This window comes from Eucalyptus grandis, chromosome 5 (assembly GCF_016545825.1).
Source record: "Eucalyptus grandis isolate ANBG69807.140 chromosome 5, ASM1654582v1, whole genome shotgun sequence".
Taxonomy (NCBI): Eukaryota; Viridiplantae; Streptophyta; class Magnoliopsida; order Myrtales; family Myrtaceae; genus Eucalyptus; species Eucalyptus grandis.
Genome location: NC_052616.1, coordinates 62,455,566 through 62,526,803, shown reverse-complemented (window position 1 = coordinate 62,526,803; position 71,238 = coordinate 62,455,566). Strand labels below are relative to the sequence as shown.

Here is a 71,238-nt window from a genome sequence, read left to right as displayed (position 1 = left end):
AAAAAAAACTGATATAGTCAATTTCTTGTCAAATTCAAAATATATATTTTTTTTTAACTTTAAAATTTTGAAAAAGATAAATATGGTTCTACATAGCGATTTGTGTACATTTCAAAAGATTTGAAATATCTTGCGCTGATAAAGGTCAAATTTTGAGGGCTTTGTAATGTGAAGAATGTAACAATGTCAAAAGTAAAGATAGGCTTGAAAGATGAGTAAGGATTATTTCGCCTATTGAGTAATCTAACTTCTTCCGTTTCTTTGAATTTTTTTAATGGATTTCAAAGTAATATGAAAGGTAAAAAGATAATTAAATAACTGATAAAGAAAATATGAAGAAAATTTGCGTTTTTTCCCACCTCAAATATGAATGGAGATGCTCCTGCGACTTTGAAAGGAATACATTATCCATTACGGGTCGCACTTTAGCATAACGATGGAACGACGAAATTTTCAATTACAATTCGACTCACACAAAGAAGACTCAAACATGGGCCCACTCTTTACCTTATTTTTTCCTTCTTCTTGTTTGGTTTCTTCTTCTTTTGTTTTCTTTTTTATTTATGATGAAACTGGTGACCATCTCTTCATTTGACATGTGGACAGCTGTTATGTGTGTATACATATATATTTTACTAGGAAATCATAATCTTAAAAATAACCTAAGCACAAGTAAGATTGAAGAGAATCATCTACTAATTATTTTAGTATAATTGAAACATCAATATATGTCATTATGTTATAGTCTATGTTATTTAACTGCTCGACTTTCATTTTGTTTGATGAATCTAATAGTCAATTTTTGTTTCTTTTTCATGTAATCACTACATGTTTCTTTAATAGATATGATAAAAAAACAAGAATATAATTAATTTATCAAGGTGACAGAGTTTAGTACATTAAAAATTCTAAACGCTCCATTGTTATCATATAGCTGTAAAGATGAAAGTCTCAAGACTAATAACAACGGAACAAGAATTGTGCGAAAGATATAATCAACCCCAATACCCAATGTCCGAGTAAATTTTTTTATGGAAATCGAAGTCGAAACAATTCACCATAATAAGGAGGATCTAGGGGAAATTAAAGCGAACCATGTGCAAATAAAGCTAACATTTCTTTACAGCGACATAAGTTTAATGCTTGCTTAAATTACCAGAAGTGGTGAAACTCTCGGACAGTGGAGAAACATGAAAAGTAGTTGTCTGTGGATAATGTTTGGAAGAAGCGTCGGTTGGGTGAAAAGAAAAAGTCCGTTCACGGCGGGGCGACGGTAGTTTCGTCTTCCGGTAAAATTAAACAATGTCAATCCCTCATCATGTTGATCATCATGCTGATTAGAGGAGTTCTCCCGACTTATCCTAACGGGTACATTTTAGGTTAATATGGTCCATGAAAAGCGGCAGGTGTCGCTCCAGCCATGTTCGGGGAATGGAAAAAGTGCCGACCCTATCAGACAGACAAAGCAGGCCTCATCTGCGGACAAGAAACATGGGGAAAACCAGGATGCAGAGATTTCTAATGGCGTGCCCTGGGAGGACTGCAGTTTTTGTGCAAACGCGGGAGGAAGAGGGTAGGCATGTGTCGCATGCTCGAGATGTCGGGAGAGAGAGAGAGAGGAAGCAGATAATGCCGCCGGGACCCGCCTCGGTCCGTCTCGATTCCGTCAAACGAAGGGAAGGGAAGGAAAGGGGGGCACTGTTCTCCGTCAACATTTCCACCTTTTTCCCTCCGGTTCGAAAAGTCGTCCGACTTTTCGCCCTTGCATCGTCATCGAGGAGGGAGGGAGGGAGTGGGGGATCGAGAATCAACAACCGGCCGGTCCAATCCGATCCGGCCCGCATGTACTGCAACGTTGACAAGGGGATATCGCAGACTTTAGGCATGCAAGGTGCAGCCCCCCGGTCAAACCCCTCCCCCAACCACGCGAAAGGCCGGACTTGGACGACGCCGATCCACGTCGCGCGCGCCATTCATGTAGCGAATTCCGGGACGACTGGCTCACTGACCCTAGACTAAAAAGTTTAGCTTTCGCGCGTGACGCGTTTCCACGCACGATCCCAACCGGCGGAAAAAATTCCACCCTCGATACTGAGTTTTCGGGGGAAGATCACGGATGATGACGGTGCTGATGATGGATCAGCAGCACGCTCCTGCTCACGGACAGCGACCCCTCCCCCGCTCCCGCCACGCTTTCGCTGTTCTACGTTTGAATTCGTGCGGAAAGGGATACGAACGGGTCAAACTTCGTACATGCACGACAGGGACGCAAGAATCGGAAGCCGGGTTGGCGATTCTTTTTTTCTTCGTTCGGGGGATGGATGCGGAGTCAGCAACAGCGCGAACTGAGATCAGCGATAGGCCCACCACAACACGGCGTGCGCGTACTTCTTGGTAGAAAATAGGATGGGGGGGGGAGCTGCCGTGCTCGGAGAGAAGTCGTCGCGTGGCTGCTCCTGAATGATCGTCCCAGTCATTCCCGCCCGTCCCGCATATCCTTTTACAGCGCTTGTCGACAATCAACTGCTGCCGCCGCTGCCGCTGCTGCCCACGTATTTTTGCCCCATCCCCTCGAACGTTTTTAAAAAAGAAATCGCAGCCTTGTCAAGGACACGGCAGAGCCCCACCACATGGGGGGGTGGATTTCTCAAGATTCTAAGAGTTCTTGTCAGCGTTTTGTTTAAAAAAAAACGATCTATCCCATAAGCGGTCGGTCGCCCCAGCCGTTCGAGGGATCTAGTTCGCATCGTCAAAGCGAAAACGGAAACGAGCACCTTCGTTATTTTTTAGTAATTATTCTCTTTTTTGTTTTTTGTGCCCCCGGTTGAGCCGGAATTTGCTGAATTGGGACCTCACGCTGCATGAGCCGGCCCTCCTAAGGGCGGCCGTGCATGAGCCGGCACTCCTCCTAGGGCGGCCGAGGGACACGTGAGCGCTCTTTACATTAAAGCGGGTCTCGTGCGAAACGAGAGGAGGTCCATGTTGTTCTAAAGATTCCGCCGGAGCACATCGCGGGCTACAAAGTCAAGCGCATGACAAGACTGATGGATAGAGGCCGTGGAAAAATAATGAGTAACGAACGTGCTCCTCGCTGAAAAGGCAACAGGGTCGCGTGAAAGCTCCCAAAATTCAATCAGGAAAAAATTCTCGAAATACTTCCACGAAGATTCACATGGTATCAGAGAGCATGAGTTCGAATCCGTCTAAACCGCTATTATTTCCTTCCCTCTCGCACCAACTATTCCGAGTTCCTTTTCGAGGTATATATTATACCGGATCGATCCGATGCGATCCTGAGACCATAACTGGTGGCTAAACCCAATCAGGCCGAACCAGGACTGAAGCAAAGGAAACCAGGGTACCGACAAACGAAGATCGGGTGCCGGTTGGTCCGATGCAAAGCCAGTAGTGATGGCGACTCCGTAACCACCCATGTTCTCTCTCTCCCCTCTACCTACTAGGAATTAAAATCGCCTTCTTTAGACGTCTTCGGTCTTTCTTTAAGCGGGAGAGAAGGAGAGAGAGAGAGAGAGAGAGGAAAGAAGGACGTGGTTCACATGAGGGCTCTGCAAATGCGAGCACTCCATGTGGGTGCACAGCCCCCCAACCATCTCTTCTCTCTCTATCTCGAGAGACTCGTGCAGGAGTTTGGTGCCTTGGTTTTTTCATTTTTTTTTTCTTTATTTCCATAAACCGGCAATCAAAAACCTCAATAGCCCTTTCGGTCGATACGTGGTACAATGACACGGACAGCGACCTTTGCATGAATCCTCGAATGTTTACCGGCTTGTCCGGCCGATGCGTCCTGGGTCATTAATTGCCTGTGTGGTCTGTCCGTGACCCGCAACAGAAATGACGATGACAACACCCGCCGATAAGCCGAGACATCGGTCCCCTCCTAACCGTCACCTGCCACTGTCGATTCCCGGGCGGTTAGGCGGGTCCTTCCTATCCTCTATGGTTACGTACGTTACGCATGCTGATATGCCGTTACAAAGCTGGAAATGGAGCCTTCCGTCCGTGCGCACGATGCGCAAGCTTTTCAGTCTCTTCCTCCTTCGGGGAATGGGGGTAATGCGAAGGGTGTGATTGGGAGCATGCACACATCATAAAAATGGTTTTTAGGTGAAGTTAGTTCTTGTCTTAAGCTGAACCGAAAAGTCCCAGTACCACTGAACAGGAACTTCGTGCAGCACCGCGACAAAATCTCTCCTTTGCTGCCAAAAAGTCAGTATAAACATAGGCTTCGGATGAGAATTTTGCCTTGTTTAGCTAGATCGTGGGACCTTGCGTTGGGCTTTAACCCAGTCCATTTCCAATATACTGCTCGTGTTCTAATCGCTTCGCCCACTTACCCGAAAAAAGAGCAGCAAACGCCTGTTGCTTACGAGGCCCAAATTGCCGGCATCGGCAACGGCCTTAACCTCATTGCATCTACAGGGAAAAGAGCAACCCTTTCTTTTCTTTTCTAGAAACTCCCAAGAATAGAAGCTCACTAGTAAATTCCCCTTGACCTGGGCATAACCTGCAATGGTTCACTTGAGAATGGCCAAACCCCTTTGAAATCTGAAATTAGGTCGGCAGCCAGATGTTTTGACATTAACAATCCAACGTCTGCATTCCCTGTTCACAACAAATTTCAATCTTTTATTTCCGCCACATCTTCACATACCTCTCTGATTTGAAGATCTTATACCGGCAGCCCTGCCGAAATTCGACGCCAAGAGCCTTTGATAAGACACGACAATTTCCTCCCTTGGCTATCTACACATTGTCTCTCTAAAACTCACCACTGTCCCTTCCTAAACCCACCACCATCCACTATTAACGAACAACTCTTGAACAGAATATCAGTCTCCAAAGTTGTACGGCTCCTAATGAAATGGCATGCACTGAGAATGAGCATGACATGTAGCTGCGTGCATAAGGAACACGGGTAATGGCATTCTACAAGCTTGGACAAGCCAAGAAAAATAAACATAGTTCACATCCTTTGCAAACAATTCCGTATCTCAAGGACTTGACCATTGTGCTTCACTTATCACATCCTTAGCACTGTGTTAGCCCAAAAAATGTGGTCCACTAACTAGTTTGGCCCTTCAATCAGTCCGTCCCAAGAACAAGTTAAAGGATCCTCCCAAATTGGAAACATACACAAGTTTTCTCACTGGATTTCTTCCTCAAGGTATCACATTCTTGTTTAGGATTCTCGCTGCCATAGTGTCTATAACAGTAATAAATCTAAATCACAGCATGAGGATGGGTAGCATCCTGTATAATTGACAAACAAATAAACCAAAAAAAGAAAAGAAAAGCAAAAGGTACTACCTAATTCAGCGTCTCTGTGCAAACTCTGCATATTTTGCACAAATTAATGAAACCTAAGTTCTCGATACATATGTGACATCTGTAAGCTCAAAGAAAGGCTCTGTGAACCATAATCAACAGGGCAATGGTAGACATCACCGTTCCAGTCCAAAGGATTACTTGGAGAACTCTCTCTCTTTCCCTTGGGCTCAGCAAACCACTGTAGCAAAGACCTGCTTCCAAGATGGATTCTCCATCCAATAGGAATACCTAGTAAACATATACTGCCGGGATCAGAACACAAAATCATGGATAAAACCATAACTTGTAAAAAAGAAAAGGGAAAAAGCCATTAAAAATTCCAAACTTTGCCTAGCCGTACGTTTTTTTTTTTTTTTTTGTGATACAAAAAACCTCAAACTTTGTCAACCGTGACACATTTACCCCAAACTCTATAGTCAAGGGCATTCTCGTCTTTTATTTATATTTATTTATATTTTTCTTTCCTTTTTTTTTTTTTTCTTCTTCTCTTTCCCTCCACCGATCATGGCGGAGGGAAGCCGGACTCAAGCAAGGGCAGCCTCGCCTGGGTTGGCAAGGTCGGGCGAGGACAGCCCTCGCTAAATCCCCTCCCCGGATCTGGTGAGGGCTGCGGGCGAGGGTGGCCCTCATCTGAGTCAGGTTTCCCTCCACCGGCCATAGAAATGTGTCACATGGATACGAGTTTGGGGTTTTTTGTGTCACGAAAAAAAGTTTAGGGTAAATGTGTTACAATTGGCAAAACTTGGAGTTTTTTGTGTTACAAAAAAAAGTTTGGGGTAAATTTATTATTCTGGGCAAAGTTTGGGGTTTTTTATGGCTTTTTCCCAAAAGAAAAAGATTTGGCAACTGCAGCTGATTGATGATTGCGAGAGAAACTTATAATAATTGCGACAATCCTAAAGATCAGCACAAATGCAAAATTGAAGGGATAAGAAGTAACTTGCAATCAAACCCAAGTCGAGATTCTTTTGCAATTTTCCTATTGTTTAAAAAACTTCAGAGAACTTCATGCATTTAGCCGAGGTAATTGCTATGGAAAATATCCGACTCGCATAGCAACTCATCTACCCAAAGTTCTTTTCTTTTTCTTCTTCTTCTTCTTTTTTTTTTTTTTGCCTGAATCAATTGAGAGTATCCATAATTTAGAAATGTGAAGTTTAGAAAACCAGTGTACTTTCATTGAAAGTCTTTCAACATGAGAACTATAAGCCCATCTCTGCATGTGACAGTAAATAAAATAAATGCCTGACAAAGTAAATGTAAACTTACTGGTAAACCATTGACAATAGCTAGCATTAGAGAGACATGGAAGGTGCATGTCAGAATCTTTTCCAGGACATATGGGAGATATGTGCCAATTCCAAATGCCCAGCGTGGCTGATACCCTGTTAACCAAACTGAATTTGCCAAGGATATCGAGTCACCAACAAAAACAAACCTTCCACTGCAGTTTGGTTCTGTCGATAGGGAAGTCCAAGAACTCGGATCTAATTTTTTAATGGATTGCAAGCATTCTTTAGAATAGGGGCTTGCATACGTGATCTCAATCCATGTTGAACCTGGGTCGTGTATTGGAGCTAAGCAAGATTCATCCTGCAGGCATTAGAAGAGTTCTGAGCTGCAGTTATGTACTCCAAAAATGACATCTCATAAACCAAGAACAAGACACTTTATATTAAAAAGCAACCTCTGAACAAAAGCAGCTGCTACCATTGGTGACAGCTTTGAGCCAACCAGTGCCACACTTTTTAAGCTTGACAATTTCCTGCGAGTTCAAGCAGTATGTGTGGTCTCTTCTAATTGCAGCACCGTCTCCAGGGTGGTCATCTAATAAACTTGTTTCCGAGCAAGGAGTCTGAGTAAAGCGGCTAAAGTCGTAAGGACAGGTAGATATGTTATCTACCGATTGAATCTTCTCGCTTCTTTCTATTAAAACATTAGGGACACAATATCCCTTCTCACCAAAGCCTTCCCTAACATCTCTGTTATGTTTAGTATCATTTGAATCTGGAAATGCAACTCCATCAATCAAACCAGTCAGATCCGCCCACTCTTGCGGACTGTGAATTGGTATGCCATCCACTGACAAGATCATGTCGTGAGGAGATAGGTAACCATAGAGAGGCGAGGAATTAGGCACATCCAAAACCTATTCCACAAAAGAACAGTGCAAGCAAATACAGTTAAGGAGATGACCAAGCAGAAAAGAGCGCACCAGATAACTTGAAACAAACATTGGAAAAGATAATGCATCTACCATAGGGTTTTCACCATGTATGTACATGGGCCAAAGGATCCATGGTAGAAGTAGCAATGTCAATCCACAGATCGCACATATCTGGATAGAAGAAAAAGGATGTGATTTTTTGAAATAAAAGAAGTTGGTAGAGTTAGATTTGTGTACTTAAATATAGAAGTTTCTATATTACCACAGCATTATGCCATATACCAGCACAGTATATGCGAAGAGCTGAAAATTTTGGCACTGTCTGCAGCAGCTCGTAATCAAAGGCCACCAGGGCACCAGGAAACAATACCGCTACAAAAATGGCAACATATTCTGCTTGTATACCCTCACTGCTTTCCATTCAACATGTGCCTATAGAATATCATGAGAACCTAGAGTTTCATGAATTTAAGGAAAAGAACTTCTAGATACAACCAATTTGTCCAAGTAAGGCACTCAATATGAGAGAAATGATTTCTAAAGACAATTACATACCAGAACCAGAACTTAAATTGGTAATGTCAATCAATATGGGGCATCCTTATCATGTAATCTATTTACACACTTGCTCTCTGGTTTCTTAATCAACCACAACATAATCCCGTGGTGAAATTTAAAATTTAAGAAATCGATTGTTATATTGCACAACAACAATAGTTACTTCGGTCCATGAAGGCTGGACATTTTTATGGTACAATAGTATAAATAAGAGCAGATATATCACCAGTTCTCTCTGTCTCTTCAAATTAACAAGTTTGGTTCTCGATAAAGGTAATGGTGAAGATAAAGGTAGAGGCAGTCTAGCACTACTCCATTATTCTTTTATTAAATCATTACAAAGGTTAATTAATAGTCTTGCTTATGAGTAATTATCACAATTCTTAGCAACACCTTTTACTCCAACCTTGTACTATCAATCTCTCTCTCTCTCTCTCTCTCTGGCCTTATTATTATTCAAATCAATCATTTCATATTTCTTAAATTCAATTGTTAAATTTGACCATGCCTTGTAACCAAATGAAGTCAACACTCACACAGGTTCTTGGCTACTGTCGGCTGGTACCCCTCAGGCTTGGAACTTTCTTCTCATGCAGTGACCCTGACCAAGCAATTGTACATGCCCTCCTATTTTAACTGCACAAGGTGGGAAAGTGGGGTGCTGATGTTCAGACCAGGTTTAGTACCCCAGAAACACCTCGAGTAAAGTCGCTACCTTTGTATCCGTGAATGTGACCAGATTCTCGAGCTAAGATGTGAAAAGTGTACAGAGTCCATTAAGGATAGCATAGTCTTATTTTGCTGTTCTATACTTCTTTCAAAGCCCATATGGCATCCATATTCTTCAAACAAAGAGATTATGATACTCCATTCATGTCCAAGACTCCATGACTTTATGAACATTGTCTGACCATAATAACTTTTCAGTTATATCTGAACTGAAGTAACTGGAACAAGACATCCACTTGATAGAGTCGCAAATGTTTGGACTACTTGGTGTAGTTATCAAGAATTTTTGGCCTATCATCTTCTGGGGCCTACGACAGTTTGATGTCTTTGTTTTTGACAATTTTGCAAATTAGCACCTGCAGCATGATTCATTGATGAAGAGATATTGACAAGTTTAAGGATCAACTTCAGAAGCTGACCTTGCAGCAGCGACAGCGTGCCCAAATTCATGGCCGGACACAGATATCAAGGTCGAGAGGAAAATATATCCGGCATCAGCAAGGGAGATGGTCAAATCCGAAACCTGGAGAGCATTTTCATGTTACTCTTCACTCAAGCTGTTCGTCATATACCAAATGAAATTTGAGCTAAACAACTTAACCATGGGGGAAAATCCAAACAGTAGGCTGCTGAGCTCCACATTGCAGTGAAGAACACGCAACGACTGAGCTAACTCGTAAAGGAGACCCTGGCCATCCACAAAGTATTCGCACCGAATTCAAGGAGACGCCAGCATTAGCAAAGTCACCTAATAACTCGTAGAACGATAACGACCGAAACAGAAGGTTCAGAACAGACCAGAGCGATGCCGAGCAACGACGCGAGGGCGAACCCAACACCGACGGAAAACCATACCCGAAAAAACCTGCACGTTCCGGGGCAGAGCGTAAAGTAACGGAGAAAGCCTCGACCCTGCGACGAGCAGAACAACACGAGACGACAACAAAGGGGAGAGAGAGAGAGAACCTGGAATATCTTCGGCCAAGTCGAAGGAGCGGCTCGTTCAGGGCATAGATTTTGAAATCGCAGTACCTGGCATCGGCAGCAACAATCACATGTGATGATCACGCCCGTCCTTCCTAGTTCCTACCATAGGAGAATCCATGCTCGAGAGAGAGAGAGAGAGAGAGAGAGAGAGAGAGAGAGAGAGTATAAGTACCAACAGGAACAGGAGGCCGCGGCGGAGTAGTTGCCGCCGCCGCCGTTGCGGAGACGGCGATGGGCGGGGGACGCGGGGGATGTGGGGCGGACGAGGGGTAACGAGCCCCCGGTGGCGGCGGCGGCGGCATGCCTCGCGGTACTTCCGATCCCGAACCTTCTCGATCGGCTCCCTCGTCCCATTATCCTCTTACCTCGTCGTCATCGCCATTCGCGAGGGCAGCGAGGTCGGGCTCACCGAGTCACCGGCACCGGCGGCCGGATCGCAGAGGGAGGAAGCAAAGAGGGATATCGAAGATTGCCGGCCGGCTCGACTGAGTCCGGGACTGAGCCGCTCGCTCGCTCCCTCCCTCGACGAGACTGACGGCCATAGCCATGGCTTCGTCTGCAAATGCTTGAAGGGAGCAGGAGAAGCTCAATACGACGACGGTTTATCCTTTACCCTCCCCGTTTCTTTGTTTTCTCACTTTTTCCTTTTTCTAATATTTAATTTGAATTTTACCAAAAATAAGTAATTTTAAAATGTATTTATCTAGAAATAATCGCTTACATACTTTATAAAATTAATAAAAAAAAAAAATCATCTTTCACGAAAATATTTAAAAGTAACTTATTATTAATAATGAATAATTTCAAGTGATATGTATGACATTTTTTTTATGAATTATTTTAAATTATTTATTTTTCATAAAACAAATATAAATTTGAATCTAATTATATCAGGAAATTAACGCTACTACACTATGGAAACATATTTAATCACGTAAGAGTTATCAAAATTATTATTAATTATCAGATCATTGTAATTGATTGATCACTTAATTATCACGATTTAGATCCCAAATCAAATAAAATTTAGTTAGAATCCAAATCAAGATTGGGTCAATGCTCAAGTATAGGGCACTTGCTTTAAACAAATGCAAGATAATACCAAATTATAAAAAGGTAAACATGCGAATAATTTATCTAAGATATCACAATCTATATTTGAAATTATTAAATTACTCTGTCCCAATCACTTGAGTCACGATAATTATGAGTGAACGATAGTTATTATGATAACATCAAATTAGTAATTTTCTTAATTATATATCTGCCCTAAAAAAATTTAGTATGTCCAAAATTTGCATATGTTTAGTATGATTGCCAATGAAAATTGTCTTCGGTAGCTTCGGGAGAACATATCCCTTAATAAAATTTAGAGAAACAATTCTCAAGATTAAAATTAGAGAAAGGAATCGACCCATGGATGTTGTTTTTTTTTTTTTTTTTTTTCAAAGGAAAAAAACGGAGAGAAAATATTAAAATATTTATTTCATGGATTATGAAAAATCATTGTCATATTTGGGAAAATGGACAGTACAAAAGTCATTTCCATGAAAAAGTCGGGGGAAAAACCGGACCTCGAGGAAGAAGGCTTGTAGCAGGGGGCGAAACAGAAGGAGTCGCACGCACGCCCGCTCTCGCACGCTCCGCCGGAAGTCGGAAGTCGGAAGTCGGAAGTCGGAAGGCGAGAGAGAGAGAAGCGATCGGATCTCCGGCGGCGATGATACTGCTTCAGTCCCACTCCAGATTCCTGCTCCAGACCTTGCTCAACCGCCTCCACAAGTACGCGATCGCTTCCTTCATTATCTTCTTCTTCTCGCCTTCCCTCTTTCCTTCCCGCGACGGCGTTGATTCTCTTGGCGGTGCCTTCCGTGCGGCCGTTTCGCCGTCAATCGCGCGAAAGCACTCTGTGATCGCTCCGAGGTTTCCGTCGGTTGCGCCGGAGACGGAGTGCGGAGCGCGGAGCGCGCGAGTTCAGTGGCATGGCGGAGATGCATTGCATGCGCGGCATTCCGCGTTGTCGGATGGTTGCCGTTCGGAACCGTGAGGCCTCCGTTGAATGTCGATGCGCCGTGCAGCACGGAAGGTTGTGTCCGCGAAACTGAGTGTTGTCGGGACGAGAGTGTTTCCATAGATGCGAAATGTAAGATGAATTTAGGGATTGACGGGCGGTAGAAAGGATATTGCGCCTAAACAAATTCGTTGGACGCTCCTCCAAGTTAGCTATTGCCAATTTTTTCTTGGATCGATCAAACTTCAAGTTTGAGTAACGGGATGACATGAGGCCTGGCAACGGATTTGGTTCATTTTTCTGTTGGCAGAAACTTCGATTTTTTCTTTTTTCTTTTTGGGTCAACGTAGGAAATGAGCTAGGAAAACGCGAAACGATTGGGTTTAAAGTGAGACGCTTACCAATTTTAAGTCATATACGATTCTTAATATAGACTAAATAGTTGATCTTTGCATTACTAATTTTTCGATTTTACGATGTTGAATGAACTATAATCCTTGCTTTTTCGATTAAAATGTGCGTATTATTACAGCTTATTTGGTTCTTGTATTCATTATTTATGACCTCGATATGTTTCTTCTTTTCATTTTGTAGTCTTGAGAAAGGAGTTGAACTTGACTATCATTGGGTTGAGTTTGATGACGTCCGATATCATGTCCAGGTAATTTGTGCGATCTGGGAATGAAAAGAAATATAAGTAAAATTAGCGGACATATTTAGTTCTTTCTTTATAATTCACAATGTAAATAGCGGATATGCTTGCCTTAGTTGGAGCTTCTTGTAGGTCTCAATGAAGAATCCACATCTCCTGCTGCTGTCGCTTTCATTACCCACCCCACCTCCAGAAACTGATTTTCCTGGTGGACTTCCTTCTGGAGCCATTGAAGCTGTAAAAGCTGCATATGCTGGTGTCGTGCAAATTCTTGATCCTCCTAGGGATGGCTTTAATCTCACACTGAAACTAAATTTTTCGAAATTTCCTCCAGATGAAGGTTCAGCAAGTTTCTTTCTTAAGGTCATCGTAGCTTGCTATGGATATGATGCAACATTCATCATCAGCTCTTTTCTTTAAAAAAGATCCTTGCATCGATGATATTTTTGCTGTTTAACCGTTGAATTATATCTACCCTTTTTTTTTGAGAGCTTGTACAATAGTGCTTGCCAAAGTAGATGAACTTTGTGGCTTAGTCAACACCATTAATGGGCAGGTTCATCATAAAGCTATTATGGATTTGCTAACTGTGCACAAAAATTATGGTGTTTACTCAAATGTTGCCCGCTTAACCGAAATAAAGTAAGGGCAAACGTAATGAGACAAGGACCCCAAGTATTGTTGAGGCAAGGACATTAAGGAATTCTGTGGTCTATTTAGAGCAATAATCAATGGATTTCGCAGGACTAAGTTTATAAATGAACTGGTCGTGTAGTTCAATGTCTTTTATGATTGGCGCTGGTTTTTTACAACCTTTTTTTTGAGGGCCGGCAGAAAATTTCCAGTAATTTGTTGTTTTGTTGGAGACCAATTGTTGTATTGGAGAACAACTCTTGGCTGGACTCCCGATTTGGTTAGCATATATTGCATTGCACACATCATTGTCCTTTTGATAGTTTGGGATTCAAATTTGACTGAAGTCTAGCAGAAAGAGGATCTTTTATTTGTTTCTTTGATGCTACTGAACGGGGATTCTCTTTATTGTCACAATTAGAATCACTGTCGCCTGCTGTGCTAGTGTATGGATAGATTTATCTTGCATCAATACATGCATGCTTGTAAGGCTCGGGGAGCTCTAGGATTGACATGTGGTATCTTCATCGTGAAGCTGATGAATTTATCTTGACTTCAGTTAAGGCTGTCTATTCCCCCTAAATCTTATCACCCAAATCCTGAGTTTCTATTAACCTTCAAGTAAAGACAGTCAACTCTAACCCAATACAAATTTTTGTTCTGTCATCCCAAGTACTCTGTGAGGGTAAGAGGCAGCATTCAGAAACATCTTTGAGTCAAGAATACAGTTTAATGTTGTAGTATTTTGAACCTTCAAACCTCAAGGGCCAAAGAGTTTCATCCAGAGATGTGCCACTAACTTTGAACTAGAGATTGAACCTAAGTGCATATGGACCTTGATGCTTTTCATCTTGAACCGTCTTGCATTTTTCTCTTTCTTAACCTTCTGAAGGTATATTAAGTTGCATTAGAGAGGTACCAAGGGTGTGCTAACCTGTTTGTAAAATTCAGTTGGAGGATAAAGAATCTACATATTTGACATTTGCATTTGTTTTCATGAAGTTGTTCAATCCACCACAAGTTCAGAGTGTATATTGACTCGTTTGTCCGCAACTCTTGTGATGGCCCCGAGCCTGGTGTGACCCTTTATAAAAGAGAGCAGTTTACATGCCGGGAATTGATTCATGATTAAGACTGTTCCCAGTTCTGCATCAATGAGACACATTTACCCATCAGACAAAGAGGACATTTTTCTCTTCCTATTATGAATTTTCATGCTATTGAAGAGTGCTTTCTTGGTTGTGATTCAATTTCATTTCTCGATAAATGATTTTTGAGGTTGTGCATTCTGCTGTCTTGACTGAATGAAGTCATATGCAAATGCACCATGTCCATGCTAGTTGTCTTACTTTGCGGTGCCTTTATATATGCACACACATATATTTAGGCTTCTTGATGTTACTGATTTTCTAGGAAAGCCACTTCCATGCAGTTGGTCCTAAACCATTTAGCAATTTTTTTTTTTGGGTCTTATGTGCCCTATGTCTTGCTACCTTGCCTTTTTAAGCTGTAGTGATGTTATCGCAATTAAGCTATCTAGAGGAGTATCATGAAGTTCCATCACCTTTGCTATGGAGATGATTCATTAGGAGCATGATTGGTTTTTTTTTTTTTTTTTTTTTTCCATCATGTTAACAATGATAACTTCAGCACTATAGTGTCTTTTTGGTGTAGATTGGGGATCTGGACTTTGGGTTCAATGAGATTTTTACTTGATGCAACTTCTACATTGAGTCAATTAGGTTTAAATGAGGACTTTTTCTTTTAAGATGATCTCCATTGTTTTTTAGTTTGAGGCCCTTCTATGCTCTAAAATTTTCCCATTTTTGCATGAAAATCACCATGGAGTGCATCTTTTTAGAAACTACATTATGCATAATGGATTCTAATTTCGATATATACTATTTTAAATGCATTGAGCAGCTAGCATCCTTTTCTCATTGCATTAAACAGATTGTCAAAATTATCGTTAATATGTTTCTCTGGAGGATGACAAATTTCCAAGTTTATTCAATGGCAGAGCTTGAAGTACCGTTACTTTGTTGAATGCATTTTTCTTTCACTTTTCTCATTAGTGTATAATCCTGCAGAGCGTAGACAAGCTCTCCTGGTTAAGATTGCATCTGTCCGGGAAATAGTATTAGGTGCTCCATTGCGAGCATTATTGAAGCATCTTACCTCTAAGACAATTTCTTCTGCTATGGATCGACTGGTGGCCCTAGTCCATCGGCCAAATGAGTCATTTTTTGTCATTCCACAGGTACGCGTCCAGTGGTCTGTTGTTTATTAGATGCAACATTGTGTTTGAAATGCTTTTCAACGATGCTTTTCACACCTTAAGATTCTGCCCTGCTCTTCAAATGCAGATGTTTTTCCTCTTCCCTTTCAATCTCTTTTCCTGCTTATTCTTCGATCTCATGCTCCCAGCTAATATCAAACTTCTAGTTAATCTCATCATTGGAAAGTCAATCTTCTTGCAATTGCTAATAAAGCTTTGATGCTAAATAAATGGTTGTCTTATTTTACTTGTTTAAAGGTTAGCCAGTTGATTCTTGTTACGTTATTTTCAGATGGAGAAGGTAACTGTTGTATTTCCAATGAGATTTAAGGACTCCATAGATACTGTTCTCGCAACATCTTTCCTTCAGGTATCACAAGTTTTCTTGAGTTTACCAGCTTATGCTGTCTCATTATATGCATAGGACTTTGTCATTGACAAGTGAGCTAGCCAGAGTCAGGATTTCCTTCTCAGGCATTACTGATATAGGAATACTTTCCGTTGCTTGTTTAAATGATTTTACCTCTCGTATCACATTCACACAGGAGTTCGTGCAAGCAAGGCGGACTGCTGGTCTTAACAATGCACCTCCTTGTTTGTGGTCCTCTTCTCCTCCTCGAGAACTAAAGAAAGCCCCTGCGGAAGCATTATCAGCAAATGCTGGTTTTGTTTCTTTTGGTAATTAATGATAATTTTTTGTTTCTTCTGGTCATATTCCTTTGATTGAATACATAATAACAAGTACTGCAATGCAGTCATTTTCCCTCGGCATGTAGAAGGCAAAAAATTGGATCGTACAGTTTCAAGTCTATCGACTTTTCATGCCTATGTTAGCTATCATGTTAAGGTGAGTAACAATTTAAAACATGCTGATTTGAATGCTTAACTAAGGGCTTTAAATAACCTTTGTCTGTCTGATGTCATTAATTTGTGTTGCACTGTGCCACATATTTCTATGGAACTTCTTAATTGAATGAATGTGAAGCCAATTTTAACAGACTTAATCAACCGTATCAACCGTATCTTCCGCAATGTGAAGCCAATGTGAAGTCATTATTCACCTAAAGACCCGCTCATCCAATAGCCATGCAGCCAATCAAAATCTTAAAACCGTCTAGCAACATAGCTTTTCATAGAATTAGTGACGACGAACTCAAGGAGGTCAGGTCTGAAATACCTTCTGTTTTAGTTGCCATAATAAGATTTGAAAGTTGCGCTAGAATTGAGAAAATGGTGTAGGTGTAGGCCTTTAATTTTAAGTTACCTTTTCTAAATTATTTGACACGATCAACTGATGTTTGACTTATTTAATTGCAATATCTTTGTTATGTGTTCAAGTGCTCAGAGGGCTTTATGCATACCCGTATGCGACGTCGTGTGGAGTCATTAATACAGGTAATGTTCTTCCTACTCGGTGATTCTTTTAAGCTGGCTTTCCTTTCAAAAGGTTTTAGTTTAATATGACCATCCTGTTTGCAGTTTTAAGATAATCCCAAGTTCTGTGGTTATTCCAGTTGGACAGTTTGTCAATATGATGTCACCTCTAGGTTCTAATATAGAATGAAACAGTAAAAATATTGAGTCTTAAAGTTCATATTTGAAGGGGTAGGATACATCTACTTTATCTTTGACATTGAGGCTACGTTTGGCATTCAAAATAAAATTTATCCCATCCTGCGTTTAGTGTCTACTTAAAACATGATACAATCAGATATAAGAGGGATATAACCCGGTTAAAGATGAATATGATTTCTAATATCCATAATAAGAATTTTTTTTTTTAATAATAAACTTGTTAAATTTATAAAAATGAAAATTATACTTTCAATATAAACAATATTTGAATTCTAATATAAGAAATTCAAAATAGCAACAATTTAGTTTTTTAATTTAATCTTATATATTCGAATTTAACTCTATCTTATAGTATAAATTCAATATATAAATACATAATTTATATATTACATATTTTAGGTATTTTAGTATTTTAGGTATATTAGTACATTTTATTATTTAATAAAATTTTATTAGAGAATGATGGATGGGGAAAAAAGAAATAAAAAAGAAATTAAATAAAAAGAGGAAAAAGTAAAAAAAAAAAAAAAAAAGGCAATAAAATGAAGTAGACAAGAGTGTTGCGAGATATTTTTACCATCTCCATTTGTGCAACTTTTGAGTTCATGCACACTAATATGCCATTTATATCAAATAAAATGCATGATATGATGTGGATATATCCAGATAGAATATAATAAAATCCCTAGATTTCATAGAGAAAGAGATAGAGATAGAGAGAGAGGAGAGAAGGAAGGGTGGGGGAACCGTAATTTCTAACTATTCTTGGGCATGAATATATCATTCTTTTGGTTTATCTCTGCTAGAGATAGCTTTGTAAGTTTTTTCTTATTCAATGAAAAGCTAGTCACCTATTTGTTTAATGGAAGTACATGATTTTTGTAGCTTTAAAAAAAGGGAGAAAAAGCTTGGCCCCATTTGGGTTTGCTATTTGGCAGACTACTTTAAGGACTTTCCATGGAGCAGAACTGCAACTGGTTTTGTGAGGATTGTATAAACTATAATAAGAAACATAGTTGCTTTCCTTGTATTGACAATATCTCTCTAATCCCATGTTGCCATTTCCTGTAAATGAACAGTTAAAAGCAAGCAGTGTTGTTTCTTGTAGTTCTTGAGCTGCAGCTTCATTGCTTTTGACATGTTAATTCATTTTTAGAGTTTGGAGAGTAGTGATCACAATATATCCTGAATTATAGTTTGATATGCTTGTTACTTATAGCAGAAATTATTTTGCCAGGCCTTGGACCGTGCCAAACCCGATGTTGAAAAATCCAAGAATCTAGCAAATAACAGATCCTTCAAGCGTCTGGTTAGTTTAAACTTCTTGTTTCATTGTTTTACCAAATGAATGTTTATACTTATACCATTAAATGAATCCCTATTATTTTCCAGAGCCTTAAAGAAGCACATGCAAATTCCCATTCGTGAAGTTGAGATTCTGAATTTAAATTCAAGATGAAGTGCATCTGAACCACCAGAAGACCAGTCTGCATGTACTTGCAATATCCTGTAAACAATTGTATCATATTAGATGCAGAAAAATCTTTGTAGTTGGTTGCAATTACTTGTTTATATTGTTTACATTTCAATCCCATTATAATACTGGTAATCAGTTGCTTCTGTTTACTTAACAAAAGAAAGGAACCGTTGACCCTATTTTTGTCCAGTACTGCTTGGTACATTTCTGTCACAATTAAAACACTTCTATATGCTTCCAATAAGGTAAAGTAGCCATTTCTATACGCCTCCAGTACTAGTTGGTACATTTTTCTTTACTCAAGTATAATCTGTGGCTGGTTGTTCATCGTTGGGAAGTTTGTAGGTTTGTTCACCGGACAATTTGAGGGTTGATGGTTCTGCATTGGCTTTGTGGGGGTCGAAGTCCTAATCTGACCTTATGTTAATTGAGGCATAGTCTCTGCATGTAGGGACATTGCAGCAGTTTGTGATTCCATTGCTTTTGTTGCTGGGGCGGTTTCTCTGTCCAAATTGAAAAATCTCGGTCATACAGGATCATAAGGATACTAGTTAATGGGTTGTGTGGCGTGAACCTTTGTATGAAAATGCCTCTTTTATTTGGCTTGAACGAGCGACACGATGACAATCCAACCACCTCGAACTTTCAACAACATCGAGCAATAGTTGACAAAGTGATAGTGAAATATGAGATCATTCTTGCATTCCCCATAATTCTCGCTCCTTAATTTTGATTTTTCTAAGCTTGTTCTGTAGCCAATTTCCTATTTATTGTTTTTGTCGCTGTTCTTATGAGAACCTCACCTTTTTATTTTATCCATGCTAGTCTGGTATTGCGTAGATGCACATTATCAATGCATGACGTCCTCTTAAAAGGAGGGGACTTTTCTTTTCTCCCGCCATTTGCTTTATTTTACATGCTTAAGCATCACGTTACGAAGTCTCACCGTTCCAACTCGCCAATCACGATAGTTTTTTCTGTGTGATCGCCTCACGCTACTTCCTCCACTTTCTTCATGATTTCTTGTCGGTCCAGCTAAATAGAAAATTAGCATTCACACACAACCTTAACTGATGACGTGATATTTGAGATAGGTGGAGGACTGTCGAAAAAATGTTTGATGTCTATCAAACCCCCTGAACCCCTGGTATCTTCCAGACGTGGGTAGTTCTGTGAATGACAATCAATCGAAGGAATGTCCATTTGCAATCATTCCCCTATACAGTACTCGGGAATCATTCTGTCTGTCCAGGCGAGTGTCAATCTGCGGTATTCCGGATCGAGTACTCGGGTCGTTGGAAATAAACATGGAGACGAACATGGAGTGCAACAAGAGAGACTGGTGGAGCCTAAGTTTTCTGTCGACTCTTAGGAACAGTCCTTGTCCAGGAGTGGGAGATGAAAGATAAAAGGGGAGAACCCCGGTATTTACAGGCTCGTACGTTTGGGAAACTCATGCAATACAATGCCAAACCCAAAACCAGGACTGCCTTCACGGTGGTAGGAGTAGTGTAGGACACATGTGGTAACGGTCAAAAATAGCCGTTCCAAAATGCATTCTCTCTCTCCATTTGTCCGCCCTGCCATTTGTAACTGGACCGCGTTTTCTGTTCTCTTTCTGGTCTGTTTCATGAATCTGCGGGTGGGGGGAGTGATTACCCTCTTTTGCCTCTTTCATTTACTGATCTCTATCTCCCAGCCCTCGAATCCGATGATGTGATATTTGGCAGCTCCTGATTCTGGAAGACAAATCTCAGACGAGGGGTTCATTAATTGTCCCATCTAAGCCTTATATTTTCCCTTTCTTTGCCTCGGGATTTTTATTGTACTGTGTAGGGGTGAAGTGAGTAATCAAAGGAAGGTCATTTACTCCCCCTCCACTTCCCTTTCAAGCACCCCGCCCTCCTAAGTACACCTACCATCCCGGGCCTGGAAATATCCAGCCACATTTACCACCCTCCCCCAGAATTCATAATGTCATTTGGATTTTGATCCGATAAAGCAGATCCTCAACTTTAATTTTGAACAGGAAAAATAAGTACTTTCCTCAGTCCCTAATCATCTACAGCGTATCGACCAAAGGAAATCATTTACAGCTTTCAGTCCTCCACCGGACATCTCATCTTTTCATAAGGCTTCCAATTTTTCCAGCGATTTATTAGGAAAAATATCTTGCCTTTATCCAATTTTTCTCTTAAAGGAGCGTTACCAAATAGGCGTCTCCCATTCAGGGGCTGCACACATGTGGCGGGGGGAGCCCGGTAGTCCAAAGTGGGCTTTACGTAGGTCGGGAGTAGCTGATAATTTTCCAGGGAGAGAGGCCGGAAACAAGGATATATAGGAAATGAAGAAAAACATATTGGTGTCTGTTTTGCCAAGGTCATAGGGTATCCTGGTTCTCAAGGCAGTTTCAATGGAACCAGGAAGCGCTCCCAACCAAGGAGACTCGTCCGCGCTCTCCCTGGCCGCCTCCGAGGGCCGCCGGCACAAGACCGGCGCGGGTTACGTGCCTCTCCTGGTGATCAGCGCGGTGTGCCTCTTCGTCGGCTCCCTCTCGTCCAGCCTCCTCGCCAAGTACTACTTCATCCACAAGGGCTCCAGCCGGTGGGTGTCGACATGGGTTCAGTCCGCCGGCTTCCCTCTCCTAATCCCTTTCGTTTGCGTCCCTTACTTCCTCAAGCGCACCCAGAGACGACCCTTCACTCACTTCACCCCAAAGCTCTGGGTCCTGTCCATCTTCGTGGGCCTCATGCTCGGCGTCAACAACCTCCTCTTCTCCTGGGGCACCTCCTACCTCCCCGTCTCCACTTCTTCGCTCCTCCTCTCCACACAACTCCTGTTCAACCTCATTCTCTCCGTCCTCATCGTCAAGCAAAAGGTCACCTTCTCTAACCTCAACTGTGTCATGCTCCTGACCCTGAGCTCGGTCCTTCTGGCCCTGTCGTCGAGCCACGACCGGCCACCGGGCCTGACCCGGGCCAAGTATTTCATAGGGTTCTTCTCCACCGTTGGCGCCGGGCTCTTGTTTGCACTATATCTCCCTGTCATGGAGAAGATATACAGGAAGGTATATTGCTACGCGATGGTGGTCGAAATGCAGCTGGTGATGGAGATCGCGGCGACGGTGCTGGCGACCGTGGGGATGATGGCGGATGGAGGGTTCGCGGAGATGAAGCGAGAGGGGGAGAGGGTGTTCGACAAGGGGCCTAGGGTTTACTACGTGACGGTGGCCATGACCGTGGCGTGCTGGCAGATGTGCTTCATGGGGACGGCGGGGATGGTGTTCATGACGTCGTCGCTGACCGGCGGGATCTGCATGACGGCGCTGTTGGCGATGAACGTGTTGGGCGGGGTGGTTGTCTATCGCGACGACTTCGAGGGCGTGAAGATCGTGTCCACGGTGCTGTGTGTATGGGGTTTCTGCTCCTACGTGTACGGCATGCACCTGAAGAACACCAAACACCAAGAAACTGACAACAAGTCCAGCGTTACTCCTGCTGGTACCGGTCCTAGGAACCGTCATGGTCAAGCCATGGAGATGGGTCGGATGCCGGATGTCGCATCCGGGCTCGTTTAGCGAAACCAAAATGTTTGTATTATCCCCCTTCTATGACTGTTTTGCACTAGTGCTAGATAAAATGTAATTAGTAGTGTGGGAATAGCCGGGACTGAATCAAGTGGTCGTTAGCAGGATGTCAATAGGCCTAGGATCTCTGTGACCACCATAATAAAACTTGCGAATTGTTAAATGCGCATTCCCAGTGCATGCTCATCATCGGCCGGCCCGCCTTGCCTGGATCACAATTTCCGAACAGTTCCACCTCCACCTCCAGTGCCCTATGACGATATTACTCTTTCGAATCCTGTGAAAATATTATCGCCAGTCCCAGACAACTTCTCGGATGATGACAACCTGATGCACTTACACCAGGAGACACCTTTATGACTTGGCAAAGCAATTGCTAAGGGGGGAGAAAAAAAAAAAGGTGAGGAACGTCGTGGGTTTGCTCACACGAGTTTAACTTTGTATTAATTGGAACTGACCACCTTTCCATCTACTCAGCCCTGCAGACGAAGGAAATGAACAGCAACTCTCTTTTACAGCCTAAAATCTTATCCCTCTCATTAAATGCCTTGGCTATAAAAAGTTTTCTTTTCAAAGCGGTTCACGCGTTAGTTTCGGCAGTCAATACGTTAATATCCGCATAACTACAGATTGAGTAAGCTCGTGAACTGGGGTTTGACCCATGTATCATCCAATCAAAGCACCATTGTGGAATGAAGAAAGTACTGCGGGAATAGAACATTGTCATTTTTGTGCTGACAAATTTTTGACAGAACATCATCTTGCTACCACAGGTGATAGATATAATCGATCCCTTCGATGCTCCTTCCCGATTAACTTTTAACTTTTGAAGGAATCTCTTTATGTTTATCAAAGGCAATCACAGAATTAAAGCACTTCATCGTCTTTTCAGGTATCCTATCGATTAATTTTTATTTGTTTTTTGAGTGAGTACTGTGGTAGATATCTTAAATAACTTTCCGATCTTCTTGATGGGTGACACATAAAATTAATGTAGCCAATCAACTTAAACATATGTGTCTTATCTACTAATCTTTGTCTATGACTGCCCAAGGCGATGGAGCAACTTAAGTCAGCTTATATATCTCATCCAATTACTTATGTATCCTTCTCTTGCAAGCAAGATTAAAGGAAAAATCAATAAGAATAGACAAGAATGATGAACAAAATGCTGAACAGGAGAAAGTTTAATTGGTGAAGAAGATAAGGGCAGTAGTTTATCATTTTTTGAATGCTTTAATGCCTGATGACGATCATTATCTTTAAGTATGAATTGTTGCCACTATTATTGCTGCCGGATTTAAAACGAATATCATCTTGAATGTGTTGTCAAACTTATGTTAGAAAAGAGAAGAAAAGAGAATATCATGAAAAAGATAAAATTGTTTTTATCTGGAATAAGGTGTGATTTGGTCATATTTATAAGCAACCATACAATGCATCTTTTGGAAATATATATTTTATTGAAACTATCACCACTTTTCATAATCAACCATCAATTCTCTTCATGTCGATAATATCTCCTTTCAGATTCAACAATCACTTTTTTTTCATATCTAGTTCAATCTCTTCTATTAGTTATTGATAGATAACAAGCAATTTCAATTATCTACATCGATTTACATAAATTCATACATACAATAATGCATCCATTAACATTTGAACCCTTAATTAGTGCAAATAATTCCATTGATAAAATCAGTATTAAATAAAACTTTGACACATGAGCTTACACACGTTCGATTAGAAATTTCCTATACCTTAGACCTTTCATGGCCTTGTGCTTCCTCTTGAATCATGAATATTTACAAAAGTTCATCTAGCTTTTGTTAGAAGCGGCACCATCTCTTATGTTTATATAGTTGAAATTCCTAACTTGTTACCTTAGTATTGCTTTGCTAAAACCTGGACTTCATTAGGGCTTCGTTTGTTTCGCGGAATGAATGATTTAGAAAACATTCTCTTAAAAGTGAGTTGCTCAAAATAATTAGCCAATAAAAATGGTTTTCATTTTGGGTAACAATTTATGTGTCAATATTTCGTGAACAATGAAAAGATTTCTTGTTTATTCGTTTTTGTGAATGATTTAAGAAACTGCTTTTAGGAAATTATTTTCCAAATCATTCATTTTACACAAAAAAAATGGACACTAAGGGTGTGTTTGGTAACGTTTTTATTCCAGGGAACAATTTTTTTTTAACAAAAATATTTTTTTTTCTGTTTCCAAGAACAATTTTTGAGTATAAAAACACGCTTGATAAATGCACAAAATTTTTATTTCCGGAAAAGAAATGCATTTGATAAAATTGTATAATTTTGTTGTTTCTTTTAATTTTTAAATATTTTTATTATATTTTCCTTTTTTTTTCCTTTTTTCTTTTTCTTTTCCTTTTCTCTCCTTTTCCTCTTTGTGGCCGGTTGCCGGCGGTCGGCAACCGGTTGGGCGAGGTCTGGCGAGCTTGCCGGAGCCTCGCCTAACCACCGACGAGGCTCGGCCTCGCCCAACCTCTCGGTGGCTCGGCGAGCACTACAAGGCTTGGCCTCGCTAGTGGCCTTGGTGGCTAGGTGAGCCTCACGCTAGTCGGTGAGGCTCACCTTCGCCTTGGCTTGGCATCTCTAGGGGTTGGTGACGCTTCGGTGAGGTCGCCGGCCCTCATCTGGTTGGTCGCGGTGCTGGCCATGGCCAAGGTTGGCTACTAGCCAAAAGGAAGAAGAAGAAGAAGAATAAAAGAAGAAGAAGAAAAAAAGAGGAGAGAGAAAAATTGTTCCCGGGAACAAGAAGCTACTTTTTTCTACCTTTTGTTTATGTTCCAAATCTGTTCCCGAGAACAAAAAAATAGATTTTTTGTTCCCGGAAACAAAAGTTTTACTAACCACATTTCTGTTCTTTTTTTGTTCCCCGAAACAAAAGAACAAAAAATTTTGTTCCGGGAAACAAAAACACTTTTTAACAAATAGGTCCTAAGAGTGCTTTCTTACACTTATCATCCTAACTTTCCCTGAATATTAACATTATAACCCAATACTCATTCACTGTTAAAATATAACAACTTGTTGTTGGCCACTAAACTTTAAAAAGTTTGTTAGAAATTGTATAATTGGGTTTTCACTACACTTGACTATTATCACTTAGTGTAAGATCCATTTTTTTGGCAGTACTACTAACTAAACCTCTCGAGAGTCCCATAGTGAATGGATTGGCCAAGTTTTATTTGTCCGAATATAAATTATTGAAACAATTCTATCAATAATTATTTGTTGAATATACTCATGTCACAAACTAATATGTCTAACTATCTCAATATAAAAGATATTGATGATATTGGTAATGACCACAATTTTATATCCAATAACAAATTATGCATATATTGAGCTTCTTTACCAACCGCCAATAGTGTTATAAATTCAAATTCCATCATTGAATAAGCTATATATGTTTGCTTCTTTGATCCCCACGAGATTGCACCATTTGCAAGTTAGAATACCCATCTAGATGGTTGACTTGTTATCAATTGTTTTAGTTATCCAATTAGCATATAAATATCCTTTTAGTACATTGGCCGTCTTTCATAAAATAGATTATAATTGAATGTCGGACACCCAAAGTGTCAACACTTGGCACAAGTGGACATTAAATGCCAAAACTTCCAAAAGGTATACTTAAGTGCCAAAATCGGAGAAGAAAAGAATATTTGAGTGCCAACGACAAGAATATCTTGCCAAACCATTAATATGGCTTTTTCTGGTGAGAATTTAAATGATGTGACATTTCTTAAAAAAAAAAAAATTATCCACGTGGCGCTAACATGGCTAGATAGCTGAAAATGATGCCATTTTGATCCAAATCTTATTTTTAATATAAATATTAATTACATAAAATTTTAAAAAGAAAAAGAGGAGAGACAGCAGGCAACAAATCAATGACTACCATATCACCATCTTTGGAAAGAGCCAGCGATGGTAGGGTGATAGTTGGCCAAGGTTGTCGGCTAGTCAGCAAGCGAGGGTCGGTGACCTTCGCTCAATCTAGGGAGGGACTATGACCTCTAGCCCTAGATTTGGGTGAGGGTTGCCGCTAGCTCTCGCTTGTGGTTGGCTAGGGTTGTCGGCCACTATCCGAGGCTCAATGGCCTCGACAAACCTTTGCCCCACTGTTGCCGGCCCTTTTTGGCGATGGTGGGGTGGTGATAGCGAGTGTCATAGAGGTCCTAGTTGATTTACTGCCCCTGTTCTCTCTCTTTTTAAAAAAAAATTAATTAAATTAATATTTATGTTAAAAATCAAATTTGGGGGCAAAACGATGTTGTTTTGGCATGTCGGATTTCTTACAAGTTTCACCACAGTTGGCACTTAAGTGTCCAATTTATTTAAAAAATGCACCTAAGTGTACATTTTAAAAGTTTAGGCAATCAAGTGTTCACCCATGCCAAGTTTCGGCACTTGAGGTGTACTTTTGCTAGCCATAATTCATTGTTGTTTTTAAGTAACTGAAGTTTCTATTTATGGTCTTCCAATGTGTAGTACTAATATTATTAGTAAATATGGACAATTTATACATGATAAAGGCTATATTTAGTCTAAAGCAATGCATAACGAACATCAAACTTCCAATTGGGCAAGCATATTCTAATTGGGCTATAGGTTGCCTAGTATTTCCATCAATTTAATTGATATATCAAAAGTTACGTTTGACTTTTTAATTCTCAGATAATGATATTTTATAACAATTTTCTTCCTTTAGTGGAAAGCATAACCCCCACTATGTTTGATCACTTTGATATCTAAAATTGCATTTACTTCTCCCAAAATTTTCATTTTAAATTGAGAAAATAGATAACTACCATTTTAATTTATGACATACATATGTGTACCAACAATTAGCATATCATCTACATATAACGAAAAGTCAACTTATCATTTGTTCTTAAATCAGTATGATAATATCAATAAATCAATTTTTTCAAGGCTTTGTGTCGGCACTTGCTTTAAACCACATAATGATATGTTATCTTATAATTTACCATTCGAAAAAGTTGTTTTAATATCCATTTGATGTACGTGCAATTTATAAATTAATGTTAAACTGACAAAACTTTAATGGATGTTACTCGAGTAATCGATGCATACGTATCAAAATATTTAATAGCAACAGATCTATTAATACCTTGTTTGTCAGTATTGTATTTGGTCTCTAAGGCATTTCAAATGCCTTTAAGATTTGTGTAAGATCAAAATTTTATAAAGATGATCTCACAGAGCATTGAGAATTCTTTTTCGGCACCCCTTTTTATCATAAATTGCTTCTTTCCAAAATGATGCATCTTTATATGCCATCCCTTACTAAACATTCTTGGATCTTCCTTCAAGTGAAATTACATTTTCCCAGTCTCCTCCTACTGGGAGAATTACATGTAATAACCAATTTTTTTTTCATTTTCTCTTTGACTTCTCCTCAGCTCGTTTGGATAATCAAATAGTGTTTTTTTTATAAAAAAAAATTGATAAAGGATTGCTTGCATCAATTTATGTTTGTGAATATGCTAAGGTATCACTTAAGTCTTCAAGAAGTTTATGTTTAAGAAATTCAACATCTCTTACAGCCACAATAATATTAGATTTAATATCTAATATTGGATATTCAATGCCATTCCTTTTCATAATTCATATGGAGAAATCTTTCTTTGAAATAATTTTGTTGTGAGCACGAGGTGTAGTAAGGAGTGTTAACCAAACAAGATGTTTAGAGTGTTTTGAAGAAGTACAATATCCTAGCGAAGGACCTTTTTTTAAGGAATGTACCGGAATTGCCTTCCATCCCTATGGAGGTGGCCTTAATTGGTGTCCTTTCCAGTCTTCATCTCTGGTGAAAGGTGATAAGGCCTTAGTGGGCCAGACTCCCTTTATAGCGAGATACCTCTAATAGCTCTACCTTCCGCATAGCAAACTTCCAATAAGGCCTTTGTGCATTATCCGGTGTTGTCTCTTTCCTGATATCAACCTGCTCATTCGTACTGAGGCTAGAGTTCTTACCCTTTTCTTTATGGGATGAAGCAAGTAAGGCAATCTCCATACTGGATTGAGACGATTTAATTATCAAACAAAAGCTAAATCATATGTTATAAGCGCTATGCACCCCAACGATCAATAGGGTGGCACGGTCATTGGCCTACCTGGGGATAAGAAAGAATAGAAAGAATATAACTTATTTCAAATGGCAAATCCCATAAATAAATGACATCCAAAAAGGAGAGTTGTTTCAGAGCTATTTTTAAGGGCTTATACCCAAAAATGACACACAATGTAATGGTTCCGCTTCGGATGTTCCACGATTCTGCTAGTTTAGAAACTAAGGAGAAGGACAGGGGTCGCTAGGTCAGAAAAGCTATAACTAACAATTTTTCCTAGGTAGGATTTGAACCCATGACTAATCAGTCAATAGCCGACCGCTCTACTAAACCCACTATGTACCACACCATCGGGCGGCTCACCTGAATGTTGAGTCTTTCTTTGCTGCCAACTTGGTGTCGTTGTCACTTGCAAGATAAGGCCAAAAACTTGACTTTACTAAACAAGCGAGAAAAGCCCTTTCTATTTAGGCAAGCGCGCTAACTGCAATCAAAGGTTAGCACATACTAGAAAGTGCTTTGAGTTAACAAAATGAAGTTTTTTTTGTACATTCATTTGTAATTCTTTGATTTTTCGTGTCTTGCCTTCTATTAAGAACTTTGGGAATCCCATATAGATCATGACTTATTGCAACTATAATTGCGGTTACAGAAAAGAGAAACTCCTAACAAATTGTTGAGTTCGGCTTTCGAGACTACTTAGGGCTTATGACACCGTAGACCAATTGAAAGGGATGTAGCGCCCTTGTTTTAGGTAAAAAATGTCACGGGTTCCAATCTTGTCATCCCTACTTAAACCTTCTTCTTTGGGCAATAAGGAGGAACCCCTGTTGATCCATTCAAATTTGACATTCAAAATCTTTCATTTAATGAGACTATATGCATGCAAGAAAGAAGCCTTTTTTTTCTTTACAGTCCTATCTACTGTGATAAAGACATGGGGATGCTGTATCCTACTAATATCAAGGAATTGAGAGGTCCCTAAGGGCGGCTGTTAGATAGAATCAGGCTTCTCGCCAATAGAGTTGGAAAGTGCCAACCCTCTTTTCTCGCCCATAAGTCAGAAGCCTAGGGAAATAGAGGTGAGAAATAAAAGGAATTGTATTATAGGCAGAGTGAAGTAGATGAGAATCCGTATTCCATTCAAAGAGTGAAAAGCCGGTAGCCAAACGATTAGGCGTAGTAGTTGCATCAAGCTAGATTAGCTCGCCTTAGGGTGATTAAAAGATAATAAGAGCCTAGAGTTCGATTTTGAAGAAAGATTGATTTTACTTTCTTCTTAACCTTAATCGTAAGCAATAGGAGTCAAAGAATTCAGGAAAGGCTGGGGATGAATACCTCGGAATGACTGCTACTTAAACGGGATTGGCTTTTAAACTAAGTTGGCGAAAGATGAATTAGGTCTTAATCAGGTCAACCTAGCAGCTTCGTTGACGAAGGCGGCACAAGGAGGCTCCTCATCTTGTTCAATTTGGTCTTCTATGGAAGATTTTCGCTATGATTGCATTAAAGGGACTAGATTTTTAGTTACCTATACTCGGAAGTTTTAGTTCATGATGACTCCATAGCTTAGTTCCCGAGCCAATTCAAGCACCGGCTGTAGTGTCTGGAACTGATGTTTCCATTGATTGTCTTGACTTGGATCCCAAATTTTGAAGAGTATATATGTGAAATGGAAATTGGATATGATGGATGATTTGAATGGAAATTGGAGATGATGGAAGATATAGAGAAAGGTGTGGTTTTTGAACCCAAATCCTACCCCAAAGAAGTCAAAGAAAGAGCACAAATTACAGACCACTTCAAATCTTTGTTTTCGAGAAGGATAATCAACTCCGCAAATCTCAATTGAAACTTGAACCCTTGTGTAGGTAAGCAATTTCAAAAAGCACAACAATTGAAATGGGTAGTCCGTATTGGTATCAAATCTATTCTTATGTTCCGATCTTTCCATTTCTTTTTAAAACCATTTCTTGGTTAAAGTCTCCCAACTATATTTGAAAATGAATTTGTTATCCATAAAGATAAAGAAAGCTTTCTTGAAGTTCCGCTTCTTCCAGCCTCTAAAAATGAAGTAGAGAAGCGAAACTCGAACAAATAGAGCAGATAGTCCAACTACATAACTTTTTATTTTTCATTACTTCCATGGTCGTGCCTCGTGGCACGGCAGCACCTGTACTATTGAAATGGTTCGTCGGCAGAGATGTTCCCGCAGGTACCCCTTCTAAATGGGTTTGAAAATGGAGAAAGGAAATCCATGGGTTAAAGCAAGCCCCATGAGCCTAGTTTGAAAACCTCGGCAAAACTCTTCTATCATTTCATTAAGTCAGTTTGGTAGCTAGGTCACAAGACCCAGCCGTCACATCAAGATCGTAAAATGATGTATATGAGACAATGAAACCAACGGCTTATGAGCTCACGGTTTGAGAGTGGTTGTAGCCACTACGTCAAGAGCAAAGATAAGAGATGGGTAAAGAGAAGATTGCCTTTTCCTCAATGAGTTGAAGGATTGTAAATACAAAGTTCTAGATGAGGGACTACTATTTGCCATGAAAGAAGATGATTGCATATGGTATCCAGGCTTTTTTATGTACCTTTTTGGAGCCTCCAAACTCAAACGCTACTTTAAATCTTTACAAGACAAGAACATAAATCGAGTTTATAGTGTCAGGCGATTCAGCATCTAAACTCAATAAAAATAGAAATCTCATGATCAAGACAAACAATTGATTGACAGGGCTTCCATTCAAAGCTTATAACACTTCTCCTTTCGACCTTCCAGCACCGGGTAGGTCCTTCCGACCTTCCAGCACCGGGTAGGTGTTAGACTCTATACATCGTGTTACCACTTAGTAGAGTCCTGTAATTTATCCACCGAAATGCTATTCTTTCATTCTGCCAATCCATTATGCTGTGATGTATAATGCACACTTGCTTGATGGACAATACCATTTACCATTTTCTTTACAAAGCATGGACAAATCTAATGACAAGGCATTCTTTTGATTTTCAACTACAACCTTATATAACTTAAACACATCAAAAGCTCAATCTTTTCATTTCATAAGGTAAACATGATTATATCTAGAGTAATCATCATTAAATGTAATAGAATATGGTTTCTACCTCTAGTTACTATACCATTTAAATCATAAATATCATAATGCACCATTTTAAGTACTTGAGTAAATCTTTCTACCTTTCAAAACAGTTTCTTAGTCATATTTGCTTGGGAACATATTTCACAATCCTTCTTATCCAGATTATCACATGATATTTCACCACTTTTATTCATAAATTTCAAAGTACTCTAGCAATATGAGTTAATCTATTATGCCACAAGGAAGATGACTCTAGCATATAAGCAAAAACAAAATTGTCATTAATACTTATCTGTCAAAATTGCGAGTACATGATGTAGCTATTGTCTCCATCTTATGATAATAATATCTTATTATTGTTGAGAAAATTTGATTGATGATGAGGATATGATTAGTAGTTTATAGTTCTCCGATGTTTTGATGCGTAATGACGATTACTGTCATTGAGGTATTATTTGTCCTTATTATTGTTGCCGCAGAATTTCAAACAAATATATATAAGATATACATTAAAGTCATAGAGAAATGAGTTTAGCAATTACTCAATTTCCTTTTGGAATTTTACTTTGAATGTGCTATCTAACTTGTGTAAGAAAAGAAAAGAATGAAGAATGTTGTGAAGAAAAGAGAGTATGGAGAAGAGAAAGTTGTTATTGTTTTGGACATTGTGTCATTTGGTATTATTTATAATCAACCAATCGACACATCTCTTGGGAATAGAAATCTTATCAGAACCATCACCACTTTTTATAATCAACCATCACTTCTCTCTATGTCAATAACATCTATTGTCATATCTAACAATCACTTCTTTTCATGTTCAATTCAATTTATTCTCTTGATTATTTATAGATGACAAACTATTTCAACAAAAAAGAATCGCCAAAGTGCAATGTTAAAAAGGACGTGAAGAGCAATTGACAAGTTAAAAATGACTTGAGATTCATAAAACGAGCTATTCTCTACATTATATATCCTTTTGATCTAATTGAAGAAGTTCCTTAACTCATGCCAACTCGGTGCATAAGAAACCTGCACCTATTGTTATAAGTTACGCATATGATAGTCAACAAATCACATGATCTTGCATAATTTTGTAATGGTCAGAGAAAATTACATAAATAATACTTACACCTTTACCGTGGGATGAGTGACATATGAGTCTAGAGTTGGATTTATAACTGAACTAGTATACACGTTGATCATCTAACGGCAAAGTGGTAAAGTATATTTCACACCGGCAATTGACCTAGTAGAAGCCCATATAGTATGTTGGCTACAACAACCTTGCGAGGGAATAACTCCTGAGTGGGATTAACTAATATATCATCAGGTTGTGATTGTGGAAGTCGAGCCTCTTATTTTAGTGGTGGCATTATACCGACCTTGTATTTAGGAATCAAAATTTGCACAGAAGTCAGCGATTCCCTACTAGAATAATCAAGTCATTGGGTGCCTTGTGTCGCAGCTGTTGTGCCCACACACTTGTATAATCTTCAATACAAAATGCAGGCACGAATGTGCAGGACATGGCCATCACTACCTTAAGCTAGAAGGTCAAAAGAGGTTAGATTCTCCGAGGACATGTCACTCACGTTCTTCTTATTCCCCTCCTTTAAAACGCCCTCTCCCATCCGCGAAACCATCTTCATCCTTGGAGGCAAAATGATTCCTTCATCCTCCTCCCCCAGTGGAAACAATGCTCAGCCATCACAAGAGAACTGCTACATTGTTCAGATGGATCTCTTTGACTTCGGCAATCATCGCAACCTCGAGCCTACCACCGTCTCTGCTGTCAAAGAGAGAGACAGCGAGCGCCACGAAAAGCAAATTGGCGTCGACCCGATTTCCCTACAGCAAGAGCCGGCCTTCTTCGTGGCAAAACCCTTGGCGCCCATCAAGACGAGCGGTTTGCACAGCCTCCTTCCCCAGCTCTCGCCTGCCAAGAGCACGTTCCTCAGCCACAGCCTCCCAAACTCGGCCACGACATCGCCACGCTTCCCTTCCGTTAGTAATCTACTGAAGAGGAACAAGAAGTGGGTGCAGCATGAAAGTCAGGCTCAGGCTCCTCCTCGGCTGGATTTCGACCATCTCATGATGCTCAGCCCCTACCTCGCGATGCAGCAAGAGATGAGGAGCTTCAGGAGGAGCAAGTCATGCGGCGAAGGAAGAGCGGTCCCGCCCTCTGTAGACTTTGATCTTCTGGCAACCAAAGCTAAGGCTGAAGCTACTGGAACTACTTCTAGCACTAGTGACAGTAGTTGTACCAGTGATGGTAGCGAGAGCGAATATCACCAAGATGCAAACCTGAAGAACAACTTCCCAAGATCTGCGAGCAATGAAGACAGCGATGGTGAGAGGGAGAAGGAAAGTCGGCAGGAGGAGTTCAAATGCGGGGCGCTGTGCTTGTTCCTTCCAGGGTTTGGCAAGGCCAAGCCTGTCAAATCCAAGAAGTACTCATCACAAGCGCCGGAGAACAACTTTGTGATCTCCAGGACTGTTTCATTGAGAAATTTGAATGCGGATCGTGGGCTTCCCCCGTCATCAACATGAACGGAATCAGCCACGAAGATGGAGCTGGATCTGGTATCGGAGACTCCGCCAACCTCTTCTTCGATCTGCCGCTAGAGATGATCCGGAGCAGTGCCAACGACACGCATTCTCCCGTGACTGCGGCTTTCATCTTCGACAATGAGAGGAAGGGCGTCTTGAAGAAGAACGGCTCGCTGAGGACGCCCAACAGGAAGTCCCACGAGTCCTCCCGGCACGTTCGTTTCTCCACGTCTTCGCCGACTTCCTACCCTGCCTCCCCGACTTCTTGCATCACACCCCGCTTGCGCAAGGCGAGGGAGGACTTCCATGCCTTCCTAGAAGCACAGAGTGCTTGAAAGTCGTCATCAATTCCTAGCATTTCCAAACCTAAACGCACAAGTCTCCTTTCCACTGATCCAACTGCACGGTATGCATTTGTGTCGTGACTTTTTGAACCGAGAAATCGTGATGTCGTCGTGTCTCGATGCAGAGACGGAACGATCCATGGAATGTAAACCCGCCCAGCTTCTCTTGCATTGAAAAGTTTTGGTGATGAGACGTCTGTTCCGTTTTTGTTTCTTTAGGTTGTACATGGTGGAATGAAGGTTGATATATATTATGCACGAATATATGATTGTCTTATATAACCAATCTTCAAGATTGAACAACGAGGGAGACCCATTGGCTGTAAAGCGGGTTCCATTATAACGTAATGCAGGTGGAGCATGTATGCAGCATCTCTTGACTTTGGGACGTATACATTGGGCCCTCTCCTTGGGCCAAAGATTTTGGGCCCAAAGTCCATGCTGGCCTCGATCATTTGTCTAGAAAGAGATGAAAGAATCGTTGGATTGGTGGGTTTTGGAACCGTGGACAAGAGATCCGCTAGTTATCAAACCCAAGACAATTGCTAAGTGGACTTATTATTGTTAAAGGATTATTACATAAGTTTGGTCAAATGTGTAATGTCGTGGTTAGATTTTTAATTTGTTCTTTAGCCCAATGTTCAATGTCGGCCCCAAACTTCTAATTTATCAAATATGGTCTCTGAACTTTTCATATTTGTTCAATCCAATCTCTAAACTATGTGAAAACATGATCATTCCATTAATTCAAGTTCATTGACAATATTGAATATTTTCGTAGTCCATGGACTAAAATTGAACATATACTAAAAGTTTAGAAGTCATATCGAACAAATCAAAAGTTTATGGATGACATTGCACATTGAGTTAAAGTTAAGGACCTCATTGAATAAATTTAAATTTTATGGACAATATCGCTTTTTTGGCTAAAATTCAAGAATTATTTGTGTTATTTTCCTTTATTGTTATTACTATTGATATAATGATTGTGGAAATCGTGTTACCCTCCATCAATCCCAAAAAGAAAGAAAGAAAGAAAGAAAGAATGAATGCTTGATTCCTTAGTTTGACCCTCGAATTGTTTTTTCACATAGGGTCGCCGAGCTTGCTCATCTATGTTTTCAAATCGATTTGAGGTTGAGGAGGGTGCACCACACGGAGAGGATGAGAGTCTACTTTCTAGTCATTTCAATTTTAGGGATTCTCAATTCCCTGCTCTAAAACTTTGTTTATTTTGCAATCAACTCTTAAAACTTGCTCCTCAAAGGAGATTTAATCCTTCCATTTTACTTGAAACTTACTCCTTGTAGGAGATTCAATCCTTCCATTTTACTCGTCTTTCTTTTTGTTTTGACCGAATTGATGATGTTGTCTTGCTTCCCCTTCTCATGCAAAATCCGACGAATCGCGTGGAATGGACGTGGAACCCTGTTTGTGGGAACACGAGGCAGTCTCCTTAATTGAAGTGTGGCCAGAAAACGTGTCGTCTTTGCGTGCGGGAGCTGAAATGTTAATTCTCCGATCTTTCCACATGCAATCGATGGGATTAGGCCCAACCGACGATGCTTTGAGAAGTATTCCCTCTCACCTTGCTTAGCTTGCCCGATCATCGACCCTTTTTTGATATAGTTTGCATACAAATTATTAGGATCAATATCATGAAAAATTCTAAATTGATACACTTATAATAAATTTACTATAAATTAATTTTTCGATCAATAAAAACCATAAAATGGTACATATATGATGAATTCATCATCCGTTAATTTTCATTAAATTGAATTAATATCATGAAAAAAAATCACAAATCGAAACCTGTGACAAATGGATGGTAAAACTCCAGATCGATGCACTCGTTGAATGCCACGCATCATTCAACTTAGCAATTAACAGAAATTCATAGAGAGTAAATTTGCTACAAACATACTTGTTTAAAATTTTTTGTGATAACAATCCAAATAATTATCTATTTTATTAAATTTCAAATTATTCATGTTTCACCAAATAAAACCAAGCAGTCGAGGTAGTTCTTGTGGTAGGCAATCGAGTGCTAGGATCACGGGACGGCAAGCCCAAAAGATTGAAAAAGTCAGGGGCGAAGTCAAACGATTCACACCCCTCAATTGCGAATGGGGGAATTGAAAAATCAAAAGCTTTTTTTAGTTTAGATTTAAATTATTATGATCAATATAATAAAAATGCCAAATTGATACATTGATAATAAATTATCTCAGATTAATTTTTTGATTACCAAAAAAATTCAAATTTATACATTTATAACAAATTTATCATCTATTAATGTTCGTTATATAAAAATTTTTGGTAGAATTCGTCATATAAAATTCATATCACAAAAAAATCACAAAGTGTTATACTGATGACAAATAAAAAATTGTCATGTGTCATTTAGTTGAAGAATTTAACAGTAAAATTTAACGAAAATTAATAAATAATAAATTATCACAAGTGTATTAATTTAAAACTTTTCATGACAGTAATCCAAATTATTATCAATTTTATTATAATAATTTTTTTTTGAATCATTCATATTTGGCGAAATAAAATGAATTAGGGGAGGTGGTAATTCTACGAATCACGGGACGGAGAGCCCACGGCATTGAATCTTCAAAATGGTAGAAAAGTCAGGAGGTGAAAGCGAATGATTCATGGCCCTCAACTCCGAACGGGGCAGTTGAAATATCGAAAGCGTTTTCCAGTCCCGTGAAGCGGCTGGCACTCTCCAGACTTTTCACATTTGGAAGACAGGCTGTGGGGGTGCGGACACTTTTTTGTATTAGTCTAATCTCCAACGGTGGTCGGCCAGCTCAACACGCCATCATAGATATTATGGAAACACCGACCGCGGAAAAGAGCTTCCCAATTGCGCTCCCCCATCTCAAATTTTTTGATCATTAATGTATGTACAGACAACAATAATGACCCACGCAGTGAATTTCAACCACACCCATCATCTCATTTATCAACTTTTAATTTATAAGCATTTGATTTGATTAAATGGATTTATGAACTATATAAGAATATATAATGTAGTTCAAAAACGATATTGAATATTTTCATTTTATGTACAAAAAGTTCAAAGACCGATATTTCACATTAAGCTGAAATTGTGTTAAATGAATTAATTATTTAAAAATCATATCAAGTTAAAACTTACAGATTATTTGCGCCAACTTTAAGGGGAGCCCCAATGTCGCCAATCACATGGGATCCCAAATCATGACGTTGCCAATCTGAAAGGGACGCCCTGCCAAACTCCCCCTCCACTTTCTTCCTTTCTTTCCTGCTTTCTTTCTTCCTTTTTTTTTGGGATGTCAAACGAGAACTGCCTCACATCCTCTCTCCCTCAGCAACCGCCACCACCGCCGCGACCACCGCGGCAGCAGCCAACCCCAGATACCACCGCGTTCCACCTTACGACCCCGTCGCAGGAGACTTATGATCTTTTTAACTACGAAACACTAGTCACGACAAATCGTCACGCGGTCCATTAAGAAATTCCCAATCCCCTCGCCAGCCTCGGTGCCACCAAAAGATGCCCCCCAATAAAAGATGAAAAAAAGAGCGTCAAAAGAAGCGAAAGGCGAGGCGTGGAAAACAGCACGACCGCCGTGGTCCCTCCTCCGGACCGACACGAACGCCAATCCGCCTCCTCCATCTCAAAAGAATAGAACTCTTCTCTCTCCCTCTTTATATATTATATAGAATTATAGAGTTATAGTAGTATGCAAAAGAATGCCCCCCCTCCCCCCCCTCCATCCCATCCCTCTAAATCTAAATAATCTCTAATGTTGTCTTTCTCTTCAAGGGAAGGTCCAACCCCCAGAAAGAAAAAGGATCAAAGAATCAAGGAAAGTATACACGAATCATGACCCCCACCCCCCGTATTATCATCAACACTATAATACAATGGCCACAAAAAAAAAAAAGGATGAAAAAGTAAAAAAGACATTCGGAACAAAGATGGATGGTGAATAATCACAAAAGTGGGGAGCTCATTGGCGGGTCCGCTGCAGCCGGTCGCCGATCATCTTGAACTCGAACCGCTTCACGGCGCCCCCGCGTCCCTCATCGTGGTGTCCAGCACGTAGGGCACCTTGTCGAAGGTGATCTCCGTGGAGTTCACCAGGTTCCGGCACGGCTCCCGGCGCTCGGCGATGGTGCCGTGGTAGTGGAAGTACTTGATCCGGCGCTCGGTCTTGTGGTTGGTCCTGCCCTTGAGGTTCTGCGACATGTGCACCCCCGTCGCGTACACGGCCCGGGGCTGCACCGCGTACTTCCGGTCCCTCCGGATCCCCCTCTTCACGTCCTTGTATACCAGCTTCTCGAACCCCCATTTCCTGCTCAACGATCGCAAACACAAAGACAAACCCATGTTCAGTCCAGTCGGTCTCTGTTCTGTTCCACACAATGTCTCCGTGCAGGACAATCCACAATGGCTGTCTTCCATCGTCATCATCATCATTCGACCAATCATTCAGCAAAAGACACGCGCATACAGGGTGTTTTTTCCCCCACTTGTCTCAGGTTCATTAATATAAAGTGAAACATATGACTAATCTAGTTAGACCCTCGTCCTCGTCCTTCTAATTCCTTCTTAGCAATAAGCATTGTGGAGGAAAAAGCAGAGCTGACAACCGAGAGGCAATTAACTCGAGAGCACCGTCTAATAATGGAGCCGGAGATCGCGGTGACAGTCACCTCCCACGGTCTCTTTCCGATGCACATATTAAAAGATAGGGTATCTGTATGGGCGAATGCGATGTCCTAATATACAAATGCATTATGTCCCGATCTCCGAATGAGAAATACTAACTTGCAAACAAAGCTCGAGGCACCAACTCACTTCCACTTGCGCCAATACGATGAAGAGAAGAGAAGAATCTAATGCCAATGCTATCATCATCAAGAGGCCGACCGAATAAAACTAACTCCAAACACATATGTCACATAAAATCTTCAATGCAACAACAGAACTGCACCCATCACTCAACCACCCCGCCCAGCCCAGCCCCTATGGCACATTTCCTTCATCATTGTTTAATCGACGAGTACTCTCGAAGATCACGCGCGTCTTCAATCAGACGATTGACTCTTCGCTTTTCCTCGGACAAGCGAGGTACACAGCAATGCCCTTCGAGAATTTCTATGTGATAATAATGAATTCTTAGTTCAATTCAATCCGCATTTACAATCGCCCATGGAACAAACCGGGTTTAGCTTCAGCCCTCTAATCTAATCTAAGCTCCGCCCACATGGGAAAATCATTCCCATCTCTCTGTTTACCGTTAAGGGACCGGATGTGAAAATTGTATGCATCACTTGCAGACATTTTCAAAACGATGAAGGCACTCGAGATAAATCAAGTTTATGCGCACACATATGAACATGGAAAAGCATAAATAAAGGGGACACGCATAAGAAGAAGAAGTAAGTACCTGTAAGTCCTGCCGGCACCGGCCTCGTCGACGAAACAGAGCTTATTACTCATGGGCATCTGCTCGATGGTGATCTGCGAGTACTCGGACAGCGAATCGAGGACCGACCGGAGCGTGTTCTTCGGGGGCACGTAGATGAACTCGTCCACGTCGAAGAAGAACATCCACTTGGTCATGAACTTGTACCTGTGCAGGCAGTCGTTCACCACCATGAACTGGTTGTGGTAATACCCGTCGAACCTCTCCTGGTCCCTGACGTCCTGGAGCGTCACGTACCCGAGCTCCATCCAGGGCCGCAGCACCTCGAGGACCTCCTCGTGGATCCCCCCGGCGTCGTAGATCACGAAATGGGACCGGCCGCCGAAGAGCCTCACGTGGAAGGCCATCCACTCCCTCACCCGCTGGGGGCTCAGGTTCCCGTACAGCGGCGACCCGCAGTAGAAGTAGTCGTACTTTGGCGGCGAGCTGAAGACGGACAGGTCCAGGCTCCCGGGCTCCTCGGTGAGGACTTCCATGGTGTCGGTGAAGTTGAAGTTGCGGTCGCCGCCGCCGGCGGTGGAGGCGAGGAGGAGCAGCTTGCCGCCGGAGTTGTCGGCGTTGACGACGGGGTCGGGGAAGGTGCAGTTGACGACGACGACGGTGTAGACGCGGCCGTAGCCCCAGTCGGGGAGGATCTTGTAGCCGACGGCGGTGGAGACGGGGGCGGAGTCGGAGCCGCCGGGGCGGGGGACCCACCGGCATTGGTAGGAAGGCTTGGAGTAGAGGTGGAGGGGCTTGGAGGCGAGGCCGACGACGGCGAAGGTGTTGGGGCCGCCCCGGTAGGAGCTCATGGTGATGAAGTTGTAGGCGGCGGAGCCGTAAGGGTTGAAGACCCGCTTGATGACGCCGCCGGGGAGGACCCGCTCTCGATCCACGGCAGGGGGCGGCGGCGGCGGCGGAGAAGAAAGAGCGACAGGCGGAAGAGCGGCAGCGGCGGCGGCAGCGGCGGCGTCGGCGGTGGGGGAGGAGGAGGGGGAGGGGAGGCTAGAGAGAGAGGGGGAGGGGGGGGGGAGAGAGGAGGGGAGATGCGGGAGATGCAGAGGCGGAGATCGGAGGAGGAGAGGGAGAAGCGAGACGGGAAGAACTGGAGGAGGGTGGCGACGGAGCAGAGGACGAGGAGGGCGGTGAGGAGGATCTTCAGCTCGGTGGCGCAGTTCCAGACGACCCCCACGAACATCTTCCGGTCGCCACCCCCGCCCTCTCCGCCTTGTCTCCCTCCTTCCCCATTTCGGTCTCTCTCGTCAGCAGTGCCGGAGACGGCGGCGGCGGCGCTCGGCTGCTCCGCGTCGAAGCTGGCTGTGAACTGGTGTAGAGAGAGAGACAGAGAGACGGTGGCGAGAAGGAGAGGAGGAAAGGTGGACTGTGGTGAAATGAAATGCTTCCGAAAGCGTCTGGTTATATGCAAAAAAAAATTGGAAATGGAAATGGAAATGCGATGCTACTTCCACTTCAATATTTTATGACCCCCCAAAAAGAAAAACTTCCACTTCCATAATTTCCAATTTTCCAAAAGAAGTAATGCATACATATAAAGCATAAACTACTGCCCTATCTTACGGTGACATGTCCCTTGGATTTTCACCCGAATCCAAGTCATTTAGCGCTTTAAAAACCACTAGATTTGTCTCATTGGCCACTCTTTTTACATAGAAAGGAAGAGACGATCCAAATCCTCATTTTCTCACAGACAATTTAGATATGGATGAATTATTTTCAGACGTAAGTTTCAACTTTTATGCTTTACAATGAGACAGGATAAAAATCTTAGAATAAAAATTAGAGTATGAATAAAATAATGACAACAAAAAAAACACTCCATTTATTTCATAAAAGTAAAAATATATATATCTTAATTTTAAAAAATAAAAGTTCGTATTGCTTGCAATAATAAATGGATGAAAAACATTTTTTTTTTATTATCCACAAAATATATTTAAGTATATATTGATGTGTGTAATGAAGAACAAAATTATGTTTAATAATTATTCTAAATGACACAATTAATCAATTTATAAAAAATATTCTTTAAATTACTTATTTATCGCGAAATAAACGGAACTTTAGTATCTGCATTGAAATGGAGATTGCTTGTATTGTGGAGCCGTGAGACCAAGGGAGGACCACCACCGCACTTGACCTAGTAGCCCAAGGCCTTATTGTACTCTGCTATTTACTGTGGTCATGAGTTCAGCTTGTTCTCATGAAAAATTTAATTGTCTGCACCGTTGATTCAGTTTGTATTGGGAATATAACGACTCCCACCTTATTTCACCGACACCTAGTTAAAATGATAGTGACGCTCTTGCTCTTATAAACTATAACTACAGCTCAAATTGAATGTTCGTTTTGATCGTAAAGCATTGCATAATAATATACAGAGATCGTCGATATTAGTCATTCTAAGAGAGGACGCTCAAGAGGAGGGCGAGCTTGCTCACGGATAGATCCTCCGCCTCTCTTGGATGGCATATGGACGCCGCCGACCGTCGGGCCATCGCCGGCGGTGCGAGACTCTTCCGGCGACGTCCCGATTAAAAAAAAACTATACTTTTCGCCGACCGTTCCACGCCATTCCTCTTTCTCATTAAACTAAAAAAAAGAAAGGGAGGGGGAAAAAGGGGGAGGGGCATTATTGGGATTAGGTAAGGAGGGGGGCGCAGAAAACGACGCCGGACTCTTGTCTCCTGTCTCCTTGGATGCGAGAGGACGGGGTGGGCCCCACCGGCTTTAATCATATCACGTAGCCCATCCCATCCCCATCCCCATCCACCATCGCTGTCCCTCCTCGAGACACGTGGCTGTATGCTCGCCACGTGGACGGGGATCGCACGTTATTTGATTCTTCGCATTATTATTATTATTGTCTATACCGACGGCGGAGGGAGGAAGGAAGGAAGAGAGATGCTTCTGTGGCGGGAGTACCAGAAGCAGATCCCTTAAGAATAAAAAAAAAAAACCATCTAGAAAAATCCCAAATTTTAAAATTCTAATCTCATTGATAATACAAACCTTCCTCTTTTTTTTTTTTTTTTTTTTTTAATCTAAAAGAAAAATATAAAAAAAAAAAACTGGCATTTTTGTTCTAAATGTGTGCACTTCCTAAGAACGGCACCTATGTCTTTAAAATAATTGATATTGGAACCGCTTAATATTTTATTAAGAGAATCTCGCGTTTTCGCGAATACTCTTGTATTCAAATGGAATAACAATAATTTCTCGATGAACACGAGGTAAATTTAGGATTTGAGTAGAAGATAGAAACTTTTTTTTTGGTATAATTGAGATTGACTTAAAATTCGAGATCTTTTTTAGAGAATTAAGCTGAAAAGTTTAACTCCATGATTAGGGTCCGGTCCATCAAATTGGTCATCGATTTCAACTTTAGGCACAATATGCTTCGTTGGCACATGTATTTTTCGTGTATCAATTATCTTTGTAGCTGGTCTCCCTTTGCTCGGTTCGGAAGAATCGGAAGTCGGATGATTTAGAAGAAGTGTTTAATGTGCAAAGGAAATTGAAAAGAAATATGGTATCAATCCCGGCACTCGGGGTGCTGCGTTTGCTTCAACATTAGCAAAGGCGTCCGAGTCTCTAAAGGCCCATGTGTCCAGGTCGAGGCATTGAGCAACGGCCTTTAACCCAACATTTTTAAAGTACTTTAATTGAATGCAAGTCCCATCCAGGATTGACTTTGCCCTCTTCACTTCCGAAATGTTATTATTGCAGGCATTGAATTAATTTTTTTTTCCTCTAACTTTATCCTTGCTAAATTAGTTAAATTTCAGTTTGACCCTCCCCTCACCATCCTATGCAGATCTTATCGGTATCGTGTGACGTCAATGGCTAGCTCAGATCTGACCGCTAGTGAGGCAGATTGGACACCAACAGCACATCCAAGGGTTGCATGGTCTAAAACGATGGGCTGTCATCTAGGGCCTCGGTGGCCAATCGGCCCTCAAGCGAGCTCATCCAACCTCCATCTTCTTCTTCTTTACCCTTTAATTATTTTTCAGGGTATATCACAATTTGCAACATAAGCATGCATTTCGTGAAAACCCTTTGACCTAAGGCCGCTTCTCCCCTAATGCTGTCCCAAACGTGCCAATAGTCCAGGAGCAAAATAAGGGCAGGTGGGTTCTATGCTAGAGTAGGAAGAAGGTGTCGTGTGCTAGGTAGAATATTCAATCATGGGAACGGGGATTGATTTTTCAATGTTGCACATGGTCAAGGGAAAAAGCAGGGGCATTGCATATGCAATCCAGCGAATTTTCAACTTTCCCTGTTCAATCGGACACTTGCCCGAATTTCAATGGGCCGTTCTTCTTCTTCTTCTTCGTCTTCAGAAACAAACACTTTTCCTTTCATTTTCCACATGGTAGACACGAGACGAGTGGATGGATGGATGGATGTGCTGACGGTCGTCGTTGACTGTGCTCCTTCCGGAGTCTAGGCAGTATCGTATGTTACCGGGATTCGCGAGCAAGCAAGTCCATGTTCAAAAGCAATCTCCATTCCTAGGGTGATGTAAGTCTGAAAATTGTTTGGAAAAGAGCAGTCATTTCCACACTTGTTGCTGACGTAAAGGCAAACTCCCCCAGCATAAACCCTGTTTTCCCTTGTCACGACGTTGCTTCTTAAATTGTTGAGAAGTTGATATAAATTGTTCATGAAGTTTGGTTATAAAGTTTTAATTTGTTTAATGCGATCCCGGAACGTTAGTTCAATAGTCAATGAGATCCTTAAATTTTTAAACAATTTTATATATTTTAGTGATTATATTGAACATTTACTAATAGTTTGAAAACTATATTAAAATGACATTACACATTGAGTCAAAGTTTAGAAACCACACTATACAAATTAAAAGTTTGGGGACGACATTGGATATTTAACCAAAGTTCAGAGGTCGTGTGTGCTATCCCTAAGTTATTCACTAAGACTAGAACAGTTTCCGGTCTCAAAGGATGTGAATGAGGCTTTTCTTTTTTGTTGACGACCTCTGTGTACGTGATTCTTTGAAGAACCCAACCCAAGTCAGGATTTCGGGCAGACAATGTTGTTTACTGTCAGGAAAAGGAAAACCCCTTTCTCAATCCCATTGCATCTTCCAAATTTCAAATTTTTTTCAAGCTGAGCAAGGCCATTTCTCATGTCCCAACACCCTGTTCTGGTGCTGTGTTTGTGCTGCACCAGACCATCTTTTAGATTCCATCACGTGAAAAGGGCAGTGGGCTTTGGACTTGCTTTTACAGTTCTTATTCCCCAACTCTCTTGATTCTTCATTCAATCATGCCAACTCGTGATCCCTATTCTCAAGCTGTACAAACCGATGGAAGTGACCGGTTCAGTTTAGCGAAACAACTCCTAGAACTTCCATGTGATTGATTACTGATAAATTTGGTGGGTCTCCCCGAAAGAGATCCTACTGAATTTGGCTCCAAGCACATCGCACCTGCAAATAAGCAGAGAAAGTAATGTGCTCTGTATGTGGAAAAACCAGGGATCACAGCACACCCTGGATGCTTAAAATATATGGTCCGTCTTGAAACCTAGTATTATCTAGTTTGTTTTGCTAATTCCATCTGATGGCTACTGTCTTGTAAGGTCCCTGATTTTGGGTCACCTCCTTTTAAGTTACTCAAGCTAAAGATAATGTACGTCTCCAAAGTAATGCTTGAAAGCACTGCTACATGGAGATGTCTTCGAATTGGATCGCGTAAGATAGCCACCTGTGATATGAGCATTATCTGATCTTTTTCTTCCTTGCAGTTGCTGCATCTTCGGTGTGTAATGAATGAACTGATAACAACATAAACGTACCACGTCCAGACTACAAAGCACTGGTTTTCAACAATGTCTGCTTCATTACGTTTCGTTACTTCACATTACATGGTTTCTTTATGCCCAAATGCCATACACAAAATGATAACTTCTCTTTCTTTTCTTTTCCTTCCTCTTCTCACCTCGCCCTAGAAAGCATTTCCCTTTACTTCTCCTTACAACTTAAAACACCCAAAACACAGTTCACTTCCTCTTTTTAAGGAGGGAAAAAAACAGAAAAGTAAATCGGTGGTTGTTTAATTGATTAAGCTCCAAGGAATTTGAACAGAGCAGGCGCTATGCAGGACGATCGAACCTGTCATCTTCCTAGTTTCCCCTGCCTGTCGCTCGCTTGTGTGATGATCATGCACTATTACTCACTCATCTTGCTCCACCTTTGTCAGGGTCCTTTTAATGCCTTTTTCTTTCTTAATATATACGGCTGCATGAAGAGTTAATATCTGTAATCAACGGCACTGGAGTTGGAGGCGCCGTGGGCAAGAAATCAAGTGATCATTGGTGAGACCAGCAGCTTGCATGAACGAGTGCACGATGGTCGGGCCGACATATCTGAACCCTCTTCTCACCATGTCTTTGCTCATCGTCTCCGACTTTGATGTCTTCGCCGGTATCCTCTGGCAGGTCTTGTACTCTGTGGTGATCGGCTTGTGATTCACAAAACCCCACACATACTTGTCGAAAGATCCACATTCCATCCTCACCTGTCATCAAGTGCGGACAACATCCATGTGAAATCAGGAGCTAATAGGGGAATACTTGCAATGCACTGATCAACTAAAGTTTGTAAGAATCAGAAAAACAATCGGAACCCTAATGGGGAAAGGAATGCGTAAGAAAAAAGATCAAGGTTCTCAAGCAATGGAGGACTTTGATGTGTTGTTACCTCGAGAATCCGCTTGGAGTTGTCGATGATTCCCAGAATTTGGCTCAACTCTAGGCCGTAGAGACTACTCAGTGATGTTATTTTCTTTTCAGAGTATTGGGCCACAATTTCTGCATCAAATCCTGAGAAAGCTTCCCTGCAAAGTGAAGGGTCCCAATTGCCAATTTAAGCATATGTCTCCAGAACAAATCCCACATAAAGTAGGTCTCAGCAATTTCACATTACCTCAGCACCTCACGTTTCTTCAAGACTGAAGTCCAGTCTGATCCTACTTGAGCTCCACTGAGTACCAACAGCTCGAATAGCTTTCTGCATATAATAATCCGATTCAAGGTCTAAACATTTGATGGGTGCACTCACAAACAGACACTCAAAATAGGCAGAGTAAGGGAGGGAGATATGATGCACTAAAAAAAAGGGAGGGAGATATTACCTGTCATCATGGACGGGCACTCCCCACTCTTGATCATGGTAAGCAACATTGATATGATCTGCACAGGCATTGACCAGGGAGAAACGACATATCAGCACTTACTTCAGACAAGTTTTAAAGCTACACAAGTAGTCAAGTTCCTATTGAGAGCTTTTTCTCTACCTGAACTAGCTGTAATGAAGCTACATCTTTTCTCCTCACGGTCCGCAACAGCTAGAGTAGAAGAGGGGTTGAACGGAACGACTTTGCCCTCGCGCTTGAAAGGCTTGACTCTTCCATAATGGGCAATCTTCTGCTTCCTCTGCTCCTGCAACGAAGCAATTTGTTCTTTCCTAGCAGCTGCGATGCTACCAGGAGGAGCTGAAACTGATTTGGTCAACAATGTGTCAGGACTAGGAGGTGGTGCTTGACCGACCGATTTGTTTGTCGACCTGGTCGTGCATTGTAGAGCCAAAACCTTGTCAGGACCGGACAAGGCAGAAGATGCAGTTGTTGGTTCATTTCCCTTTTTCAAAATTGAGATTCTTGGCATTTTTTTCTTGGGAGAAATTGGAGGGGTCAATGCTAGCTTAACATTATCAGGAGGAGCGAGATGAATAGTACAAGGGTCGTGTGGTGAATCTGCTGTGGAGTTGGATAGTTGCCGAGGGGATCTCGGGGGCAGCGATTTCTTGGCAAGTGAGTTACGTCGCTCGGGAGAGGGAATTTGGTTGCAAGGATGCTGCTGGAGGACAGGACGCCCATTGGTCCGCGCAATAGCCGGGGCCTGGTGAACTCTGGTCTTCAAGGAGCACATTTCGTGAGATCTTGCTTTTCAGGGTCGGAATGTAACGAGGGACTGAATTGGAGAGGCAAGAGGAAGGGGCTTAATGAGAGGTTTAGGAGGAGCTGATGTGTTTTTATACATGTGGATTATAATTGTAGGGACAGGTTTGGACAAGTAAGAACATGGTAGGGAAGAAAGGCTGTCACATCTTGTTCAAGAGTTCGACGTAACGATACACCTCTTGCACTGTTACATGCCCGAGGCGATTCTTCCTCTATACTCTAAGTCCAAAAAGTAAACACTGGGTAGGGCAATGCTATGGAAGACGCGGTGGACACAGCCAATCACAGTCGAGGATAAGATGACAAAAATGACACGGGCCTACGTTTGCCACTGCCCTCATGGAGAGTGGAATCGGAGGGCATGAATGATGAGCTTTTTGTAAAGGGAGAAAAAAGAGGGAAGAGTGGGGGCAGAGGGATGGTGGTGCCAGCGCCAGCTCTGAGTTGGACCCTCTTTCTACACTAAGCGAAGTGTACAGGACACCAATTCCTAATCCAAAGTTGGGCCATGAACTTCATTTTTTTTTTCTTGGACAACTCCAAGAAAGACAGAGACAAGTCCTTTTGCTTTGCCTGCTCCTGCTTACTCTGTCTTGCTGGCACTACAATCTCTTTAAAATATAAACAACTGTTCAGACAATTAAGTAGCTGAAGCCTGGATTTGGGCCTGTGCGTTTGTTCATTAAAAAAAACAAAAAGGGGCAATAAAAAAAGTCGCTCAACTAATCAAATAAACCCGACTGCAAGTGGTAGTAAATGGACAAGTTGATCAGATGACCAGTGGCCAGTGCTTTTTGGAGCTGACTATCTTTCGGTCCCCAGAATTTGGGGAGGTCGATATGAGGGACCAAATTCAGATTGGGGATCGGATTGATGGTGCAATTTTGTCATGCTCATCATCCAGGAATCATCATTCATTGTCCAAAGGTTGGCTGCCTATGGTTCAGCGCGTTTCTTATCAATGTGAAATAAAAACATGAACCGCACCAAGCCCACATTTACTCACCTGTAGGTGTCGTTTCCAACAACACTTTGCAATGGGTCCAACAGGGAACTTTTCCTGTTCACTCGAAATTATTAGTGCCATTTCTGTGCCTGTATTCTTCGAGAAGCTACGACAAGTTCCTGAAATGTAGATCCTCGCTGTAAAAAAAAAAAAACAGTAGATTCGTAAACAAGAGTCGAACGCATGTCGTGCTCGGGGTATTTTTCCATACACCCCAGTCTGTCTGTAGTAGCTTGATTCATGTAAAGATGTGCATATTTTTCCTACTTTAATCATTTAGAGAACTGGGGAGATCGTGGGATGCCGGCTTCTTTAGAAGCAGCAATCAGTGTCATATGATAAGCTTTGCCACCTGCAATTTGAAGACACAGCACATGACAATAATAATGGCGTGTTGGAGTTTGGGGCGGTCGAAGCGAATGCATCTTTCCCTGTCATGGAGTTGCCCACTGCTTCATGATTTATGAGCCAGTTGGCCCCTCTTTCCTCATTCATCCAACTTTATGGACAAGCCCACATGCCTCTTTCCACAGCCTCATCTACTAAAAAGTGCATGCAATTTGATGCTCGTTCCATTTATCCTCCATAGCTTTAATGCGCTTTTAGCACGACGACCCACTTCGATGTTATGCATATAAACGATCTCCTTAGACACAGAGCTGCCTTGTAGCTTGGAAATAACATCATCTCGGGCGTGTTACTCTCTTTTGATGTCCCGAGTTCAAGGCCATGTTGCATAGAATATGCTTTTTGCTGGGTCTGATTTTGCATTCGATACAATTTGTCTTGAAGAGAGAAAAGTATGCCCCAAAGAAACCATTCACGTGCGGTACAGTATGTACGTACGACGATCTAGCAATGGGAGAAGACAACCGTTCCAGATTGTAGGATGATTCGACAATATACTATTCCACATGCGTTTCTTCAATTACTTGAAGAAACAGAACATCTATCCATCAATCTATCTATCTATATTTCCACCAATTTCAACTTAGCTGTTCCTGTTCCAAAGTTATATTCCTCAGCTACTTTTGGAATTCATGTCTCAGGTGGCCGAGGATTAAGATTGCACCCATCTTTGGGATGTTCCGACGGAAAATTCATTTTGTTCACAGCCCGTACACAGTCCAGAATCCACTAGCCCTTCGTTTTATATGGGACTTGTCCGTCTGCCTGGAAACGGCCCCTCCCGCAAAATGCTGCAAGTATCGCCTGATAATTTCATCACGTAAACCAAACAAAAAATGCAATGGTCAAATCTCACGAAAACAGGTTTCGCCTCGGAAAAGAAATTTCCGGAGAAATATGCTAAGCATCTCTTTTGTCATTTTGCAATGATGATTGCTGTGAATCTAACCATCAAAAATAATCATCAAAGGGTAGTGTCAAGTGCCAATGAAGAGTTGCAATAATCAATCTTGTGAAAGTAATAAGAGGGGAGCACGAGTTTTCATGACGAAAAATGCCCCCACCCCTCTTGTTTTGATCATGGCTTCATGGATCTGCCTCACTGAATTCCTGCCTTTATGCAAGGTCGAACTATCTTCTAGTCAGGGGATTATGTAATTTAATGTGAAACATTGCTGTCATTCATCATGGATCTTATCTCTAAGAACAACAGTTTGAGAGTACATGAATTTATTTGGTAGTAAAGGACAATTGAAAGCCCACCAAATTGGATGGATATTAACTGTGACACAGATATCTCACATGTCCCTAGCCAGATTATCATCTGCATTTAGTATGCTCAAGCTATGGTCTCAAAAATTCTTTCCTGGTTACAATGACTTCGTCTGTTTTAAGTTAAACTGTGATCTACATCGCCAAAGCATTGGTATGAAGAAGCCTGCAGGATTTTCTCTCCCATGGACCGAAAGGGATTAACAAAAGGACTGAAAAGCAGCACTGGTACAACTACAGAGAATCTCCGAGGGTAAAATTTCGATCGAAAACTTAATGGTGGCAAAATCTTTTCATATTCAATTTGAGAACCTCATGATAAGGAAAGAGAAACAGTGAAACTAAGCTACTTGTATCTTACAGGCGGGATAATGTATGACGTCAACATATCGCAGCGCGACTTTAAAAAAGAAAGGGTAGTAAATTCAAGAATTGTGATGACTGACGCAAATGATTAGAAGATCCATAACTTATATTGAGTATCACAAAACAACACCATCAGCAGTGGAATCACCGATGGAGTGGTCATTGTAGACATGCGTTTGCGCAGCATGTACGCGCTGTCAGCTCTATGAGTATGAGCATACGCTTCTACAAGCAGATTGCCAGATATACGGAAGTGGATTGTCTCTTTCACATGCACCCTAGCAACCCATGTGAACCGCATCAGAGCAATTTGATGGTCTACCTAAAATCTAAGAGGCTTGATTAGGGTAGATCCTCCACACTAATTTTTGTGGACTATAATGTCTTATAGCACTGTTGCTATTTTATGGGGACCCAAGAATTCAAGAACAGAACTAACAGCACACTGATGCTTTGGCTGCAACTGGTGGAATTTTTTTTATACCATAGGAATACTAAGATTAGAGGGGGCATTATTGCAACTGAAACAGCCTGACAGAATCCCCAGCGAGAGAATGGACGGAATTTGCTTAAAAGCTGTAAGAGCACTGCAAGTAGAACAGTTCGCCACCGATACAGGTCGAGTTTCATTCCTTTGGACAAGCCCCTTAAAAGTTCACATCGCCATCAGCTTATAAAACAGGAAACAATTCAACATAAACAGGCCTCCGAGTTCACAGTTGCAGCAGAATAAACTGATATTAGATCTTGGAGCAAGAATTTGTGCCGACCCCAATCCACCTTTTCTTTTCTGGTAAAAAGAAACACCAGTCTACCATAACTTTGCCACTCGTTGTTCCTATTTTGGATAGATAATCATCCAATGTGATGTCTGAAGGTAATTCTCAAGTAGTTATTGTCGCGACCAATTTTTCAAGGTGTGAACCACCTAGGGTTTGGCTAATGGATTATTAAGCGCAGACTTAGTCGGGCTCTCCTGCCCATACCAATTCGCGACTTAAATTCAAGTTCTTAACATGCAATTGATTTTTTAATCGAGTCGTCACTAATCTATTTTTTGGTGGGTCGATTAGAAACCCAAGTAAAGTAACGGGAGTTTCACTTTACTCCTACGAACTCAGACTATGGGTACGGGGAGTTGGTTACATTAAATTTCTCTAATGCCCTTTCGGTACCATTCTTTTATTTTCAAAAATGTTTTTGCGGGCAGCTAAAATTGATTTTAAATCTATTTTCCTAACATGTGAGGTGATCATGCGGGTGCGCAATCCACCAATTTAACACCCAGATAAACAATAAATAAATTGCAAAAAAAAACTTACCTCAAAGTAACGAAAGCATCTGCAATGTTAAGTTAAAAAAACCACATCAACAACCCTGAATATGGTTTCTAATTAACACGCAATTTCTTTTTTATTTTTCACTTAATTAATGAGAATCATGCAATATGCAATGCAATATTAACTAAATGACTTAATTCTAATGTCATGCAATTTCTAATTAAATGGATCTAATAACAATCCTTAAATGACATGCATATTGCATTTTTTCTCTTTCCTAAAAGAATGTATTTTTTCCTAAATAATATGACTTTTTTGTATTTTTCATGAAATTCGAAATTAGATGAAATATGAAGATTACCTAATTAGATTAAGATCCTAATTAGTTTATATTAGGAATTAGGTTGAGCCAAATCCTAATTTGAACTAAAATATTATCTTGACCTAAATAATCCTAAAATGCAATATATCTAAAAATGCCTAAACTTATAACAAATTAAAAAAATCTAAATTAAACTAGGTGCAATTTAACCCTAATATGCAATGACATGCAAAATATGCTTTAATACTACATTACATATGCATGATGATTTTTTGTTGTTTTTATTAATTTTCGAAATTAATAATTGCCAAATAATTAAAACATGCAACCTAAATTAAAATCTAGCAACCTAAATTGATTTTTTGATTTTTTAAATAAAATTCTTATTCTAAACATGTAAACCCTAAAACATGCAATATTCTAATTCAAACATATCTCGAGATAAACAAGGCAATTAAGACGAGACAATTCATTCAAAATCATCGAAATATCGCACATCGTTCGGATCAAGAGACAATATTTCGCTTATAAAATCAATAAATTGATCTTAAGCCTTAAAGATCAAAATATCAATTTTATTCCCGCTTAATTAATTATTTCATCTAAGGCCTTATAGATGAAATAAAAATCCTCTGGCGCGGTTGCGAATCCGGTAATATGCTGAATTTCCGATCATATACTAAAGACTAATTATACTAAAAAACAAGATAAAAGTAAAATAAATAAAATAAAATAAAATAAAATAAAGAAAACTACCTAATGTGTTTTCTCTTGTTTTTTTTATTGGGCTTGGCCAAGTGGGGTCCAGCCAAGGATGGCTGACCGGAGGTTCGGCGAGGCACCGGAGTGGCACGTCGGCGGCGAGGGGCTTGCGGGTCGCGCGAGGCAAGGCGGAGGCGTCGGGCTGTGGTGCGGCGGGGGATGGTGCCGACGTTGTAGGTGCTTGGCGCGACAACCGGCGGCGTCGAGTGGATCGGCACGGGCGAGGTGGAGTTGGGGCGCTCGGGTCGCGGAGGTGGCTGGTGTCGCAGTGGCGCGGCTTCGGGCCGGGGTGCGTTGAGCCGAGGCGAGCAGCGACGGTGCCGGCTCCGGCGACGTCGGGCGCGGATCCGGAGCTGCGGCGTTGGCCGGGCCGTGCTTGCGGGGTCGCGGGTTGCGAGACGCGGCGGCGCGGGCGGGGCAGACGGCGTGCGGCGGAGGCGCGGCGGAGCTTGGAGATCAATGGGCGGCGTCGCGGGCGAGCGGGTGTTGCAGCGGCGCGCGTCGGCGAAGGTGAGAGCGGGTCGTCGGGCGCGGTGCGAGGTCGGAGCGGCGGTGGTGCGGTGGTGGGTGGCGCTCGCGATCGTCAAGAGCGGCGGGCTTCGTCGGAGCTCCGGCGTCGGGTCTCCGCGAGTTGCGGCAGCGCGGGTGAGGAGTGGATTTGGGAAGATGATGAACAGTAAAGGTCAAATCAACCTTTACTTTTTTTGCTTTTCTCTTTTCTCTCCTACTCTTTCTCTCACGTTCGTGCTTCTTTCTTCTTTTTCTGCGCAGGTTGTCGAAGGGAAAAGAAAAGGACTTCTTTTGACTGCGGAGAAAGCTTTTTTCTCTCTTTCTCTCTTTTCACTTTCTCCCGCACTCTCTTCACGAAATCTCTCTCAATTTTTTCACACCTCTGAAAATTTTTCTGAATTTTCTCTCTTTGGCTCACGAAAATTATGGCTCTTTTTATAGTGATTTTCAGATGGCCATTTTATAGCAACTTTCGGCTTTCCATCTTATGTTGCATTAAATCAATCCCGCAAATCGAGTATGATTTCGCAATCGCCTCGATCCCCGCTCAGTTTCTTCCATTTTGCAAAATTCTTGCCTCTTATTCACTTGAATTTTAAATTACTTCTGCATTTAACGAAATCCGAATGCTCATCAAAATTTCAAACTTCCATGCATAATCAATCAAATCAATCTTCCCCATTTTTATTTTTTCTTCCTTTTATTTGTTCAAAATGCAATTTTTATTTTCCTTATTTTCCTAAATTTGCTAAAAATAGGTGTCAACAGCTGTCCCTCTTTGAAGGTGAGCTCGTAGAGGTTGCATTCAAAGACAAGTTGAGACCTAATTTTAATTATGCACATGCACTAAACGATTTTTTTTTTTTGAAAGACGAGTGCCATTTTGAAATGAAATTTATATGATGCATGGAAATGCTAATGCAAATGATAAAAGAACTTACCTGGAATTACTTACCTTCGGGGATGGCAGAGCAACTCAAGATAGATTGGTGTTACATGTCCAGGACCCGTACCATTCTACGGTCGCCTGAACTGAGGTTGTCTAGGACCCGTACCATTCTACGGTCGCCTTGACAAAGAAATGATTTTTTTTCAGGACCCGTACCATTCTACGGTCGCCTGTTAGAGCAATAAATGCTGTCTAGGACCCGTACCATTCTACGGTCGCCTACACTAAGGTTTTGCTTGGCTAGGACTCGAACCATTCTTCGGTCGCCCAGCCTTGCGACAGAAATCATCCGACCAGGACCCGAACCATTCTTCGGTCGCCTTAATCAGATTGAATCTGGAGGAAAAATCTTTAATGGACAACTCCATTGAGTGTTGGTGCTTGAAAAGGAATACCTGTACAGTGACAAGCATTTAAAGTATGGATAGAGATAGACTTACCTTATGACATCTCTGTTCCTTGGGGATATGTCTCCTGCAAAACATGGTCGTAGGAGAGGCAACATGCATTTGTAATCATAAGCATGCATCAATATAATGGAGGTTCATGATGATTTCCATTTAATCTTGCATCACCTAATTTCCATTCTGAATACATGAGTGTCATGAATGTGTCAAATGAGGGATCCTTTGGTTTGAAAGGACTTTTCTCTCATCCTCATTAAAATAGCAATTTCATCCTGACCTTTGATGCAGGATTTTGTCAATCACTCTATCTCAACATCGTCATGCCCAAACAAGGGTCTGAGCAATCTCGCAAGTGGTACGATCTCACCAATCTGAGAGGTCTTGAACAAGGACCGTAATGTGGGCTTGGTCAACGGCTTAACAAAAGGGACTCTTTGAGTCGAGGCTTTTGAAAGAATGAGTGATATTCTGTAATCATCTCTGGGTTTACAAGTCAAGAACCCTGCAAAATGAGAGAGGAATAATCTTGCTCACACTTCTTCGAGCGATGCTTAAAACATGTGAACCCCTAGGTTAATTCAAGTGCCCTAATCAGAAGAGACTTTGCAAGGGATGTAACGCATGCTTGGTTCATGGGTTGAGAAATGAAAGGATCATTTAGCTCAAAAAGTGTTTATGGGGTCAAAGTTGGTGATCATCTTGACATTTTCAACAATTTTCCTCCCCATCTTCGAAGATTTTCTTCACATCACTACTCCACCGATTGCAACATCTTAACATTTGAGTTATTTTGGTACCACCTTGTTGGGGATACGACTCACTTCATCAAGTGTTTGATTTTTATTTTTTGGCATTGGCCTTGCTTTTACCAGGCACACTGCTTTTCATGCCCCATTTTTTGCACTTTTTTTTTTGAACTTGCACAACCATCCTTTGCAGCATTCTAAACCATGTTACTTGAATGGTTCTTTTTGCCTTGCCCCAGTGTGGGGGATGATCACCAACTGGGTTTAATATGAAATAAATTCATAGGCTCAAGTGGGCTATGCAATGGATAAAAGTGTATAGGATAAAGAAAGAACTGCTCTTCATCATCTTAAGGCACTTCAAATTACCGTACGAATTACACTGCAAAAGCAATATTCGAAGATTGATGCAAGTGGGAGCAAGAAGATTCCTACCATCCATTTCAAATTTGTCCCAATGTGGGATGATTCTTGACAGGGATAATTTTAAAAATCTCCATAAGTGTATGGGGCTCAAAGGGGTTGAGCAATGGATCACCTGTAGTGTTTGGGATAGAGAAACGAATGCCTCTCGTCACCTTGGTTGACGTACCCTTTGCGAGATAGCCCTCTTCCTTGTGGGCATGGAATTTTTCACACAACTCACTGGGGGTTAGTGTATGAAACAGTATATGGAACAAGGCTTGCCTTTCGTCATTCCAAAGTATTTCATTTGACACATTCAATTTATCTCACACAATCCATCAAGGGGAAAAAAAAATGCAAGATTTACAATAAATTTGAACAATTTAACTCATTGAAGCAATTTATTGATCATTGAAATGCTTGCAGTTCAAAACATGACATGGCAAATTCTATCATGGATAATACTTCTTGACAGCATCTGAATTAACAGGAGTGGAAAACTCACGACCATCCATTTCGCTAATATCAAGGCTCCGGAAATATCTTCTTTACCACATATGGGCCGCTGTAGCTTGGAGCAAACTTGCCTCCGTGATCCGGAAAGATCGGCAATAGCTTCCTTAGGACTAGGTCATTTACCTCAAAATGCCTTGGCCGCACCTTCCGTTGAAAGATCTCGCTATTCTCCGTTGATATGCTTGGCCATGACAGAGCTTTCGGTCTTTCTCGTCGACCAAGTTCAACTGCTCAAATCTTTGTTGTGACCATTCCGCCTCGTACAACTCTATTTGGGATAAAACCCTTAGAGAAGGAATCTCCACTTCTACTGTAGAACCGCCTCCATGCCGTACACCAAAGCAAACGGGGTTGCCCAGGTGGAAGTGCGGATCGACGTCCGGTACGCCATTAGTGCGAAGGGTAGCCTGTCATGCCAATCTCGATAATTCACAGCCGTCTTAGCCAAAATCTTCTTAATGTTCTTATTGGCCGCTTCAACAGCCCATTCATTTGAGGGCGGTAAGGAGACGAATTCGGATGCTTGATTTTGAACTTTCTGAACAACTCATCAACAAGCTTGTTGTTCAAATTGGTCCCATTATCAGTGATGATTGCTTTAGGGACACCATAGCGAGCAATTATGTCATGTTTGACAAACTTCACAACATTACGAGCAAAAGACACTTGCAAAGGATGTAGCTTCGATCCATTTGGAGAAATAGTCTATCGCCACCAAAATGAATCGATGTCCATTTGAAGCATTGGGATTGATTGGGCCAATCACATCAATACCCCGCATCAAGAAAGGCCATGGCTCAAAACCGATGCAGCTCGGTTGGAGGAACATTTATCTTATTTCCATGAATCTGGCAGTGGTGACAAATCCGAACATGCCGGATGCAATCACTTTCCAAAGTGTGAGCCAATAGTAGCCCAACCTCATAATCTTCTTGGCTAACATATGTCCATTCATATGGGGGCCACATACTCCTTCGTGCACTTCTTGCATGATCTCGAGTGGCTTCGATTGCATCTACACATCGCAACAAGACGAATCGTAAGACCTCTTGTACAAACTTTCACCACCGACGAAAATTTCGAGGCCATCTTCATGATGTACTTCCTATCACCCGAGTGCTTCCTTCGGGAAATTCTTGTTTTTGAATGTAATTCAAAATATTGTAATACCATGGTTTTCCATCAGGTTCTTCAGTCACAATCATACAATAAGCTGGCTTCGGCAAAATTTCTATTTTCAGGGGTTCAACCTCCAACCCATCAGTGACTTGCAGCATAGAGGACAACGTTGCGAGTGCATCTGCAAATTGATTATGAGACCTTGGCAAGTATTGAAACGAAACTTCCTCGAATTCTTTTACCAGATTTTCTAAATACTTGTGGTATGGGAGTAACTTGGAATCCTTGGTCTTCCATTCTCCCACGGTCTGCAGTATGATTAGTGCGGAATCTCCGAACACTTTTAACTTAGCCACACCCATCTCAATTGCTGCTTGAAGCCCAAGGATGCAAGCTTCATACTCGGCCACATTGTTAGTGCACGGAAATATCAATTTTGCAGCTACCGGATGGTGTTGTCCATCTGGAGATATCAAAACCGCTCCAGTACCTGAACCGGATAGGTTTACAGCTCCATCAAAGAACATCTTCCATGAGTCTTCATTTACACTCAAGACATGGTCATCAAGGAAACTGTCATCATCATTAGGGACTCCTGAATTCTCGGCCAATAGATCAGCGATCGCTCGGCCTTTAACCGACTTTTGTGGCATGAATTGCACATCAAATTCAGAGATCAAGATTTGCCATTTGGCTAACTTACCCACCAAAGCTGGTCGATCAAGTAAGTACTTGATAGGGTTGTTCTCAGTCACGAGGAACGTCTGATAATGTAGGGTGTATTGTCGCAACCTATGCAACACCCACACCAACGCCACACAAGTCTTTTCAACCTCAGAATACTTCAACTCTGATTCGGTAAACTTCTTGCTGAGGTAATAAATGGCCCGTTCTTTTCTATCAACAGGACTTTCTTGAGCCAACATTGCGCCCAATGACTCACTATGAATAGTGAGGTAGAGAATCAAAGGATGCCCCGGTGAGGGTGGAACAAGAACTGGTGGATTCATCAAGTATTGCTTCAGCTTGTTGAACGCTTCTCGACACTCATCATCCCAGTTGACTTGTGCATTCTTCTTTAGAAGCTTGAAGAATGGCTTGGCAGTTTCAGAGAGTTGAGAAATGAACCTCGCTATGTAATTCAATCTCCCTAAAAGGCTCCGACTTCTTTCACCGTTGACGGAGGTTGCAATTCACATATGGCCTTAGCTTTGGAAGGGTCGATCTCAATCCCTTTACTACTCACAATAAATCCGAGTAATTTACCGGATGTTGCTCCGAACACGCATTTAGCGGGATTTAGGCAAAGCTTGAACTCACGAAGTCGATCGAACAACTTCTTCAATGCTTCGATGTGGCTTCTTCCTAGTCGAGTCTTTGCAATCATATCATCAACATAGACTTCAATCTCCTTATGCATCATATCATGAAACAATGCAACCATGGCTCGCTGGTAGGTTGCCCCTGCATTCCTGAGTCCGAAAGGCATGACTTTATACTCGAAAGGTTCCCACGGGGTAATAAATGCGCCTTTTCCTTGTCTTCTTCATTCATCCTTATCTCGATTGTACCTTAAAACCATCCATAAATGAGAATAGTTCAAAGCCAGCAAGAGCTTATCCACAAGGACATCTATGTGTGGTAATGGGAAATCATCTTTTGGACTAGCCTTATTCAGATCCCGATAGTCAACACAAACTCGAACTCGACCATCCTTCTTCATCACCGGCACAATATTAGCCACCCATTCAGGGTACTGTGAGACTTCAATAAACCCCACATTCAAAAGCTTCATCACCTCCTCCTCTATCTTCTTTGAGAGTTCGGGCTTAGTCCTCCGCAGCCTTTGCTTCTTAGGTGGCACATCTGGATTTGTAGGTAGGCAATGCTCCACGATTGACGGGTCTAGTCCAGGCATGTCAGCGTAGGTCCATGCAAAAATGTCTTGGTATTCCTTCAATAATTGAATTAGGCGCTCAGCCTCATTCTTGGGGAGACTCGCCCCAATTTTTACTTCTTTGGCTTCTCCAATGTCACTCAAATTAATAGTGACGGCCTGCTCAGATGTGAGAGCCTTAGCTTTTTCATGTTGTTCCCAGCTATATTGCACTTCAATGGAGTTTTTGATCGAGTCTTCAGGATCACCATTATTAGCACTTGTTGCAGTGGATTGGACCATTTCCACATCTTTGCATGCTATAGGATTGTTCTTGAAACATGAGGTAGATAAATTAGAAAGACAAACAGAGTAATCACCATCTTTGCTTTTTGTTTTTTTTGTTTTTAATCTTTGGCAAAAACATTTTTTTGGAACATTTTGACATGAGGAAGCATGATGAAGCCCATGCCTCAGAGTTCTCCTTGGATTTTCTTTTCTTTTTATCGGTTGGATATCATCACCGGGCTGGTTTGGTGTACCTCATCATGTCCTCAAAATAAAATTTGTAATTTCATTGATTCATCAATCGATTACATTTATTGAATGAAAAAAATGCAGCACTCAATCAATAAAAGAAGAAGCTGAAAACATCATTCAGAAAATAATAGAAATTCCCACGCAGGGGAATGTACAAAAGCAGTAAAAGAGTTACTCTCAAGGGCCAAGGCCCATCTCTTCAGGGGGTCCTTCATTAATGGCTCCTATGATGAGGTTGTCGAATAAGCTTGCAACTCCCTCCAGCTCATCATTAGGGCTCTCTGCTTTCGGGGGGTGTCGAATCATCCATGCCACCCCATCCATCTTGGGACTATCTCATTAGGATCAATGTAGTAGCTAGGAGGGGTGAATACTTCACCAGTAATCAAACTTGCCACTAGTCTGCCCCAAAGTGTCTATCACTTCTGCTTCTTCATGCATCATTCTCGGAGGACCAGGGAATGTCTCGTGAATGCTCGGAGGTAGTGGGTTTTGCCTCCCTCGCCCTTGGTCGGGTGGCGAGCTCCGCCTTTCTTGTCTTCGTCCTTCAGAACTCCCTCCACCTCGTCCATGGTACCCTAAACCAGCAGAACGAGATCTCTGAGGGGCTTCAATGGGGCTTCGAATGCCCTGACCATTTCTCCCAAGACCATTGCCAGGGACAAAGTCATTCCCAACCATAACTCTTCCCACCATGAAGGCAGCATTTGATACTTCAGGGGCTGGCGGTGATGAATCTCGAGAAGTATGTATAGTGGACACCAACTCGAATGAGTGGTAACTTGATTCAAACTGGGAATCCGGCTCTACATAGGGGATAGCCGTCTCGTGATAAATTCGGTGGTCTTCTTCACCATACACGGTGACCAACTTCCTTTCAATCACAAATTTCACAGCTTGATGTAGACTTGAAGGCACTGCTCCTGCAGTGTGTATCCATGGACGACCTAGTAAGAAATTGAATGTGGTAGGGATATCCAGCACTTGGAAGGGAATGTTGAAGACAACCGGCCCTATTTGGACATCAGGATGGATTTCCCCGATCACCTCCTTTTTTGTTCCATCGAAAGCTCGCACCGAAGTCTTCGCAGCATGTATCCTTGACGGGTCTACCTTAAGGCGGTGAAGAGTGGCCAACGGACAAATGTTCAGAGCGGACCCATTATCGATGAGCACTCGGGACATATGAGAAGACTTGTGCTTAACGGATATGTAGAGTGCTTTGTTATGTCCCCTGCCTTCGAGAGGGAATTCCTCATCAGAAAAGGCAATCAAATCTTTGAGAAGGACCGATCCCACGAATTCTTCCAGCTTGTCTGCTTCCACAATCTCTGGCACACGGATTTCACTCAACACCTTCATTAGTGACTTTTGATGCACGGGGGACGTCATCAAGAGCTCGAGTAGGGAGATCTGAGCGGGCATCTTTCGTAGTTGGTCAACCACGTTATACTCACTTGCTTTGATTACGGCCAGAAACTCCTTAGCCTCTTCATCAGTGACCAACTTTGCAGGTTGAGTACTGGCTTGACCATAATTCCGTCCAGATCTTGTAACAAGGTCCACATCCAAGTCATAGGACCACGGCACTGCCTTATTATTGACATACTCATACGGCTGAGGCACCTCTATCACTATTTCTTCGTCAGATGCATCCTCTAATGGGGGCATGTCTACAAGCGAAGGATCAACCTCTTTCTTGTCGGCATCAAGTGTAGCCTGCTCCTCCTCCCAATCGATGATGAGGTGGGAGATAGTAGAGACTATACAGTTATGATCAGCATACACAATGATGCCGTCATCCACCATTTTGGCAATTCTTTCTCTCATCACCGATAGAGGGACATCTTCCTGACCTCGGTAATACCCAGCTCTCACTAGCCCGTTGTAGGCATCTGCCACGTGCACTTTTGAATTCCTGATCCGTCCAACTTCAGTTCCGGGATAGCATTCACCGTACCCTCATGCTCGGTAGCGGATTTTTTTGAACATTCGGCCGAGCAACAAATGAAAAGGCCTTTGTGTCCGAAGATTCTGATCTTGTGCTTGAGGGTGAAACATTCATCAGTTGAATGCCCCAGTTCACCATTATGGTAGTCACACTTCTTCGTCGGGTCGTAACCACGCATGCCTTCACGGCTAGGCCGCTTTGGCTCACTAGTAAGCAAATCCTTCTTTCGGAGGACTGTCAGCACTTGAGATGGAGACCCAGGGAGAGGGGAGAACTGCCTTCTATTATTCGCTTGGGCGAATGATTGACGGCCAGCGGGTTGTTGTTGTCTTTGGTTCACTCCGTATAGCCGGGCACGTTTGGCACTTTCTTGGCTATAAGCCACGTTTACATCCACGGCTGCTTCCTTCTCCTTCTTGGCAGAGAACCTCCTAGTAGATGGCTCAGAAAACCATCCTTCTCTTATCCCCATCTCGATCTGTTCTCCTACAGGAATAAGCTGATTGAAACTCTCAACATACGTACTGGCCATTCGATTTCGGAACTCAGATGGAAGGGTCTTCACGAACAACTTCATCAACTCCTTGTTGGTAGGCTCAGGAGTAATTTGAGCCGCCAAGTTTCTCCATCTCACAGCATATTCTTTAAATGACTCACTCCTTTTCTTTTCCATCCGCTCCAAGTCTTCTCGGGAAGGCGCGATGTCCATGTTGAACTTGTACTGTTTAAGGAATGCGTCCGCCACTTTGTTCCAGGTTTCGAGGAGGTTTACGTTCTTCATCACGTACCAGTTTAATGCGGGCCCGATCAAACTCGCATGAAACGATTGGATCATAAGAGGCTCATTTTTCACATGCTGGGCCATGCGCACGTGGTACATCTGCAAATGAGACTTTGGACAAGATGTCCAGTCATACTTCTCAAACTCTGGCATTTTGAATTTACTTGGCATTTTAACCTTCTCATAGACTGAGAGGTCAAACGGGAGTGAGCTTTGAGACTCCTGCAGTTGTCTCACTTTCTCTTCCAGCTTTGTAACGGGCCCATCCTGATCTGTCTTGGGAACCACGTCATCTTCCAGCTCGGGCATTTCGTCATCACTCATTTGGGCCCTATTTGCTTGCCTCGGGACTATTATCTCAGGGAGAGCAGGTGGAGGAATTGGGTTCACTTGGAGGGATTGGAGCTGAGCTGTTACAAGCTGCAAGGAAACGGCTAACTGTTTGAGTTGATCTTCCACGGAGGACATGCGATCACGCATCTCGCCTTGGTCGGCCATTCTTGCTCTTAATCGTGTGATGATGGGTGAGCGTAGAGGATCCGTTGCCACCTAATTTGATATGAATACATATGAGCATTTCACGTAAAACATGTCGGTCCATGACGAAAGTCTAACTGCTTTTATTCATTAATGAAATTGTTTTTGACATTAATAATGTAAAGAGCTTGCAAAATCTTAAACTAATCAAGTAAACGACTCAACTTCCTAAACATTAGTTTAAAGTAAAAAGACCGAATAGATTCAAGCCACTTTATTTGGCCTGATCTATAAACATATGGGAAGCCAACGCTCGACGTAATTGCCTCTTCTCCTTAGCGTCCTTCTTGGCTTGCTCTTCAAGCTCTTCAATCTTCCTCTTGTGATGATTAAGCTCCGCTTGTCGAGTGGGCTTCTCAGTCACGTTTGGCACTTTTGGGAGATACTCGGTCGGGATCTTGTGCTGACGGATGTATCGAGCTGTGGCGTAGTAAGTCTTTTCCTTCCCCTCGAGCTCATCTTCAGGTAAGCTCAACTTTTGTTCGCGACATGCAATCCAAGCTTGTTCGATACAGCGGAGTTCCTTCTTGTGATCGCCATCCTTAGCAGTGAATTGGGCTTGGAACAAACCCAGCTTGAGAGGGGGCGGTAGATCTTGCACAACTCGATATTGACGGGCCACTCGGAGTGGGTAATAGGAAGTGACACCGGTGATCCCCAATAGCGGGATCGGTTCATCATTTCCATGAGAGAGACGTGCTTTGGAGACTTTGAACCATTTAGCATGCCATAGGAAAATCTTGGTATTCGGATTTTTCAATAATTTGACCCATTTTGAGTAAGAAAGATTTGGAGTTCGATCCTGATGATTTTTAAATACTTCGATGGGATGATGGAAATCAGTGACATTAATAATATTCATGCGAATATTGATCTTACTCATGTGAGAAAAGAACCAGATTTGTAAAAGCTCAATTGGTGCACGAAAGGTTTTATCTTCATCTTCCTTAAACCGGGTGAGTGACAAAAATGTTTCAGCTAGAATAGTATTGACAAAACTAATCCTAGCACATACTTGTTTGACCACCCATGCAATAGAAGGATTAATGGCGCCATTTCGAAGAGGGAAAATAACAAGTCCGAAAAAAGCTAGGAGGAAAATCCTACTTTTTAAGAGAGTGTTAGCACTAGCAAAAATTTGATCTAGGAAAGAAAAAGGACATGCAAGACAATTATCTTTCAGCACTCTTTTTATCAAATTCTTATCCATCTTAAGAAAATCTGACAAAATTGATTCTGGTTCTAGTCCGATGGGTGGATTTATTAATTCCAATTCCAAGGGTTTTCCTATGGCAATACTTGTATTCTTCAAGAGTCGGAGTCGCTCGTGCTTACCAAATATAAACGTTGATGTTTGGGGGCTCCGAAATGAGCAAGTGCTTGCATGACGCCACTGACATCAACATCAAGGAGGGGAACAAGGCGACCGAGTCCTGCTTCTCTACATAGCTTTGGCCCTCGTGGCCTAGACGATCCCACCATGATTTGAGTTCAGCCTTTGGTGTTGGCACGAATCGAATGTCGGATTTTCCCATTTGTTTATAGATCAGGACTCGACCAGCCTAAGTCATGGACCAACCAAATACGTAAATAAATAAATTGCAAGAGTAAAGGATAGTGAGCTTACTTTACCATACGATTAAAGCAACCACATAGACAAGCGCATGAAGTGTGGGGCTCGATTTCTATCTAGACAGGCTTAGCAAAGTAGAGTTAAAAGGGTGGGATGACTTAGTTGCAGCCTCGCATACCAAGTCAAGTCCTCCTAACTCCGGCTCAGTCAAGAATGATACCCCAATGCGACGCAGCCTCGCGGGCAGGTAAACATTCTTGACACCAAGAAAAACTTTCGGGATTGAGTTGGGCAACCTCTACTACGCGGCCTCGCGGTCGAAGTCGTATCCAACTCAATACCATCCTATGTATCCTAGTGCAGCCCAGGTCCAGCAGCAGGTTGTGTGTGCAAAAGTGTAGTGAAAAATGCAAAGCATGCACTACAGTTTTATATCAAGCAGCACTTCGATAACTTGAATTTAAACATTCATCTCTAACTCCAACCTGCAAGACAAGGGTTAGCAAAGACTACTCCCCTTATATCTCCTCATCTGCGAAAACATTTAACACCTTAAATGTTAGGGACGTACACAGGATCCTCGCCAAACAAAAATCATTTTTCAAAAAGAAGAAAATTGGCCTAAGTCCACTAAGTGTTTTAACACAAGTCCCCAATGAGTCGCCAAGCTGTCGCGACCAATTTTTCAAGGTGTGAACCACCTAGGTTTGGCTAATGGATTATTAAACCTAGACTTAATTTGGGCTCTCCCAAGCCCATACCAATTCGCGACTTAAATTCAAGTTCTTAACATGCAATTGATTTTTTAATCAGGAGTCGCCACTAATCTATTTTTTGGTGGGTCGATTAGAAACCCAAGTAAAGTAACGGGAGTTTCACTTTACTCCTACGAACCAGAAACTATGGGTACGGGGACTTGGTTACATTAGATTTCTCTAATGCCCTTTCGGTACCATTCTTTTATTTTCAAAAATGTTTTTGCAGGCAGCTAAAATTGATTTTAAATCTATTTTCCTAACATGTGAGGTGATCATGCGGGTGCGCAATCCACCAATTTAACACCCAGATAAACAATAAATAAATTGCAAGAAAACTTACCTCAAAGCAACGAAAGCATCTGCAATGTTAAGTTAAAAAAACCACATCAACAACCCTGAATATGGTTTCTAATTAACACGCAATTTCTTTTTTATTTTTCACTTAATTAATGAGAATCATGCAATATGCAATGCAATATTAACTAAATGACTTAATTCTAATGTCATGCAATTTCTAATTAAATGGATCTAATAACAATCCTTAAATGACATGCATATTGCATTTTTTTTCTTTCCTAAAAGAATGTATTTTCCTAAATAATATGACTTTTTTGTATTTTTCATGAAATTCGAAATTAGATGAAATGTGAAGATTACCTAATTAGATTAAGATCCTAATTAGTTTATATTAGGAATTAGGTTGAGCCAAATCCTAATTTGAACTAAAATATTATCTTGACCTAAATAATCCTAAAATGCAATATATCTAAAAAATGCCTAAACTTATAACAAATTAAAAAAATCTAAATTAAACTAGGTGCAATTTAACCCTAATATGCAATGACATGCAAAATATGCTTTAATACTACATTACATATGCATGATGATTTTTTGTTGTTTTTATTAATTTTCGAAATTAATAATTGCCAAATAATTAAAACATGCAACCTAAATTAAAATCTAGCAACCTAAATTGATTTTTTGATTTTTTAAATAAAATTCTTATTCTAAACATGTAAACCCTAAAACATGCAATATTCTAATTCAAACATATCTCGAGATAAACAAGGCAATTAAGACGAGACAATTCATTCAAAATCATCGAAATATCGCACATCGTTCGATCAAGAGACAATATTTCGCTTATAAAATCAATAAATTGATCTTAAGCCTTAAAGATCAAAATATCAATTTTATTCCCGCTTAATTAATTATTTCATCTAAGGCCTTATAGATGAAATAAAAAATCCTGGCGCGGTTGCGAATCCGGTAATATGCTGAATTTCCGATCATATACTAAAGACTAATTATACTAAAAACAAGATAAAAGTAAAATAAATAAAATAAAATAAAATAAAATAAAGAAAACTACCTAATGTGTTTTCTCTTGTTTTTTTTATTGGGCTTGGCAGCCGTGGGGTCCAGCCAAGGATGGCTGACCGGAGGTTCGGCGAGGCACCGGGAGTGGCACGTCGGCGGCGAGGGGCTTGCGGGTCGCGCGAGGCAAGGCGGAGGCGTCGGGCTCGTGGTGTAGCGGGGGGATGGTGCCGACGTTGTAGGTGCTTGGCGTGGCAACCGGCGGCGTCGAGTGGATCGGCACGGCCGAGGTGGAGTTGGGGCGCTCGGGTCGCGGAGGTGGCTGGTGTCGCGGTGGCGCGGCTCCGGCTGGGGTGCGTTGAGCCGAGGCGAGCAGCGACGGTGCTGGCTCCGGCGACGTCGAGCAACGGATCCGGAGCTGCGGCGTTGGCTGGCCGTGCTCGGCGCTGGTCGCGGGTTGCGAGACGCGGCGTCGGGCGGGGGGGCAGCGACGGCGTCCGGCGGAGGCGCGGCGGAGCTTGGAGATCAATGGGCGGCGTCGCGGGCGGAGCGGGGGTGTTGCGCGCGGCGCGGCGTCGGCGAAGGTGAGAGCGCGGTCGTCGGGCGCGGTGCGAGGTCGAGCGGCGGTGGTGCGGTGGTGGGTGGCGCCGGCGATCGTCGGGAGCGGCGGGCTTCGTCGGAGCTCCGGCGTCGGGTCTCCGCGAGTTGCAGCGCGGGGTGAGGAGTGGATTTGGGGAAGATGATGAACAGTAAAAGGTCAAATCAACCTTTACTTTTTTTTTTCTTTTCTCTTTTCTCTCCTACTCTTTCTCTCACGTTCGTGCTTCTTTCTTCTTTTTTCTGCAGGTTGTCGAAGGGAAAAGAAAAGGACTTCTTTTGACTTTGGAGAAAGCTTTTTTTCTCTCTTTCTCTCTTTTCACTTTCTCCCGCACTCTCTTCACGAAATCTCTCTCAATTTTTTCACACCTCTGAAAATTTTTCTGAATTTTCTCCCCCGGCTCACGAAAATTATGGCTCTTTTTATAGTGATTTTCAGATGGCCATTTTATAGCAACTTTCGGCTTTCCATCTTATGTTGCATTAAATCAATCTCGCAAATCGAGTATGATTTCGCAATCGCCCGATCCTACTCGATTTCTTCCATTTGCAAAATTCTTGCCTCTTATTCACTTGAATTTTAAATTACTTCTGCATTTAACGAAATCCGAATGCTCATCAAAATTTCAAACTTCCATGCATAATCAATCAAATCAATCTTCCCCATTTTTATTTTTTCTTCCTTTTATTTGTTCAAAATGCAATTTTTATTTTCCTTATTTTCCTAGATTTGCTAAAAATAGGTGTCAACAGTTATCACAGAGATAAATTGCTGATTTTGTTATAGCCTAGCTCATCAAACAAATTACACCCCCCATACTGTGACATCCAGAAATTTCCCATATTCGATAATACTATTTAGGACTAAATTCCACGACTGGATCGCTAGAAGTTTGAGGCGATAGCATTTAGTAAATAGATTTTGATGTGCCTATTAGACCATGTATTCCTTAAGGTATCTCCAATGAAAGGAATATCTCGATTCGGGATAAAGGGTAAGCTAAGACCTAGGTTTGTTGGACCTTTTGAAATTCTTGAGAAGATAGGGGATGTAGCTTATCGTTTAGCATTACCTCCTAAGTTGGAAAATCTGCACGATGTGTTTCATGTATCGATGTTGAGGAAGTACCAGCCGGATCCTGGTCACATACTGATCATGAAGCCATCAAAATGGATGAGAAAGTAAGGTACATTGAGGAGCTGTGCAGATATTGGATCGAAAGGAGCAAATTCTTAGGACCAAAAAGATCCCATTAGTTAAGGTGTTATGGCGACATCATGACGTGGAAGAAGCCACATGGGAAAGTGAGGATCAAATGAAGGAAAAGTACCATTATTTATTTCAAGAAGGCGCGAGTAGTGCTTGAATTTCGAGGACGAAATTCTCTAAGAAGGGGAGAGTTGTGGCATCCCAGAAATTCAAAGCCAAGCCATAAGGTGTGTTAAAGTCTTTAATTAGGTGGTAGAATTTCCATGGCTTATGTTTTAGCCATTAGTCTTTTAATTTGATGATTTGTGCTTGTGATTGTGGAAATTTAAATTTAATAGATTAATAATCTATGCTTGGCCATATGATTTAAATTTCAATGAACAAAAATATCCCAAGACTTTGGCCGAGATGAAAATTGGAATTCAAAAATATTTATAGAAGAATTTCAAAAAAAAAAAAAGGGGAAAAAGAGGATTGGGCCTTAAGCCCAAGAGTGGAACCCTAATGGGCCCAAGCCCAAGCCCAACTCCAAAGCTCAAATCAAATTTAAAAAGAAAAAAAAACCAATGTGACAAGTGGCATGAAGGAAGGCCATGCATTGGTGGTTTGTAGCAATCTCATGATTGCTAATCATGAGGATTAGGGAGTATAAGAGGGGAGGAGAGAGAGAAGGTGGCCGGTTTTCTTCATTCGGCCGAGAGAGAGGGTGAGAGGGTGAGAGAGAGAGAGAAATCGCGAGAGAGAGGGAGAGGAGGCGGAGCCGAGGAGGAGCCGCCGTGTCCACCGTCCATTCGCTGTGTACACCGCCGTATGCCGTCGTTTGTTCATCCTAGAGGCAAGTGGAGTCCTCTAACTTCTCTTGCATGTGTGTATATGGTTTGCATGTTCGATTTTGGGTGATATTTGTGAGAAAAACCGAGGTAAGGGTTGGTTGTTTTCAAGCCGTGTGACTGTTCTTGCTCGGATTGTAGGAGTCAGTAACTTGTTTGAGCTTGCATGTGTGTTTGAAGTCCGATTTTGGCTTCGATGTCTTCATGGAAGTTGTAGCTAACATCTTTTAGTATAACATACTGAAATTTCGTGAAAATGATGGAGATTTGAGGGGTTAAAGTCTTGTTATACGGAGACCTCAGATCTGGAGGGTTTTTACTGACCTCTTGCTAGATTCATGGTTGCATGTTGGTTTTTATTGAGAATCTCACTTCGGTTTCTTCATGAAAGTTGTAGGTAACATCTTAAACTAAAACATAATAAAATTTGAAGAGAAATGAAGAAGTATAGACTAGTAAATCGGCTAGATCTTGGAGACGATGATTCTGGTGATGTGTTCTGAGACACCCGAGACTTCAAGGACTTAAATGGGGACCATACTCTGGTTATTTGACCTAGATTTCTTCATGAAACGTGTAGAGAACACCTTGATACATAACATATCCAAATTTCAGAGGAAACGAAAGAGAATAGATGGGTGAAATCTTAATATTTCGGAGATATGTATTCTGGACGATGCGGTAGTGGTTCCAGAAGCTTCGTGAGGTTGTATAAAATAATCTAAAAATAATATGGCTTGGAGTTCTTCATAAAAGTTGTGCGAAAATGTCTTGGCTATCACTCTGTAAAATTTCGTAATTTTTGGATGCCATATGGATATTTTAATTGAATTTATTCGGAAACCATGCATTCTGGTTTCATCCAAGAAGCATAGGATGTTTTGGGAAAATTATGAAATTTTATAAAAATTCAATTTGGCCATGAATTTTGCAAGTAATTATCATCCTATGGGTTTGTTTAATAATTACTTGAATTTTGATAAATTTTGGGAGTTTATAGTTATTAAAAAAAAAAAAATAATAATAATAATAATAAATAAATAAATAAATAAATAAAAAATAAAAAAAAAAAAGGAATTATTTCATTGGCCATAGATTCCATTCAATTAATTTATGTTGCACATGTGATAAAGTCTTGATATGTCTATGATATTGGATTGAGATGCACATGTGATAAAGTCTTGATATGTCTATGATATTGAATTGAGATGCACATGTGAATAAGGTTTTGGCATATGTATGGCAATTGAATCAATGCATGTGTGAATGTCATGCCTAGTATGATTTGTTTGATATCATGCCATGTGCCATGTTAAAATGTGAATAAAATACTGGTGAATATGGATGATGGTAAATGAGGAGATGGTTGTGATGGCGGATGATGCTCGGAATGTATAAAGATACATTGCCGGAATTCCCTGGGAGATTTGGGATGCCCGGAATGTGGGGGGCCGGAAGCCTTGTCGGAGGTCTTTGGCCGAAAGGAATGCCTCGTGATGCCAGGATTGGGGTGCGAGATGCCTAGTTAGAAGGGTAAAGGCCGGAAGCCCTGTCGGAGGTTTCTGCCCGAAGGGAATGCCTCGTGATGCTAGTTGAGA

General features: G+C 41.6%; 5 protein-coding genes and 1 non-coding gene across 7 annotated transcripts; 3 read left to right on the top strand and 3 right to left on the bottom strand.

Moving 5' to 3' along the window:
• Window positions 1–5,142: 5,142 nt before the first annotated feature.
• LOC104445846 (membrane-bound transcription factor site-2 protease homolog) lies at window positions 5,143–10,365 on the bottom strand. Its single transcript, XM_010059775.3, has 10 exons — window positions 9,963–10,365; window positions 9,770–9,835; window positions 9,602–9,668; window positions 9,405–9,491; window positions 9,223–9,326; window positions 7,779–7,926; window positions 7,607–7,687; window positions 7,037–7,498; window positions 6,619–6,942; window positions 5,143–5,577 (listed from the first exon to the last, which is right to left on the bottom strand). Exons 1-10 carry the CDS (start codon window positions 10,142–10,144, stop codon window positions 5,416–5,418), a joined length of 1,683 nt encoding a protein of 560 aa, XP_010058077.2. The 5' UTR covers window positions 10,145–10,365; the 3' UTR covers window positions 5,143–5,415.
• A 978-nt stretch (window positions 10,366–11,343) lies between these two features.
• Window positions 11,344–18,657, top strand: LOC104445845 (actin-related protein 2/3 complex subunit 2A). 2 transcript variants are annotated; one of them, XM_010059774.3, is made up of 10 exons: window positions 11,345–11,569; window positions 12,393–12,459; window positions 12,583–12,790; window positions 15,174–15,343; window positions 15,654–15,731; window positions 15,907–16,039; window positions 16,117–16,208; window positions 16,700–16,756; window positions 18,174–18,245; window positions 18,329–18,657. In XM_010059774.3, the coding sequence occupies exons 1-10, from the start codon at window positions 11,508–11,510 to the stop codon at window positions 18,362–18,364; spliced, it is 975 nt and encodes a 324-aa protein (XP_010058076.2). In that variant the 5' UTR covers window positions 11,345–11,507; the 3' UTR covers window positions 18,365–18,657. The 2 variants fall into 2 exon arrangements, with proteins under 2 accessions (XP_039168978.1, XP_010058076.2); XM_039313044.1 differs by lacking the exon at window positions 18,329–18,657 and having other exon boundaries at window positions 11,344–11,569; window positions 18,174–18,310.
• Window positions 18,658–20,768: 2,111 nt separating this feature from the next.
• Window positions 20,769–22,471, top strand: LOC104445844 (probable purine permease 4). The gene has a single exon (XM_010059773.3). It carries the CDS (start codon window positions 20,827–20,829, stop codon window positions 21,988–21,990), a length of 1,164 nt encoding a protein of 387 aa, XP_010058075.1. The 5' UTR covers window positions 20,769–20,826; the 3' UTR covers window positions 21,991–22,471.
• A 10,338-nt stretch (window positions 22,472–32,809) lies between these two features.
• Window positions 32,810–34,357, top strand: LOC104447732. Its single transcript, XR_005551591.1, has one exon. It is a non-coding gene; the product is annotated as an uncharacterized LOC104447732 (transcript).
• A 3,641-nt stretch (window positions 34,358–37,998) lies between these two features.
• On the bottom strand, window positions 37,999–41,004 carry LOC104445843 (galactan beta-1,4-galactosyltransferase GALS3). The gene is given in 4 exon segments (XM_039313142.1): window positions 37,999–38,197; window positions 38,200–38,480; window positions 39,579–40,636; window positions 40,639–41,004. Coding segments are annotated over 4 exon segments (1,557 nt in total). The 5' UTR covers window positions 40,795–41,004; the 3' UTR covers window positions 37,999–38,135.
• Window positions 41,005–45,458: 4,454 nt separating this feature from the next.
• Window positions 45,459–47,755, bottom strand: LOC104445842. Its single transcript, XM_010059771.3, has 5 exons — window positions 46,937–47,755; window positions 46,775–46,832; window positions 46,567–46,650; window positions 46,342–46,477; window positions 45,459–46,159 (listed from the first exon to the last, which is right to left on the bottom strand). Exons 1-5 carry the CDS (start codon window positions 47,568–47,570, stop codon window positions 45,905–45,907), a joined length of 1,167 nt encoding a protein of 388 aa, XP_010058073.2. The 5' UTR covers window positions 47,571–47,755; the 3' UTR covers window positions 45,459–45,904.
• Window positions 47,756–71,238: the final 23,483 nt, after the last annotated feature.

Bases quoted from the DNA above. Each gene is read 5' to 3' on its own strand.
- LOC104445846 (XM_010059775.3), bottom strand. From the start codon at position 10,144: ATGGGACGAGGGAGCCGATCGAGAAGGTTCGGGATCGGAAGTACCGCG. The intron at 7,927-9,222 runs GTCAGCTTCTGA...AATGGAAAGCAG, and splicing joins CACGCTGTCGCTGCTGCAAG to TGAGGGTATACAAGCAGAAT. The intron at 7,688-7,778 runs GTAATATAGAAA...TCTTCTATCCAG, and splicing joins GTATATGGCATAATGCTGTG to ATATGTGCGATCTGTGGATT.
- LOC104445845 (XM_039313044.1), top strand. From the start codon at position 11,508: ATGATACTGCTTCAGTCCCACTCCAGATTCCTGCTCCAGACCTTGCTC. The intron at 12,791-15,173 runs GTTCAGCAAGTT...ATAATCCTGCAG, and splicing joins GAAATTTCCTCCAGATGAAG to AGCGTAGACAAGCTCTCCTG. The intron at 16,209-16,699 runs GTGAGTAACAAT...TATGTGTTCAAG, and splicing joins ATGTTAGCTATCATGTTAAG to TGCTCAGAGGGCTTTATGCA.
- LOC104445844 (XM_010059773.3), top strand. From the start codon at position 20,827: ATGGAACCAGGAAGCGCTCCCAACCAAGGAGACTCGTCCGCGCTCTCC.
- LOC104445842 (XM_010059771.3), bottom strand. From the start codon at position 47,570: ATGTGCTCCTTGAAGACCAGAGTTCACCAGGCCCCGGCTATTGCGCGG. The intron at 46,651-46,774 runs GTAATATCTCCC...TATTATATGCAG, and splicing joins GTGCCCGTCCATGATGACAG to AAAGCTATTCGAGCTGTTGG. The intron at 46,160-46,341 runs GTAACAACACAT...ACTTGATGACAG, and splicing joins ACTCCAAGCGGATTCTCGAG to GTGAGGATGGAATGTGGATC.